Genomic DNA, 72,089 nt, shown 5'->3' on the forward strand with positions numbered 1-72,089 from the left:
TAAATAATGATAATGTATCAGAAAGAATATAAAACCTTTTTACTATTCAACATCCTATTACCAGCTATCACTACGACCGATACAATAGGATCTGTATTCCTAGTTGCCATTAAAACAATTTTGTCTGCTGTTCATATTGCCATTGCAATACAATGGATTTAACAAGGGTGTACAAAAGATTTTGGCCTGTGTTACCTTTTGCATTTGCAGTTCTGATAGCCAGTAATAGGCTGTGTATTTTCCTGATGGAAATTATCGTGCGACAGTTACTAAACTGTCGCCCGACAATGTTCGAATTGTTAATATGTTCGAAGATTTTAAAGTGGCATTGTTGACTTATTGTGGCATAACTTGAATGTAAATTAATGTTCCAAACAATGTGAATATGCGGATCCTCCGTCATAGATACGGACCATATACGTTTACTCACCAAGAATATACCAGACCTACCTGCTTTTTGTTTATTTGTTACTCGATTACTACCTCAATGACGTTAACCGATATCACAGTTTGTTCACAATTAGAAAAATAACATGATAAATCCATGACTTTATTAATTTCAACTACATTGTACACATTGACAGGCGATGATGAAATGAGCTGCAATGCAAACTCTAATGATAGTCTACTCTAAAAGTTTTATCGTAATACAAACACTCGTTTAAGACGAAGCATTGAGTTCAAGTTTGATTATAATCTATTCCTAGAGATAATGAGTTAAAGAAAAGAAAAAAACAAAGTTATGAAACCGACATCATACTTGAATTTGAAAATTTTCAATTATAAAAAGCTAAAATTAGTCTACGAAATCTAGACAAAGATGTTATAATAATCAGGTAAAACCAAGAGTTCTGTACTGAATTTTCATTTTGCTATCTGCCTCAGACTAGTCTGAATGTCATCAAAGACAAATTTTAACTGAAGCAATGCAGATTGATGGGGCTTTACAATTTTAAACATAAGTAAAACATATTTTTACCACAATCAAAATGATTCGATGGAAACGCTCAGAGCTTAAAATTGCTGAGCACCCTCAGATCTGTACTTTGTGTCTTATTTGTTGTTAGGGATGTAAATACCTTTTCACGTCCAGTCTGTGTGTTTGTTAAATGTTTTTCTGCATTGTAACGATCTGATGAGTCAACATTGTAACGATCTGATGAGTCAAGCCCTGATGAGTCAAGCCCTGATGAGTCAAGCCCTTTTCAACTGATTTTTATAGTTTGTTGTGCTGTATCACCACTGTCCAAGGTTAGGGGAGGGTTGAGCGCTCACAAATATGTTTAACCCCGCCACATTCTTTATTTGCCTGTCCCATGTCAGGAGTCTGTAGTCCAGTGGTTGTCGTTGGTTCATGTCTTTCGTAAATTGTTTTTTTTTTATAAATAAGACCGCTAGTTTTCTCGATTGAATTGTTTCATATTTTTCATGTCGGGGTCTTTCATTGCCGACTGTAAAGTACGGAATTTTCTCATTGTTGAAGGCCATATGGTAGCCTATAATTGCTTACATCCAATTCATTTGAACATTGGCGGATAGTTGTCTCATTGGCAATAATGCCACATCACCTTATTTTATATTATGTAATTTTCAATAAAATAGTTTTCTAGAAAAAAATATGGTTATACACATACATATCAGTTGTAACTAGACATTTTTTTATCTGGGTATATATCATTGATAAATTGCTTGACATGTTCATGGATATCATCTAATGAAAGCTCGTCTCATTGCACTATTTTTTTCTGCTAACAATGATAGATATGAGGCTTTCAAAATATTGCTGTCAAACCAGTGACAATAGGGTTTTGAATGCATTTCATGCAGTCTTTACCCTAAAAACTAAACTAGCCGACTATACGGTATGGGTTTTTCTCCTTGTTGAAGGCCATTTCATTTCATTTGAAGATGGGTGGATAGTTGTCTCATTGGCAATCATACATACCACATCATCGGCTTATTTTTATATAGACTTTACCAAACCGGATTAATCAAAGTGCTCCGAAACGATCTTTATCCTCCAATTTTCATGAACCTGTGCATTTCTTTAATATGACACCCATTTCCTATGTGTTAAACTAGTTTTATCTGGTTTTAGTGTATCGTCCGTTTTTGGTTTTATTTTGGATCACTTTAAAGGAGTTTAGTGCACATTTTTTTTTCATATCCTTTATCAGGGTGTACTATAATGTGAACAAATACAAAGCAGTAAGAAAAGAAGACAAAAAAGATAAAACGAGGAAATAAATCTGATGGTCGAATTAAGATCTTCTATAACAACAACTACACAGATAGTCCGAGGTTGCTCTGACATCCAACGGCTGTTTTGCCAGACAAGCTGGGGCCCTAGCTTGTCTGGCAAAACATCCGTTGGACCCACAGCCCTAGCTTGTCTGGCAAAACAGCCGTTGGACGTCGGAGCAACCTCGGACTACTACACAGACTGTCTGATAAACTCAAAATAGAAAAATATGGAGTAGGAGGGGAAAACTTCTCACAGTGCTAAGAATCAAGACTTCATAAAACTGAAAATGTTTTCAGTGACTTCTACATGGAGATTGGTTGTTATTTGGATACATCAAGTTAAGAATATTAACCACAAACGCAACAATAAATAGGTTGAGTAAATTCCTCAAAATGAACAAATCCGGATTAAGGCTCCGAATTGAACTGCAATTGGAAAAAAAAAGATGGTAGTGACAGTAATTTTCTTACAACAGGTCTTATGCAAACCTATCAAGCAATTGTTCATCATGCTGAAAGTGACATCAAATTTATAACAACTAGTTAGTGATAATAAAAATGCACATATATGTAAACCTGTGGCTAGCCTCCAAATTCAATGTTTCTAAAATATAAAGGAAATGAAATGAATGTCTTCAAGGCACATTGCATCTTTTTAACGAGTCAAAACATTGTGTTTCCATCACATATTTTTTACTTAGAATACAAAGTTAAAACACAATAGTTTCCTAACATACCTTTTATTTGATTTCACAGCAATAAATAGGCATGAATTATTTTATCGTCTACTGTGCTGTTATACAAAAACATTCTTACAAATGAGTAGATTTAAGTAGTTTATAAAACATTATTATTATTTTTTGTCTTTTCAATAAAACAAATAAAAAAGCTATAAAGTGGAAATGCGATATTGTTAGAAAAAAAAATTGACAATAAAATATGAAGAAGTGAAGCAAAAATTTATAATGTTTGCATTCAGTTTTATTCAGAATTTTTCTAGTTGGTTGGGTCATCAAGAATAGGAGCATTTGGAGAAAATTAAAGACAGCGAACAGTCACAGAACAAACTGATCTCATTACTCAATAATACATACTATGGATAGCAGGAATTACCAAAAATATTTGACAGTACATCAAACCATAACAAACAACCGATTGCACCAAACAGATTGATATAAAACAAAGACAAACAAATAGGAACAACAAATGTCACTGATAGCTTTATAGTTGGTATTTACTATTGGCACAACATATGTCACTGATAGCTTTATAGTTGGTATTCACTATTGGCACAACATATGTCACAGATAGCTTATAGTTGGTATTTACTATTGGCACAACATATGTCACAGATAGCTTTATAGTTGGAATTCACTGTTGGCACAACATATGTCACGGATAGCTTTATAGTTGGTATTCACTGTTGGCACAACATATGTCACAGATAGCTTTATAGTTGGTATTCACTGTTGGCACAACATATGTCAAAGATAGCTTTATAGTTGGTATTCACTGTTGGCACAACATATGTCACAGATAGCTTTATAGTTGGTATTCACTGTTGGCACAACATATGTTATGGATAGTTTTATAGTTAGTATTCACTATTGGCACAACATATGGAGGGATATGACCAGTTTTACGTACACCTAAACCTCCCCTTTGCCTATATCCAAGATCCCCTTTTCACTTTAAATACCAAAGAAATTACTGAGGGAGCTACAAAAATCAAAAGACACCTTCAGGTCGACAAAATTGCTGTAAACATGATATTAGCTACTATCAGAACATATACAGTAACATGTATAGCTTCTTTCAATGATAGAAAGAACTTAACTGTGCATTAAATAGCTAAAAAAGATGTGGGTAAACATCAATGTATGATACAGCAACCCAACAATATAATTTTACCAAAAATTCAAATGTAGAGGTCATCATATGGGATTGACAATTTTCATATAGCAAGGATTTCTGTATGTTTTAGCTATAGTGTAACAAGTAATGTTAATAACCAGACCACATCCATAAATACTGCATTGTAGACATTAACTGCAGAATAATCATCTCCTAAATTCTAAGATTTTTAAATATTTCTTAATTTTTTTGGCCAATTCAACATTACGTAACCATTACTAATTTTTATAAAAAAAAGAACAAACAAAAAACACCATCATTAAAAAGTTACTTATATGTATAACCATTAGTGGTTGAGTTAATCACAATGTCAAATTTGATACCATGCTGCTAGTTTAACAATTGAAATGATGAAAAAAGGTGACTATGCCTGATGACATCATACAGACAAGAAGGTTTTGCAAATCACAATATCTTCCTGAACATACATGAAATATTTGCCACTGAACCTTAGGCAGTATATTGACTTCTAGACGTCATTGTTGTGTTGTTGTGTTTCAATCTTTTTTAGATATACTCCACATTTGCATTTATTCATAACAAAACAGATTCTACAGCTGGGTCACATGAACAATATAAACTCTCTTTATTTTTTACAGTTGCCTATACATCACTTTCAACTTTTCATGCTTTGCATGGACAGAAGCCCATTTTTACAGGATTAGAACCAGTCTACAATTGGCAGAGGAAAACAATTTGTGTTAAAAGTGTGTAATAAACAGAATCAAATCAGTAATTGGCCAATACACTACTAAGTATTGAAAACATAAATATTGACTTGAACTGTAATTTTACTGTTCCATTAAATGATTTGTAAATACAAAATGACCAATAAATTCTAAATTTTTGGAGATATTTTTGTTATTGCTAAAACTGCAATAGGATATTATATATAATGCTAAAAATTAAAAAGCTAGCATAACAAACTTGAAAGCAGTATATGTATGCAGCATTTTCGGAAATTGCAATAATTAATCCCTATGTATTTTCCTATTATTAAACAATTGCAATAATAAATGAACCCAACAATATCTGGATTAACAGTAACTGGCTGTAGTGAACAAAAAGGAACACATTAATTTAAGATGTATCATTTAATTTATAAATAATTTTATATCATAATATCTCAACAAATAAAATCATTGCAGACAATCAAATTTCACAACTCGACACAATTAAGCAATCTGTCCATACTTCAGTTTCCATTCACACAGCCCACTGCACTCATAAACATCTCAAACCATCAAATATTCACACGAAAAAGGAAAATTACCAAGCTATCATTTGTATCCAACAACAAAATTTCACATTAAATAACATATTGATGACCATATCAGCTGATATTTAACAAGATATAAAGTCTGTTATGGCCAGTATCAAGTCTAATAATGACCGTATGAAATGAACACAAATATCAAATGGTCAGTGAGGAGTCAATTATACGGTCACTATAACAAATTCAATACCATAATGATTTGATCTAAGGAGGCGTAGTCAATAAAAATCTGAATATTCACACAATCTGTTTGACAGGCAATTTATTACTTCTTTAACTCTTTTTAATAGACTTTTGTACACCTCTTATAGTGAAAATATTTGTATGAAACAAACAAATTTATGCAAATTAATAATGCAAAGTTCCCCAACTACTATAAATATGCTTTGTATATGTATATTTTATCACAGAAAATATTGGGTACACAAAAAAAAAGGAAGATTTTTTTTATATAAAAATACTGCATGACAGTGGCTATGGGTTATCTCCACTTACATTGAGCTAAGATACTATCTTCTTTGATATTATTAACAATAATAAACATATATACCATTTTAAGTCACAATTCCTTTCTTTGTACTATTTAGAGATACTGTGAGTATTAATGGTCTATTTAAGTCAAGTGCTTTTTTTAAAATGTTACATAGGTTAATGCTACCTATCCAATAAATGTATCCCTTGAAGAATAATTTAAAGTTTTATAAATGAATTGGATCATATTAACATCATTTAGTTTAGTATTCTATATATATATATATATATAAATACTCTAAATCTGCTTCAAATTTTTCTCTCTTTGTCTATTGAGCTCTTAACTGTATGATGTATTTATTTTCCTTAACTAACCCAAAAAATAAACCAATAATTTATCAATGAAAAGAATTGGGCAACATACATTTTTTTGTAAAATAATTAAATATTAAATATCTACATCAGATATATATGACACCATTCCCTGTTCACACTATGACATTTCCATGTTAAATGAACTACAAAATCTGGGTTTAAACCCTAATTTGGCATATAGTTCAAACAAATAATATTTGTACTTCATCATCAACATGTGTACTAAGTTTAATGTTGATGTGACCACAACTTCATGGGTAACTACATTAAACCTTTAATGATCTAATACAATTGATTTACAGATGAACAGACAAATGGACTAATGGAAATATGGATGCACAGCCTAGAAAAACAGATTCCTCCTACCACTGTAGAAAAGACACAAAAAAAATCCCGGTGTATTTCAGTTTTTGTTATCCTCATTTGTGAGGTTTTTACCAATATATTTGACTATAAAACAGACCACATCAACAAACAACTTCTTCCAGAAAATGGATGTACAAACACAAAGACAAACAACAGCTGACAACACATGGTCCTGATAGCCTTACTTGGTCAGGTGCAAAATGTGGTTGATTAACCAGTTTTCTGTGTTGTTATTTTCTTTGTTTTTGTAGCTTTTTTTGTTTTCCTCAGAAGCAAATTGATGCAAGGGATTTTACAGCATTTAAAGCATATAAACACTGTAACAGACTTGTGAGAAAACAAATTTGGATATTTTGAGATTGTCAGCCTGGTCAACTAGAAAAGGGACTGAATATCTGGACGAAAAATCCAGAAAGTCTGTAGATATTATTAATTTAAACTCTATAGCAAGTACCAGTAATGGCAGCTTAAAATATACCAAATAACTCTTTTGTTTATCTCTGTCTTCTATTTTTATCAACTGGCCATGTACAACATAAATATAAGGACAAGATTGTCATCTGAAAGCCCAACATCAAAAGTTCACAAGCAAATAAGAAAGTTCTGCCAATGTACTACTTGAAATTACATAAAATTTAACAAATATAAGAGGGAATTAGAATGTCAATTCCCTGCCCTTCTAACCATAACATAAATGACTTCAATGGTCTACCACATTTAATAACAATGTTATATCTAATAACAAAGTTATATTTAATGACAATGTTATATCTAATAACAAAGTTATACTTAATGACAATGTTACTTTAAATAACAATGTGTTTAAAAATGTTACATCAAATAACAATGATTTTTAAAATGCTACATTAAATAACAATGTTGCTAAAAATGTTACATTAAATAACGATGTTGTTAAATTCTTGACATTAAATAAAATGCTAAATTAAATAACATTGTTATTATTATCAAGCCAAATTATGATCAAGTTAATTCAATGATGTTCATAACATTGGTATGGCTCTAAATCAAAATTTTCAGATATGGTTCCATTTCATGTCTTTCACAAAATGTCTGATTTTTGTAGTTGGCAGTCGGACAACTTCTAAGTTTATGAATAATGTATCAGGACTTGTTTATCAACCTGATGAATCCTGGGAGCCCATGGAAAAAACATTATCTAGTATATGTTGTTCAGCACTCCTTGGTAATGATATACCTGTACTGGAACTTGAACTGGTACTTAGATTTTCGTTACTACCATCAAATACTTCTGAAACAGAGACAATGATAAAATAAATGTAATTGATTTATTTGACTTTGTAGTCAAATACTACTATGGTCAAAACAGACTAAGATTTCTCACCCAAGTTAGCTTTGGTATACTGATAATCTCCTGGGTGAAACAGCAATTACAATTCCAGCATAATTTGACTATTGTTTTTTTTTTAATTCATTTGAAATTTGGAAGGGTGAGAAAAACTATCATCACAGACAACAGTGCAAACTGTCTAATATTATTAAAGAGACATGGGTCTGTTTGTAAAGATGGCTATGAATTTTTTAGCTCACAGTCGAAGATATTCAAGTATCTTCCAAGATGAACTGTTACCCTTTTACCGGTATAAGGTCTGTTACTTTGATTTTTGATTATTTCATCTTGTTTACATCCTTTCAATATTCATTCTATTTCCAATTTTAAACAAACTTTTTCATGCACTTTTAAAAATTTAATATTATTTTCAGTATAATATTTCCAAAGAAATGAGAAAACAGCATTAGTTTAAATTAAGTGTTTACCATATATGTTCAGACTACATATAATTCTCCTCCTGGAAGTTAACAATTTTAAAAGTACTTTGCCTAAATAAAGTGATGCTGTGAATTTATGATAACAAATAATAAGAAAACAGAATATTTTCAAGGAAATAAGTTTGTAACTAAAAGTTAATACCAAATTTAAACAATCTGAAACAAAGCATGAAGGCGTTATAACGCCTAAATAGAAATATTTTAAATCTCGAAATACACATTAATATTTTGAATTATACTAAAACTTTAACATAGTCACTGTAATTTTTGTATTACTTTTATAAATGAAATTCCAAGAAATTTTCTATGAGTTTAAAACAATTGACCGATTATGAAATTCCATACACGTGGATGTGCAACACAATCATGTCTAAATAGGTCCAATAAAGTTTTGTTGTGCTGGCCTTGAAACCAATTCGATTAGAATTTCATGCTTCCATTAAAATGAAATTTAAATCTAATTAAAAGTTATTACAAAAGCTGAAAATAAACTGCACTTTCCCTGCAGAGTCATATATGTAACCCTCAAAGCACTTTAAAAATCATTTATACATAAAATTGATCCAACCACCAAATTTTCCATTTTGTTGAACAAATTAGGATTGGTTTTAATTATGATTATGCATTCTTATGTGAAAACCACATTTTGACACCTGAAAATTAGACTGAAAGTATGACAAAATAATTTTAATTCATAAAACCAGTGACTTCTTTTGTTAAATGTGTTTACTCTGTCGGACCTACAGCTTGATCAAGTGTGAGAATCAGAGAATTAAACTTATTACACAAAAATTATGAATGAAAAATTTGAAATAATGGGTGTGATTTATTAGACTTTAAATCAAAATTTTAAACACTTGTCACCTACTTTTCATAATTCAAATAATTATGGGTATCAGTAATTTTAAAATTAAGTTAAAATTAACTCGACACGAGAGTTACCAAGTACGAAAGAGTCCATTTAATTCATAAATCAATCAAAAGATCTGCTATTTCCCTTATCTGAAATGTCATCTATGATTTCCGATAAGGTGCCAATATTCTGGCGAAAGTTGTTTTCATATTTATTTACAAAAAATCAATTTGAATGATTTCTAATAATCAACCCCAAAGGTCAAAGGTCATTGTTAGACTGGAATTAATAAATTTATAAATGCATATTTCATAACTGCAAATCATTCTAATTTGTATGTGGACAATGCAGCAATCATTTAACTGTAATGCTAAATTTATTAGATTTTTTTAAATTCCAAACATGGGATACCCACACAAAATAGCATTTATAGCAATAATAAAAAATATACTGACACTTGATTGGGGAAAATCCAAAAAGAAAAACCAATAATCAAACTGCAGCATTCTAAATTTAAACCAAATATTTATTTGATAAAATGTTTCACAGAATTTTAAGGAAAATGTTTAACAAAAATTCATATCTTTTTAACAGAATAAATTAGTTAAAAATTAAAGTTTAACAATACCAAGATACAATTTAATTTCTAATGTTATCTATATGTCAAATAAATTCAATGATAACTTGGAATAAAGGGAGATGTGGGGTACATCTCAGGACAGTGACCAAAGTCATGAAACCACTACATTTAGAACACATGTTTTTACAGAAATGCTAAATTTAAAGAAACTATTAATTGATTACTTAAAAAAGAAGCTATAAAGCTTAATAACTTTGTAGTATGAAGTACTCTTATTAAAAAATAAACACATCCATTATTTGTGTTAGGGTCTTTGAATCAAACACAGAAAAAACTGAGAAAAATAGCTTTTACACCCAAATTATTGCAAAAGTTAATCAACTTGCAAGTTTTGCAACAGGTCTGTTTAATTTGAATTTTACCTATCTATTTAAACAGCTGTAGGTATTTAAATCTATATTCTTCATATGGAAGAGCCTGCTTCAGTTGACCTTGACTTGAGTAGAGTTCCATCTGATCAATTTTGGTTTAAAAACATGTTTTCTTTTTGTTTAAAATGATTATGTTTATATCTCTAAATGAAATTTAAAAGAAAATTGACCACTTGGAAGAAAATTGACATTTTTATATATGATTGGTTGAATGTGAAATATTGTATGCTTTTAACTGTTCCTTTTGTTTGGTAGATAGATGTATGCCCAATGTGCCCAAATCTAACATCTGCCTCCCGAAATCTTGCATTGTATTGTATGGTTTTGGTTTCATGGAAATCTTATCCATATTTTATTTGGTTTTCTAATTTAAACCATAAACATCTAAAATAAGAACAAAGAAAATGACTACATTCCATGAAATTTCCATTTGAAAATATTACAAGAAATTTTTTTTGTAAAAACCAGATATAAAGATGTGAAATAAAGACGATGTTTTGTGGTATTTATTGGTACTTTTGCCCTCATATTTTCCTGACAAGAAAGAAGAACACCTGATCTTGATACTTACAATAACATCACATTTATATCCACATCAAAGATGTAATAACTCCCTTTAATCGACAGCCTTAAAATATTACATGTACAGTATGATTTTTTTTTTCAATAACCACCAACGTCATTAAATTCTAAATTATAATGATTGAAATCAACAAGATGGAATATCCCTTTCTGATGATACCGTATTAAACCCGTATTTATACTTCCCTTGTGCTCGCTACCTTAATAACCGTAGCATGCTAATGTAAGCCGATATATAAAGAATTACCGTTATAATAGTAATACCAATTTTAATTACTGGCGTTGATAATAAACTGCTGTTTCATTCTTCATTTTAAAGTCTTTTTGATGGCCTCCGGATAATGACTTTGTTATAAACGATATATTGTAGGTATAAGACCTCAGGGTGGCAATTCTCCACATAGTTATATCTCTTTTATTCCAACGGATCCGTTAATTCCTTACGTATTGTTACTTTGTAATCAGAGAAGTTCTGAATCGGGGTATTAAATTGTAATAGTTTGTTAACGAAATCTGTTATTCTACCATCCATAGTTGATTTAATAACTATCAAATCTTACCAATACACCTGGGCACATGGACTTTAATGGTTTTTAATTTTAACTAACTTTTTACCAGGATTATGACCGTAATGGAAATTCCCAATTAGTAATAATGTCATACATTACAAAAAACATCTAATAACTCACTCTTCATCATGTGGGTTTGTTAATGACCTAAGCTAAACTTTCCATTATCACAAAGATAGTATCAAAATCATCTTTTTGATGGGTTTTTTTATTCTTCTTTATCTAATTTTTTTTTAAAAGACGGTTTAAATTTAAAAAGTTACCCTTAATTTCATGTATAATACTTGTAGAATTTATGACTAAAAAATAGAACTTTAAGAAACAATAAATCCCTAGTGTTAAACTTACTCCAATGATTAATTCTTATTCTCTCATAAATATCATTAGTACAGAAAAATCAGGAATTCAAGTCTTCAATAAAATACTGAGTTTTGGTTGCTTTGAAATACAATGAAATGATAGAATTCTCAAAAAAGCTATACTTTTTCTGAAAATGCAGTGAAAATATCACATAAATGGGGTATGGTAAAATATTTGTTGATTTTGAAGTTAATCAAAACCTTAAAATTTAATATGTCCCCTTTGCAGACAACACACAACATTATGGAATTGTTTATAATCTATATAAAAATAAGGAGATGTGGTATGATTGTCAATGAGACAACTATCAACCAGATACCAAAGGAACGTTAGTATGTGACTGAAAAACACCAGTGACAACAGTTGTAGCTATATATATCCTGTCAATGCCACAGTACCACATATTATGACATAAATGTTTAAGAAGAAAATATGACAGGCAATACCAGTGGCCTTAATAGATAGATTCATTGACTGATTGTTGTTTAATGCCACTTTCAGCATTATTGGCTATATCCTAGTGGCAATTTTTTATTGGTGGAGAAAGCTGAAGTGCCGGAAAGAACCAAAACTTTAGGCAGGGAAACTGACAATCCTATTGAAAAAGGATTGGAGTTGAATGCACCTGCCACTTGCAGGGTTCTAACACACAACCTCATTGTTGGCAGGCTAGTGATACACAAGATAAACTTACACCACTTGGCCACCAAGGCCCACCTAAATAGATGTTTCAAGGATGACAAGTCAGTACTTGAGAATGAAACAACCTTTAAGGAAGATGAAGCATCCTTTATGCCTGTGTTTGTGACCAAAATAAGTCACAGAGATTTTCCTGATGTAAATGGATGGTCATTATCAAAGCAGAAATAGAATACAATGCATTCATAATTATTGATCCTGTCCTATTATGCATGAAATGTTTGCCACTGAACATTAAGCAAACAATAATCAATCAATCATTATCGTTTGTGAGTAACTTATCTTCATCAATTTTGTGGGTGTAGATGAACCACTAAGTGAAGTGTTCAACAAAATACAATTAACTTATTGGCTTGTATGAAGGATTTGTAAGAAATAAAGAACTCAAATATAGAAAAGGATAATTTTTTCTGAATTCACAAAAATTGGTCCTATGAAAAAATAATCTAGGCCAAAATAAAAATATTGTATGTTTGCCCAAATGCGACAGACCCAAAAAAAAACGCCGACTCAAATTCTTTTTTTGCCGTTTTTTTTAAGATTTTTTTTCGTGTCCGCTCCGTCATCGTATAAAACTTAATGTTCGTCATTCTTGCGTTTGAAAGTAACTGTGAATAAGATTAAAAGAAAGCGTGTAAGAGACGCAGTTAATCGATATTGGATGTTCTCGGTTTTTATCTTCTGATTTAATGAAAGTAAAGAAGTAAAACATGTGAAAATGGCAGACAGTTTTTTTACGCTGTCGTCATCTGTACTACTTAAAATAAACCAAAAAATAAAGCCTATTGTGTCTAATAGGCCTTATCGCTTTAACAATAAGAAAACCTGGAATGATGTTTTTGATGAGGTTGCCAATCCTGATGAGATGGACATGCGGAAAACCGATGAGGTCGTTGTTACTGTGTTTATATATGTTGTGTATAACATGTATAAGTCTACACATTATAAATAAAGTTCAGTTTATTGTTGAGTGATTTAATTCTATATAGTAGACTAATTTATAGAGGTCTTAAATTCATGGCTTTTGATTGTCTTTACAAAGGTTTGACGGAAAAAAAAGATATACTGTTTTAATATTTTCATGCAAATTCTGATAAAAAAAAAGAATTTGCCTACCTACCTACCCACAACCCAGTCATCATGGGTCGGATTTGGGCAAACTGAAATATTTTTAATTGTGGCCCTACAATGCAGATCAAAGTACCTGATTGCTGAAATTTATATCAACACAGATTGCAAAGGCCAAAATTAATTATCAAACATAAAAGAGAATAACTTTGCTATGTTCATTAAAATTTTTTTTCGTAATGTCAACAAAACATGTTAATAATATTTGTTGGTGATGGCAAGACATTAATTAGCATGTGAATATAACATTAAAAAGAGGATAGGATTGTGTTTATTGTTTTCCTTCGTTTCAAGCTATTTATTCAAGCAAATATTAAAAACACTCAAAAGCTGTTGAAAATGGCCTTATAAAATACTAAAGTGTGTTTTCTACAATTTTCAACTTAAAAAAATCTTCATAAATATCTGATATTTTTTTCCAAATTAAACAGTGTTTATTTATGAATTGGTGTTTGTGGAAGTCCTTTTGTATTCTCTTTTGAATACTTCACAAATTCTTCTGAAGTTCTCTCTGGGCATGATATAGCCAAGAGTGCTGAAAGTGGCCTTAAACATCAACAATCAATCAATCAATTCATTTAGGCATTGGTGTTGATTGCAGTTATTTGGTATTCTCTGTTGAATACTTCACAACTTTAGACTTATGGCAATTTAAAGCTTGTCAATTGTCTATAATTCAATGTATGTTGACCTCCAAATGTCTTATTTGGTTTTATTTTGTGTTTGGGTTGCTGTGCCATAAACAGTTTCCTCACAACTATAATTATGTAATCAGATTTATCATAAATTTTTTCAATTAGTTCTTCTCTTGAAATAAATAATGTAAGAGATACAAAACATGCCAGACCACAGTTATTTAACATCTAACTTTCATTCAAACCAAAAATATTTTCAACAAGACTCTCTCCAAAAGTGCAGAATATTTTAATTCAATCCTGTATAACTAAGATATGAATTTAATCCAAGTCTGTGTGTCACTATATATCGTAGCTATTGAAAATATGCAGCGGTAAATCACATACAAAGGGAGTTAAACCAAACGAAACTTTGGGCATATTTTTGTCATTGTGTTGTAATGAAATAATAACTACCGGGGTATACATGTATACAAGAGCTATTCTTTATTCTAGATTTTATACATTAAAGTTAAAGTTTCTAAGGATAATTTCAAAACCATAATAATATGTACTTCAGAAGTTCTGCTTTGTTTTTTTAGAAAGAGGTGTTTAAAATGGTCCTTCTGTTGTTAACTTTTTAAAATCAAAACACTTATATTGAATGAAAAGAATGTAGCTGCTGATGGAAACTATTGATATTTCTTAAATCAAATATAGTATGATAATTGAGGAGGTATTTGTCCTATTTTAGCAAATTCAAGTTAATGACAAAGTGTATATTATCACTTGTTTACAATAAAGAAAACAAGGAAATCCTTATATTTAATGGCAAAGTTATATCAATTGCTGATATGTCACTCATGATATCATATCTATCCTAAAAAAAAGCCAGCAGGGCATTTTTTTTAGAGCCAATACAGCTGAGTCTCAGAAACCTATAATGTATGATCCAAAATTTGAAATATTACATGATAATAAGCAGTATGGCTTTTGAAATTAATTAAGTACTAAAACAAGTTAAATAGGCATTCAATACTTTTACTTTTGAAATATAAGCAATCATTTTGATTGACAGACAATGAGTATGTGTCATTTCAAAGTGATGTTTTTTGTCCCAATACAAGGCAATATCCATTTCTGCAAGTGATCCCCCTTACATACTCCAATACTGTTATTAAAAGAATTGGATGCTTTTTTTGAGTAGTTTTATTGGGTAGCAACAGCAAAGAACTTTTACACACTAATAACACAACAAAAAGCAATGTATAATTGCCAAAACATTATTATTTAGGATTAAAACATTGGGAAAAAAGGAAAATCAATGTGTTTAGGGTTGTTAGCTATCATCCACAATTAACAAAAGAGAGTAGGTAATTCTTTGGTAAATAAAGTCCTGGGTGGTGAGGATCTTTAGGGTGAATATAGACTACTTTCGAATTTGTGCACTTTCCTGTAAATTTCTTACGTCACAATGCTTATGATATTAGGTCACAGTAAGAACCGATTGTTTGATGATGATGTTTAAGCCGGTTGACAAGAGTTGACCTCGGTCTAACCTGTGTAACTCATTCATACAAAAACAACTTGAGATTGGTATATAGATTGACTTGAACTCCTTACCATTCATCATACTAGATGGTCCAGATTCTTTAGCTGGAGATTCTAACATGGCCTCTGCTAGTGTTTCTCTGATTCTGTCCTCATCATCCTCACTACCTCGAGGTTTGGTTACTGTTGACTCAGCCCAACTACTGTACACATCACACAGATTAGGAGACTGGTCAAAACTTCCTAAAGGACAAAATGGAGTTTATTTTCAGAGAGCCTTGAAAGAAAATTTTCAGTTTTTCCAATACTGCTATTTTAATGTGATCAAAGAAAGACAACTCTGATTCAACATGGCATCACCATATGTCATCTACAGGTTACAATAGTGCAATTATTCGTAATGCATTTTCCATAGGGTACCAGTGGTGTTCCATATTTTTTTTCTCGAAGACTACACAAACTAGGAAAAAATGGGTAGCAGTTCCTGTTACTAGAAATGTCAGTGTTGCATAACAACCAAAAAAATATATATGGTCATGTGGCAAAAACTGACTTAAAATGCAGTTGAAAAACATCGTCTATTTTTTTCGCTTAATAAAATCAAAGAGCTGAAAGCTCTGAGGAAAAATGACGCCACTGTCTCTAATATTGTGATATTTTTTATGCAAGTCTTGATTTTCACATAACGTTATTAGTTTAACATTCCAACATGTCTCATAAGCATATAATTGATATTCGTATATGTGTGTGTTATGTGAAGATGACAACTGGCTGTTTTTTTAGTACAAATGTATAGGTCAAGACTACCTGAATGATCTACAGTATCCAATGACTACTGGCTGTTTTTTTCTATAAATAAATAGGTCAAGACTACCACAATGATCTACAATATCCAATGACTACTGGCTGTTCTTTTGTACTAATAAATAGGTCAAGACTATTTGAATGATCTACAATATCCAATGACTACTGGCTGTTCTTTTGTACATATAAATAAAGACTACCTGAATGATCTGAAGTATTCTAAGTAATGTGATTTTTGTCTTGCAATTACATTTTTCTAAATCAAGAATATAGACTACTAGTATCCTTTTCAAACCAAATGATTATGAAGAGCCTGTTGTTATCAAGCTCTTATACCCCACATACTCATTAAATAAGTTACTAGTGACCTAGTTATTTCTGTTACTTGAAGCAAATTATATTTCTGTAGATTTAGACAATAGTGTAATATTGTTTTACTAGTTTTATTTCACCTTGAAGATTAGACAAATAGGGATACTCCTTTGATTTTTTATTTCATGTCAGTCAGGTCGCTTTATATGAAACTTGAAACCACTTCTCTGCCATATTGTTATTTCATAACAACTCTGCCCTTGACCATGTTGACCCATGTAATTGATATTCATTCTTTAACCATATATCATAGTCAGTTAGTTTTTGATTTTGCACTCCCACACCACCTTTCAGGTCAAATGCCTGTCTCCATTTAAGTTAATGACATTGAACAATCATGGTATTAAACACAATTCCAATAGTGATAATGCTGTTCTAGTAGGTCACCATATATTCAACTCGGGTAGCATTCCAGTTATTGAAATTTGTGTCAGATTAGAACAATGATCTAGACCTTTAGGAATGGATCTTACAATTTAATATGGAGCCATAGTATGGGACCCCTACACGGTAACAAAAAAAAAACAAGCTTGAAAAGATACAACGTCAAGCGGCAAAATCTATCACCAGAAATTACAAGTCAAGAGAGGATGGACGGGATACGTCTCTAAAATGCTTGCCTAACTGGAACTACAACAAGATCTCCAGACAAGACGAACAAGGAGTTGAAGCCAGAAGTTAATATTTATGTAAAAAGTAGTTGAGGGGCTGATTCCCGCTATTGAACCATACTGTCATTCTATAATATTATTGCGTAAGTATTTCTGTATTGTCCTTGTTATTGGTCCATGTCTTGGTGTATTGGTCTGAGGCGAAGCCGAAGGCCAATACTGCTGGCCGAGGACCAACAATAAGGCCAATACAGAAATACATGTAATAGTATCTTTATTAATTAACTACAGTGTTACAATATTTTTTTTATTTCATTTCACAAGAGATAAACATTTTTACCTTGAAGTGGAACTATCCAAATCTCAGTTTCTTTTTATAAGATGCAATATCTAATGATTTGGTGCCGTTTCCATGCATCTTCAGCCTTTTCTCATCTGATGAATTTTTCTACCCTTTCCAGTCACTATAAAGTGTTACAACTTTAATTTAGACACAACACATAAATAGTAATTGGAAAGGTACTGCCATTGCATGTGTAATGCAAATATATTTAAAAAAAAAATAATGTAAGAGTTGAAATTGATACAACTATCCATAAGCCAATTGACCAAAGAACGAAGATTTGCGCAATTACAGAATGCATATGCCTGGTTCGGGTTTAAAAATAAAAGACCGTTTACAAAACACGAGAAGCGAAGGTGAACAGTAAAAATCGACATGATGAAATTATGAGGTCGTCAAGAAATGAACTTTGTGATAATTTACTCGTTCCCTAAACCTGAAATATTTCCATCGTCTACTTTCAAAATGCTTTTCAAATGAATGGGACCGTCTTTAACCTAAAATATATGCCATACTGAACGTTTCAGCTTGTTTATGGTGAGTAAATAAAAACTGCGTCGTACAAACAACTGTTTACTTTCAGTTTGAGTTTATCGTGACTTACGATCTAAAAACTAGAGACGTTCCGAAATCCTGTTTTGGCCGGATCAGAACTCGGCCAATACGGAAAAAAAATCTGTATTGGCCGAGTTGACATCTTATATTGCATATGCAGTTTTCATCATTTTAAGTACAATAACAGTGTAGTTAATTAATAATGATACAGTTACAGACTCTGCTGCTATAACTTTGTGAACAAAGATTCATACGCACCGCGTGGGTATAACCGTATTACTAATTTCCGATTATTAAAATCTTCGTAAATCTTGATAAAGACCAGTTTCTATCCAATGGATATCAAAATGATTTCGATTATTACTTTTTTAATGATTGTAAAGTTGAAATGGCATGAAAGGCTGACATTATTTAGGAGAACTATTTTGTCTAGCGATTGCTGATCATTGGAGGGTAAAAAGTCCAACACCATAACAAAACGGATCTATTTATCATGTATACATACCGATTGTTTACGATTGTAAGACATGTGCATAAAAGTGAAAGCTCGAATAAATATGAAAACTATAAAAACGGGATAGCTCCAAATACCATTTAATAACAAAAAACATATGGACAGGTCAAGATATCTTTTTGGTAAATAAAATAACGTATGTAAACTGGTTCCCGTCCGACTACAACACTTTAACAAAGACTTTGTTCGAGTGTAGCGTAATACAAGCAGATTCCAGTTAGTATGTAAAATAGTAAATATGAAACCGAGTGCGGTAGGCGGAGGCATAATCAACTTCCGTTAGTTCTGGTCAATGGTATCGGAAACATGCCGCTGATAGCGTCATTTTCCAAAAAGGCAGATTTTTAATGGCTCTGACATGCAGATATTGAAAATATTTTCTATACTTTGTAAAATGTGAATTTGATTTTCTGGATTTTTTAAACCTAATGACCACTTTCGAGTTTGTCCTTCACCAGAAAAAACTCTTCAATTATGCGCGTCTTTATGACGTCATTTACAAGATAGAGGGGATTGCCTGTATCCCTGCACTATTAACGTTCATCAAGCATCTTAGTGATCGTCAGTGTGCATGATAAACTAGAAATAATGTTTGTTCCGTATGTACTTAATCACTATTCCCTAATGACAGCAGTGCTGATTGTCAATTATGAGAATTCAATTTTCCGAATAATATGTGCAATATAGCATTAAAGTTTTCCAACCACTCGCTCAACATGGGAACGGAAGTGACGATGCCCCTAAACGCACGAATGATGTTCACTAAAACCAAAGTTTTTGACGGAAATGCATTGAACTCAAAAGTTGTCTATTAGATAAGCTTTCGATTAAAAGTAATTCCAATCCTGTATCATCGAATCAGAAGCTGTATAAGATTCTATTCTGAGTACCATCTTGGGGTAAAAAACTTGCTGGTAAAATGTAAACAAATAATTGCGTTCTTGTTACCTACAATGATGGAAGTGTTCCATATGAAAGGAATCTTAAAAATAGAAGAAGCAAATCAAGTATCTGTTTATCTTGTGTACTTGTTTAAGTTTTGAAGACATGAAATAAAATTTAAATCAATTAATACATTTTCAAGAGTTCCTTCTGATCACCATTTATGTTTCTAAGCTACAAGTTGCTGATTGTAGTACTGTGTATTAATCTTTTTTAATGATACTAATTTTTATGGATGGAGAAAAAATTGAGTCTCTTTTAATACTTGAATTTCTGTATAATAAATAAAATGCTCCGCTGGGTGCAGCTTGATACGACCACAGAGGTCAAACCCTGAACAGTTGGGGCAAGTATGGACACAACATTCAAGCTTGATACAGCACTGAATTTGGATTGTGATTAAATATTTGACACAGCATAGGTTTCTGACACAGAATGAATGTGGTCTAAGAACTTGAAAAATTTTAATTTACCTATTCAAACCATATCATTATTATTTGCTTTTATATATAAATCAGAAATAACCAATTTAAAATGGAAAATTTTAAAGAAAAAAAAAAGGAAAAAAAAGGAAAAAAAAATCCCTCCCCCAAATTTTTTGAACCCCCTTATGATTCATCATCCCAAAACTCAATCCCAGCCTACACTTTGTGGTATGGTACCTTGCAGTACAATTTCAGAGATCCATACACTTGAACACAAGTTATTGTCTGGAAACTAGAAAAATGCTTGTTTTTAGGCCCCTTTTTGGCCCAAAATTCCTAAACGTTTAGGGCAATTACCCCCAAACTCAAACCCAGTTTTCCCTTTGTGATATGGAACCTTGTAGTACAATTTCAGAAAGATCCATACACTTACACACAAGTTATTGTCATGAAACTAGAAAAATGCTAGTTTTTTTTTCCCTTTTTGGCCCCTAATTCTTAAAATTTTGAGGCAATTACCCCCAAAATCAATCCCAGCCTTCCCTTTGTGGTATGGTACCTTGCAGTACAATTTCAGAGAGATCCATACACTTGAACACAAGTTATTGTCTGGAAACTAGAAAAATGCTTATTTTTTGCCCCTTTTTGGCCCCTTATTCCTAAACGTTTTTGGCAATTACCCCCAAACTCAATTCCAGCTTTCCCTTTGTGATATGGAACCTTGTAGTACAATTTCATAAAGATCCATACACTTACACACAAGTTATTATCATGAAACTAGAAAAATGCTTGTTTTCTGCCTCTTTTTTGGCCCTAATTCCTAAAATTTTGAGGCAATTACCCCCAAAGGCAATTCCAGCTTCCCCTTTGTGATATGGAACCTTGTAGTACAATTTCATAAAGATCCATACACTTACACACAAGTTATTATCATGAAACTAGAAAAATGCTTGTTTTTTGCCCCTTGTGGTACAATGTCAGAGAGATCCATACACAAACACACAAGTTATGTCTGGAAGTTACAAAAATGCTTATTTTTGGCCCCTTTTTGGCCCCTAATTCCTTAACTGTTGGTACCATAACCCTCAAAATCAATCCCAAACTTCCTTTTGTGGTATTGAACCTTATGGTAAAATTTCATAGAGATCTATTCACTTTAACTAAAGTTAGAGTGCGAAAACCAATGTGTCTTCGGACGACGACGACGACGACGCCAACGTCATACCAATATACGACCTCAAAATTTTTTTGCGGTTGTATAAAAATTCTATAGAAAACTTATATAATCCCACACATGAATATTAGTCCATAGTATCTAATAATAAAAATGGCATTAAACAATCACATAAAAATGCTAAAAATTGGTAAAAATACTGACCTGCCTCTATCAACAAAGGGCTAATATGTTGTCCTCCTTTACTTGTAGGAGGTGTACTATCACTCCCTGATAGTCTTCTGTAGGCTGGTCTAGCATTAGGCATAGCCACTGGACTTGATCTAGCAGGCTGTATTCTGAAGGAAACCAAGCATATTGTACATGTATTAAATATTACTATCAAAATATTCAAGCTTAAAAAATAAAAGCTCATGAGATATTATCCTTAGTATCCTGGGGCCACAAAACTTGGCAACTTTTGGACAGGAACAGGAGGTGCCCCTACCCCCTACCCCTAAATCCTCCTCTGAATAGCTTGACAGCACTCCACGACTGTTTTTTTGGGCTTACTCACGATTGTGCATGTTATTTTCTGGCACAAAAGGATGAGTTAAATACAAAATAAAAGAACTTTTACTTAATGGGACATACTTTAAACTTTCTAGATTAACATCGTCACTGATGACATCCATGGCCTGCACATTGGTTTCAGGTGTCTGTGATAATAGGGCTGAGGACTGAGCTGACAGGACAGTGGTGTTCTGTACATTCTGGTAAGTCTTGAAGGAAAATTGTGGTCCCATCCAAAGTCTTCTATGCGGTCCAATGTGTGTTATAATCTCTACCTATAAATTAAAGTGTATACATAATTACAGAGGTGGACAAGAAAAAATAAATGAAAGTACAAAAATAATTACAGAGGTGGACAATAAAAACAAACAAGCTAGCTATCAACTCCAACTGTCAATTCCCATTATTAATTTTTAATTTATTATTGTTAATCTTCAACAACTGATGATAATGCCAGATAAATATATGTGGTGCCTGTACAAGTTGATAGAATAGTATGCAGCATGGAGTTCTGTGCAAGATCTTACAATAATTTTGACTTTGGAAGTGCATCACATATTCATGGTAAAAATGGGATTACAAAATTGATGGTTACAGAATGCTAATTAACATTGTATGTACATAAAACAGGCTTTTCCATAAGATTTTCATTAACAGGGAACACACTGTGTCCTTCCAAGGAGATGTTTCCCTTTGCAAAAATTTCAAGGATGAAATGGAATTAAACAGGTGTATAATGGGTTCAAATTTTACATTTTTCTAGTCGGGGCCGTTTATATCTGACTATACGACTATACGTTATGGGTTTTATCGTTGTAGAAGGACGTATGGTGACCTATAGTTGCTTACTTCCACTTCATTTGAAACTCTTGTGGATAGTTGTCTCACTGGCAATCATACCACATCTCTTTATATTTATATTGTGTTTCAAGGTTTGATTAGTTGAAATTGTTAAAAAAAAAAAAAACAAGAATGTGTCCATAGTACACGGATGCCCCACTCGCACTATCATTTTCTATGTTCAGTGGACCGTGAAATTGGGGTAAAAACTGTAATTTGGCATTAAAATCAGAAAGATCATATCATAGGGAACATGTGTACTAAGTTTCAAGTTGATTGGACTTCAACTTCATTAAAAACTACCTTGACCAAAAACTTTAACCTGAAGCAGGACATACAGACGGACGGACGAACGGACGCAGAGCCCGAAAAACATAAATGCCCCTAGGTGGGGCATAAAAAGAAGTGCAAAAAAGACCAGCTATTGAAGAGTTGTACACTCTGAATCTGAAATTTAAAGGTTTAATGTTTATTGGCATGCAGTGAATAGGAAACAAAATCTCATTATTAACCTGTGATAACCATTGGTCTTCTATATCCATGTCTTTAACACCATGATCTGATGAAAGACTTTCCTTCGAGTCATGTCTGGGTACAGCTGATATCTCATCTGTAAATATATCATACTTATCATGAATAAAAGAATATGTCCAGCTCAACATTGTCAAAAATATAGAACAGTAACTGTTGCAAACATATAAAACAGAGACTATCAGAAATCTGCATCAAAACCAAATTAAATATATTGTTGATTCATTTATTTTTTGTGGATTGAGTAAAAATTGTATTTTCATGGATCTATGATTTCATGGTTTTGCCAAAGTCTGCATTCAAGCCTAAAGAAAATTTGTACATCTTATTTTCAATTCGACGTTTACCTATACCCATGAAATCCACCAAATTGGTACTCCCGGCATGATAATCAATCCACAATATTACAAAACATGTTAAGATATCACTAAAGACAACTTTATGATGATGTTTGTGTTAAATAGACAGACATTGTGTCCTTGTAATTTGAAAAAAAGTTTTAAAATTAGGAATAACAGCATGATAAAACCAAAATATCCCTTCCCTGGTTTTCACTTGCTATTCTCTGTTTTTAAAAATATCCATGAACAATTTAAGTATTATCAAACCTCATTTATTTTGGAAATCTATGTTATACAATACAAAACAAAAAATAATTAATTCATATCATCAAAGTAAAGATCTAGCAAAACAATAACAATTCTACAAACTAATAGAATAGATAGTCATAAATAATACTTTTTTTATAGGATATATTTTATACAATGGAATGTCTCCCTAGCAGATATCGAAATGCAGTCTCCCAAATGGTAAATATAAATAAAAGCTGAATTAGAGAAAAGCAGTGGATTAGACCCAAGGCAACTCCCAATTGTTTTTAAATAGCAATTTTCTACAGCCATATACATAAGCATTCCACCAAAATGTGGATATACATGTAGCTACAAACAGTTGATGGCTGATATACTTAAATGAATAGAGTTATCTAGATATCAGATTACACATGTATTGAAATGAGGAAATTTAGGCCATAAAAACAAACTAGTTTAGATTCTCATTTATCATTTAAAAACATGAGAAGCACAGTAGGGCTTTATTATTTCATTTTAGTTTTGTATCTTCTGAAAAAATTTAGACTTGACAAAAAATAACTATTCATCGGCCTGCAATGTTCTTAACATATCCTTCATTTCTCCCCTTTATTAGTAAAGTGTGCCGAATATTCACACCTGAAAATATTAGAATGGTGAAAACAACAATTCTAGTGAAAAAATTCTGACACTCACAATGAAACCTTCTAGACCTTTTGACAGAACCTGTAAAATCTTGCAAGCCCAGTATCCAATGATACTTAGATATACTGGCCCCATAGACCAGTGATAATTTATCTATATAATTCAACAAAGAGGACCTGAAAAATTTTCAATGCTCCATTTTTGTCTAGATGTAAAATGGACTAATGTGACTAAGGGACCAGTTCATCGTATTTGTTTTTTTAAGTAACAAAGAAGTTGTTGAAAAATTAAGAAAAAAATATTGTGATCTATTGCCTAAACTTCAATTTACAACTGGTTAAGTATTTTTGAATATAAGGTACAAGATCAAAACATTCCCCTAAATTTGAACTCAAAATACTATAAATGATATAGAAGATAAAATACAGTCGATTGAGAATGTTTTCGGAAAGGGATGAAAATCTAAAAATTAATTTCTATGGCCTACAGTTTTTGCTATATTTGTAAAAGATTTCAGGTAGTGCATGCTGTGTGGAGATTGGTTTTGTATAGATTATAGTGCCAAGAATATCAAACCTGTTGTATCTGTAAAAATAATAAAAAATCAATCATTTAAAGAATTGATAATTAAGACAGTTAAAACATAAACCAAAAAAATGTGTAAATGTCAGATTATAATGGGGCCAAATCAAGGGTTAACAATAAAACCTGCAAATCAGGCTCAAAATAAATATGATAAATTGAAGTATCTCATTGAGAGAAACCAAACTTACTAAATCAAAAGTATTAGATTATGCTATATTAATTATTTCTAACAAGGGGCATTATTTATTAAAATAAGTAAAAACAACCAAATGAACTTAAGGAGTGCTTTTCTTTAAAAAAAAATTGTCTATTCAACTCATAATCAAGGACCATAACCCATAAAAATGTAAACTGAAATTCACCAGCAATAGCATTGTTATATTTCAAAATATTTTGTTGAGGTAATCTAAACTGAATTTCTAATATCCAAAATGTTGTATTAAATTTTTGAATGACTTAGCTATAACATAGAAAATTTATTTGTATACTGTAATTTGTAAAGTAGGAAATTTTTCGTGAATGTTTCAATTTGGCTAATTTGGCGATTAAGATAAAATCAAGATAAACTGTTAACACAAAGATATGTCTCGCCTTTTTGTACTTTTGATAATGCAAATGTTGAAATTAAAATAGCAATACTTTAACATGTAAGTTATGCAAATATTCAAAGTCAATGAACCATGACTGAAGGTACATGGCAAAACAATCTCCATGGAAATGAGATGTGCCAATGCTAATACAACTGCATACCAAATACCATAGACTTATCATAAGTCATTTCCTTTCAACAAACCTAAACACAAACATTGACTTGTAAACTATGTAAAAGTTTCAAAGTCAATGAACCATGATGAGGGGGTGGGGCTATATAATCTCCATGGAAACGAGACTTACAAATGCCAATAAATTTGCATACCAAATATCACTGACTTAACATTAGCGGTTCATCTTAAACTGATCTAATCACAAACTAATACATGTAAACTAAGTAAAAGTTTTAAAGTCAATAGACCATGACTGAGGGGGCGGGACCAAATATTCTCCATGGAAATGAGATGTGCTAATGCTTATACAATTGCGTACCAAATATCATTGACCAACCACTAGTGGTTCACCTTAAACTAGACCTAATCACAATCTAATACATTGTTGACGCCGCTGCCGCCGCCGCCTGAAACAGCATACCTACGTCTCGTTTTTTGACTCCGTCAAGGCGAGACAAAAAACTGCAATCGCATCTTAAAGGAAGATCAAATTCAGGGACAAGATAAATCCTGGAAATTATACCTCCCAAATAAGTTGCGCTCTTGAAATCATGAAATTAAAAGTCGCTGAAAAAAAATCAATTTGTTACTGAAAATAAATATACAACCAAATTCAACTGATAAATAACAAGGACTAAGGGACATGTTTACCAAGCATTATAGGATGTTAAACCTCTGTAATAAATACCCACCACATAATGCCGATGGTTGTTGAGTCAGAACAGCCTCACAAGACAGTATGAGTGGGTTATTGTTTGTAAGGGGGAGCTTTATATCATCTGATGTCTTTGATCTGAAAAGAAAACATAATCAGTCAATGTTTAAAATATGTAAATTGTGGTAGTCCACCTCTTATGAAGGTGATCTCAACAGAAACCCTTCAAATTATGTCAGAACAGTAATAACTTTGTCAATCTACCTCTCACAAGAGGTCACAATTCACCATTTATTTTTGTGTTGAAGGCTTATTCTCTTAGGCCAAATTGCTTCAAATGGTAAACATTTGTAAACATGTGCACTAATTTTCCAAAAAACAGATCATCCACCATAAAAAATTGAAAACACATTAACACCCTGCAAAAATGACATAAATAATGTATTCTGTTCATGCCAAATGCATGAAATTAAAGACTTAATATTCATATAATATACCTCTGTAAAGTCCACTGTGTATATCCTGTGACAACCAGCTCGAGAGGGCTATCTCCTGATACCTTGTCTAGTCCAACCTTAGCTCGGGGTTCCAGGATGTACTCTGACAACATACCAGTTTGACTCATCACAAAAAGAGAATCTACTACCCTTTTACCCTCTGTAAACAAAATATTTTTTACATTACAACAGCATTTAGATAAGAAAGATACATTTAAATATTCTTATGAAAAGTTCCAGAACAATGATTCAAGAAAAAAGCTTAACTAAATGATAGCTGCATTTATGGATGGCAAGGTAGTCTATATAATTTTTTAATGCGAATCTTTTAAAACCATGATAATATCCATCATAAATATTAAAGAACGTCATGAAAAAGTCATTCCAACTTTTGATTTTGAAGCTCACTTCAATCAAGAAATGATATTCAGGAGTGGAGACAAGCAGGCATTCATCATGAAGACTTTTACTTAGGGAAAGTTGACTGTTCATTCACCAATAACTCATATTTCTCCAATTCACTACCAAAAGCCTATTGTTGAAAACTTGATCCAAAGTGGTTAAATCATGCAGAATGCACTGCAATTATCAAATGAATGATTGATTAATTCAGAAATGATATTAAATAATGGCAACACTGGTGTTTTTGATGTTCTAGTTGGTTTAAACGCCATTTATAAGGACGTTGAGACTGTATAACAATATTTTTTTGGACAGAAATTAAATTTTAGAATTAGTCCATTGTTTTCGAACATTTGGACTTTGAACTAATAAGTTGGTAATCTACCTCTGTGTTCTACAGATACACTAGGATTCCCTCCAATCCACAGCCGTGGGGTAGAGAAACATGCATTCACCACAACAACATTATCTTTGCCACTAGGTGTGTGGGTTGGGCTTTGTGACTTCCCTCCTATACTGGTGGCCAGCATGAGTGGCTGTTTGATCTGTGACAAGGGATAAATCTGTGTGGCATGTGGGTATGGTGGCAGTCGTGGATTTTCGATGTTGTTATTAAGAGCATTCTGTCTTATCAGGCTTGGATAGTTGTCATAGTTTCCACCTGAAAATAAATGATGCCATACAAATTTAGCCCTAAAACATTTCATACCTTTGATTTGATTTTAATCCTTAATTTGTTGATATTGTTTATAAAATGTATTTCTCAGTCTACTGTGATTGTTTGCAGAAAAATCCTAAATAAGCATTTTGTCAAGATCACTATTAGTACATTCCTCACAGAAATGGTTTTCTTCTGCTTATCAATCTTTTACTTCAGTATAAGTTAAAAATATGAGACATAAAATCTGAAAAACTTTCGAGAAATTATTATGGCAATTATATGTTCCATTATTTTATAAATAGTCTTTTTATTTTCAGTAGTGATAAAACATTTTTATCCAGCATTGAAACAGTGTAACCTGTCTAGCCTGAACCTTAGAGACATTTTGTTAAGATTATGCCATGTACATGTTTTAGTTACTAAGGATTCGTGTATTTTTGTGGGGTACCAATTTTCGTGGATTGATTTTCTTGGATATTTGATTTTGTGGTTTTGCCAGTCTGCATACAAGCCTATAGAAAATGTGTATTGCGTTTAACACTTAAATTTTGAGATTCACCTTAACCTATGAAATTCACACAAAATGGTATTCCAAAAATCATACTGATTATCGCTATTTTACGAAATTTTTCCTTTGATCTTGTTGACTGATAATTTCCGTTCTCAGCGGAGTCGAGTGATATGAAAATTATCGCTAGAAACTAAGGGAACACGTGCCGTTGTCAAGGAAATTAACAACGCCTTCATAGGTAAAATAGCGATAAACAGATTATCATTGGTCATCTCAACTCGATTGCTTTTCTCGCTTTCGCCATACCGGCTCAAGCGAAAAAATCAATCTTGTTGAGATAACCAATGATAATCTATAAATCCTCAATATCTAAGAATCAATTGTATGTCCTGACACAAAAGTTCAACACAATCAGGTTTCACAGTTTCTCAGCACATATAAATATGAAATGATTGAATGTCTTTCAAGTATTTTTTTGTTATTTGCCTGATTTTATATTGAAAGGTGTAGTAACAATGCTAAAACCTTGTACCTGTTGTAGACCCTGGACTACCAGATAGAATTGGACTATCTCTTTCAGGCCTTGGATGGTCCATATCATCTATACCAGCACTCTTATGAAATCGACTGGCTCTGTTGACAACTCTAGCTTTACAGTGGGTTCTGACATTTATACTACCTATAATAAAAATTACTATCAAAAATATTTTTAAAACTAGAATGAGATGATTTCTTGGAGGATTTCATGACCAGTTTTTCTGTCAACAATCAAACTTTAAGATCAATAATGGAGATGAATCATATAATTTATAAAATCAAAACCAAGCAGGGACAATGAATATCAACATAACTATTTCAACCCTATGTTCCTTATTTTGAGATTATAGCAACTCAGGCTATCTATATTCCTATTTTGTTCTGTTTTGCTTCTCTGTATATGAGTTTTTCCATTTAGAACACCTGTGTTGTTGGGTCCAATATTTTTGGTAATTCCTGCCATTTTTATTATTATTTTGACTGAATTAAAGACCCAAGTCTTGTAAATCTTATAAAAATTATAATTGTCAACACTTTTCTACAACTTGTCTGCTGGTACTGAGGTTGTTTTTTTGTATCTAGAAAATTTACAACACAAGAATTTTGTTCTAGTTTAATATATTTTTTGGACAGAATTATAGCCCTTCCTTGTCTACCCCTATGTGAACCTTTTAAAATAAACAGACACCTAAACAAACCTCCATAAGGAGTTACTGGAAACACATGTGTTGTACCCCTATGCGTACTAACTGTTACTAATCTACTGTCTTGACTGAAGGCCATATCTATAACCTAAACTTACCACCATAAGGAGTAACAGGGAACACATGTGTTGTACCCCTATGCGTACTAACTGTTACTAATCTACTGTCTTGACTGAAGGCCATATCTATAACCTAAACTTACCACCATAAAGAGTAACAGGGAACACATGTGTTGTACCTCTATGTGTACTAACTGTTACCCATCTACTGTCTTGACTGAAGGCCATATCTATAACCTAAACTTACCACCATAAGGAGTAACAGGGAACACATGTGTTGTACCTCTATGTGTACTAACTGTTACCCATCTACTGTCTTGACTGAAGACCATATCTATAACCTAAACTTACCACCATAAGGAGTAACAGGGAACACATGTGTTGTACCTCTATGTGTACTAACTGTTACCCATCTACTGTCTTGACTGAAGGCCATATCTATAACCTAAACTTACCACCATAAGGAGTAACAGGGAACACATGTGTTGTACCTCTATGTGTACTAACTGTTACCCATCTACTGTCTTGACTGAAGGCCATATCTATAACCTAAACTTACCACCATAAGGAGTAACAGGGAACACATGTGTTGTACCTCTATGTGTACTAACTGTTACCCATCTACTGTCTTGACTGAAGACCATATCTATAACCTAAACTTACCACCATAAGGAGTAACAGGGAACACATGTGTTGTACCTCTATGTGTACTAACTGTTACCCATCTACTGTCTTGACTGAAGGCCATATCTATAACCTAAACTTACCACCATAAGGAGTGACAGGGAACACATGTGTTGTACCTCTATGTGTACTAACTATTACCCATCTACTGTTTTGACTGAAGACCATATCTATAACCTAAACTTACCACCATAAGGAGTAACAGGGAACACATGTGTTGTACCTCTATGTGTACTAACTGTTACCCATCTACTGTCTTGACTGAAGGCCATATCTATAACCTAAACTTACCACCATAAGGAGTAACAGGGAACACATGTGTTGTACCTCTATGTGTACTAACTGTTACCCATCTACTGTCTTGACTGAAGGCCATATCTATAACCTAAACTTACCACCATAAGGAGTAACAGGGAACACATGTGTTGTACCTCTATGTGTACTAACTGTTACCCATCTACTGTCTTGACTGAAGACCATATCTATAACCTAAACTTACCACCATAAGGAGTAACAGGGAACACATGTGTTGTACCTCTATGTGTACTAACTGTTACCCATCTACTGTCTTGACTGAAGGCCATATCTATAACCCAAACTTACCACCATAAGGAGTAACAGGGAACACATGTGTTGTACCTCTATGTGTACTAACTGTTACCCATCTACTGTCTTGACTGAAGACCATATCTATAACATAAACTTACCACCATAAGGAGTAACAGGGAACACATGTGTTGTACCCCTATGTGTACTAACTGTTACCCATCTACTGTCTTGACTGAAGACCATTTCTATAACCCAAACTTACCACCATAAGGAGTTACTGGAAACACATGTGTTGTACCTCTATGTGTACTAACTGTTACCCATCTACTGTCTTGACTGAAGGCCATATCTATAACCTAAACTTACCACCATAAGGAGTAACAGGGAACACATGTGTTGTACCTCTATGTGTACTAACTGTTACCCATCTACTGTCTTGACTGAAGGCCACATCTATAACCTAAACTTACCACCATAAGGAGTAACAGGGAACACATGTGTTGTACCTCTATGTGTACTAACTGTTACCCATCTACTGTCTTGACTGAAGACCATATCTATAACCTAAACTTACCACCATAAGGAGTAACAGGGAACACATGAGTTGTACCCCTATGCGTACTAACTGTTACCCATCTACTGTCTTGACTGAAGGCCATATCTATAACCTAAACTTACCACCATAAGGAGTGACAGGGAACACATGTGTTGTACCTCTATGTGTACTAACTGTTACCCATCTACTGTCTTGACTGAAGGCCATATCTATAACCTAAACTTACCACCATAAGGAGTGACAGGGAACACATGTGTTGTACCTCTATGTGTACTAACTGTTACCCATCTACTGTCTTGACTGAAGGCCATATCTATAACCTAAACTTACCACCATAAGGAGTGACAGGGAACACATGTGTTGTACCTCTATGTGTACTAACTGTTACTCATCTACTGTCTTGACTGAAGGCCATATCTATAACCTAAACTTACCACCATAAGGAGTAACAGGGAACACATGTGTTGTACCTCTATGTGTACTAACTGTTACCCATCTACTGTCTTGACTGAAGGCCATATCTATAACCTAAACTTACCACCATAAGGAGTAACAGGGAACACATGTGTTGTACCTCTATGTGTACTAACTGTTACCCATCTACTGTCTTGACTGAAGACCATATCTATAACCTAAACTTACCACCATAAGGAGTAACAGGGAACACATGTGTTGTACCTCTATGTGTACTAACTGTTACCCATCTACTGTCTTGACTGAAGGCCATATCTATAACCCAAACTTACCACCATAAGGAGTAACAGGGAACACATGTGTTGTACCTCTATGTGTACTAACTGTTACCCATCTACTGTCTTGACTGAAGACCATATCTATAACATAAACTTACCACCATAAGGAGTAACAGGGAACACATGTGTTGTACCCCTATGTGTACTAACTGTTACCCATCTACTGTCTTGACTGAAGACCATTTCTATAACCCAAACTTACCACCATAAGGAGTTACTGGAAACACATGTGTTGTACCTCTATGTGTACTAACTGTTACCCATCTACTGTCTTGACTGAAGGCCATATCTATAACCTAAACTTACCACCATAAGGAGTAACAGGGAACACATGTGTTGTACCTCTATGTGTACTAACTGTTACCCATCTACTGTCTTGACTGAAGGCCATATCTATAACCTAAACTTACCACCATAAGGAGTAACAGGGAACACATGTGTTGTACCTCTATGTGTACTAACTGTTACCCATCTACTGTCTTGACTGAAGACCATATCTATAACCTAAACTTACCACCATAAGGAGTAACAGGGAACACATGTGTTGTACCTCTATGTGTACTAACTGTTACCCATCTACTGTCTTGACTGAAGACCATATCTATAACCTAAACTTACCACCATAAGGAGTAACAGGGAACACATGTGTTGTACCTCTATGTGTACTAACTGTTACCCATCTACTGTCTTGACTGAAGGCCATATCTATAACCCAAACTTACCACCATAAGGAGTAACAGGGAACACATGTGTTGTACCTCTATGTGTACTAACTGTTACCCATCTACTGTCTTGACTGAAGACCATATCTATAACATAAACTTACCACCATAAGGAGTAACAGGGAACACATGTGTTGTACCCCTATGTGTACTAACTGTTACCCATCTACTGTCTTGACTGAAGACCATTTCTATAACCCAAACTTACCACCATAAGGAGTTACTGGAAACACATGTGTTGTACCTCTATGTGTACTAACTGTTACCCATCTACTGTCTTGACTGAAGGCCATATCTATAACCTAAACTTACCACCATAAGGAGTAACAGGGAACACATGTGTTGTACCTCTATGTGTACTAACTGTTACCCATCTACTGTCTTGACTGAAGGCCATATCTATAACCTAAACTTACCACCATAAGGAGTAACAGGGAACACATGTGTTGTACCTCTATGTGTACTAACTGTTACCCATCTACTGTCTTGACTGAAGACCATATCTATAACCTAAACTTACCACCATAAGGAGTAACAGGGAACACATGTGTTGCACCTCTATGTGTACTAACTGTTACCCATCTACTGTCTTGACTGAAGGCCATATCTATAATCCAAACTTACCACCATAAGGAGTAACAGGGAACACATGTGTTGTACCTCTATGTGTACTAACTGTTACCCAGCTACTGTCTTGACTGAAGGCCATATCTATAACCTAAACTTACCACCATAAGGAGTAACAGGGAACACATGTGTTGTACCTCTATGTGTACTAACTGTTACCCATCTACTGTCTTGACTGAAGGCCATATCTATGACCTAAACTTACCACCGTAAGGGTTTACTGGAAACACATGAGTTGTACCCCTATGCGTACTAACTGTTACCCATCTACTGTCTTGACTGAAGGCCATATCTATAACCTAAACTTACCACCGTAAGGGTTTACTGGAAACACATGAGTTGTACCCCTATGCGTACTAACTGTTACCCATCTACTGTCTTGACTGAAGGCCATATCTATAACCTAAACTTACCACCATAAGGAGTTACTGGAAACACATGTGTTGTACCTCTATGTGTACTAACTGTTACCCATCTACTGTCTTGACTGAAGGCCATATCTATGACCTAAACTTACCACCGTAAGGGTTTACTGGAAACACATGAGTTGTACCCCTATGCGTACTAACTGTTACCCATCTACTGTCTTGACTGAAGACCATATCTATAACCTAAACTTACCACCATAAGGAGTAACAGGGAACACATGAGTTGTACCCCTATGCGTACTAACTGTTACCCATCTACTGTCTTGACTGAAGGCCATATCTATAACCTAAACTTACCACCATAAGGAGTTACTGGAAACACATGTGTTGTACCTCTATGTGTACTAACTGTTACCCATCTACTGTCTTGACTGAAGGCCATATCTATGACCTAAACTTACCACCGTAAGGGTTTACTGGAAACACATGAGTTGTACCCCTATGCGTACTAACTGTTACCCATCTACTGTCTTGACTGAAGGCCATATCTATAACCTAAACTTACCACCGTAAGGGTTTACTGGAAACACATGAGTTGTACCCCTATGCGTACTAACTGTTACCCATCTACTGTCTTGACTGAAGGCCATATCTATAACCTAAACTTACCACCATAAGGAGTTACTGGAAACACATGTGTTGTACCTCTATGTGTACTAACTGTTACCCATCTACTGTCTTGACTGAAGGCCATATCTATGACCTAAACTTACCATCGTAAGGGTTTACTGGAAACACATGAGTTGTACCCCTATGCGTACTAACTGTTACCCATCTACTGTCTTGACTGAAGACCATATCTATAACCTAAACTTACCACCATAAGGAGTAACAGGGAACACATGAGTTGTACCCCTATGCGTACTAACTGTTACCCATCTACTGTCTTGACTGAAGGCCATATCTATGACCTAAACTTACCACCATAAGGAGTAACAGGGAACACATGAGTTGTACCTCTATGTGTACTAACTGTTACCCATCTACTGTCTTGACTGAAGGCCATATCTATAACCTAAAATTATACAAAGGATTTTGAAATGGCAAGTAAATAATTTTGTTTATATTATTTTGTGAAATAAATATTGTTTGTTATCAGTTGTTAGTTTTACATTCATAATTGTACAAATCACAATAGAGAATATCTTTTTCGTTGGCTACTTCATTTTGTTGTTGAGGGTATCCATGGCATATTGAAGATTACGCTCAAAATAAATGTTTCATTGCTCACTTCAAGTTCTGGTTTCTTGAATAAGTATGCTCAAGAATCAATATATATTTACATTCTGATGCATGAAACTTATAAAGGGGCATCAACAGAATAGCCAAAATTATATTTAGTCAACTTCAACTTACAAAATTTCTAAACAAAAATTTGCAATCACAAAGTATCATTTTAACCATGCTTGTAGTGAAACACTAACATACAATGTGGATGGTACTTTGAGGACTGTTATCCTATATCAGCTGTACTGACCCAGGGGTAGCAAGACAAATAAATGATACAAGTAACAGTAAATATTAGAGAATAAACTGAATGTATAACATGACAAATAACACAGTCTACCTTAATAAGCCCATGGATGCTGTTCTAAAATTTGTTATTGTAATATGAATTTTACTGTCAGATGTGAGTTGTAAATCTTGTTTTGGTCTTGTATTTGTATCCATCATGTTATCATTTATATCATGGATTCCTTAAGGGAACTACAATGTATATAATCTACAAAAATTTGTTAACAATGCTTCTATAAAGACCTATCTTCACCATCTATGTAATTATAAATATTTATTCTGCACCTTTAGGGACTTAATTTTATTAAATTAAAAAAAATATGTATGGATCTCATGTTTTTACATATTTAATCAACATATTGTTTCTAATCTGAACATTGATTTTACAAACTTCTCTCCGAAAATGGCTACCTCTCTAATTACAGTTGAAACAATCAAGAAAATTAAACATACTTAGTTCTTATTTAAGAAAATTAATAGAAAATAATTAGTTTTTATTTAAGATTACAAATAAACATACTTAGTTTTTATTTAAGAGAATGAATAGAAAATATAGAAGCATATCCTTACCCTTTAATGAACTGTAAATTCAGTAATTATTGTGCATTTATTGTTGTGATTTTTGATGGAACGACCACAAATTGATGCAAGATTAATTATTGCTATTTCAGAAAAATGTGCCTACAGATTTATGTATGGAATAACAGAATAGGAGTTCTTATTATTGCAAATCTCACCCAGTCGCATTATATGTATTCACTTTGATTTATGAATTTACAGTAACCATACCTTAGCTGTTGTATCCCCTCTATGTAATGTATATAGATGATGTACAGCTCCTAGTGAGGAGCTACATGGATGGGCCATGATTCTAAACACGTGAAAATTATGTCCTAATTTACAAGCAGTCAGTAATAATGTCCCAGCAGGGTCAAATAACATGTGAGATACAGGTTCATTAGCATGAGCGTGGAAATGTGCCACTAAACTGTCATCGTCAATGTCTTCAGATACACAATACTGTAAAATAAATTATGATATTGATGATAATATATATTGTAATGTAAATTCAGTACAGTATACGTTTCCTTTCAAATCTATTTTTTTATTTAACAGCTTCATTTGTGTTTATTATGTATATTTGCTACTCATTGTTTCCTCATGAAACTTTTTACCCTTTTACTTTAAAATATCATAAAATGATGTTCACTTACAGTGTTTCAGTTAACAGTTTTCAGTCAAAAATATCTTTGCAATTTGATTGATTAATTGATTGTTGCTTGCTTGCTTAATGTCAAGAGGCAGTTTGCAATTTGAAGGTAAAATCACAATATTTATGGTACTTTTCAAATACTGAATCTTGCTTTCAGGCAGTTATAAAAGTGCATGTATGGTGATAAAAATGCCAAATATTCTGATGCACCAATTGTTAACTAACACAATACTATCATAACTTACATGGTCCCCATGTATATTCTGTAGATCTACAATAGATATAATTCCTGGTCTGTTTCCATTATCTATCTGGTTAAGGTCAGCTTTCTTGGGTGGTGTAGAGGGCTTGCTGCCAGTCAAGTTACTAACCACAGCCTCACTAAACACAGATAACCCTTTAAATGCACCCTGTAATATAATCTCTATTTTAAATTTTTCATTTCTTTCATTTCATCAGTTTGTTGATTTTCAATAGATAAAAACATAACATAACAAATATTTCCTTGCACTGATGACTGTAGTAGCACGTGACTGTCCCCAAAGATGAAAAAGAAGTTCCTTTATGTTAGGTCCAAATAAAAGAAATATTCTGGAATATTATTTCCATTGGAAGAAATATTACAGTATTTGTTCCTGACGGAATAAAGGGTATAGAATATTAGTTCCATTGTCAGTGGCAGATCCAGGAAAAGGCGTAGAGCCCCAAAAATTAACTCACGGTTTATATTAATTTTTATCATAAAAACGTCCAAAATATTTTCCTCTTCCTTCACACTGCAGTATCTATTCCATTTTCATAAATTACGCTGCACCTTTCAAAAAATGCAAGATCTTTCACTGATTGTTTATATCAACCTTTCTAGAGGAACTTTTGTTAGAAGACACAAATATACATTGACATATGCTCCAAACCTACACAGACATTTGTCATTTGGTCTCTTGTGGAGAGTTGTTTCATTGGCAATCATACCACATCTTCTTATTTTTATATAAGATAACAAACCTTTGCTGCACTGATGACTGTAGCAGCATACGACTGTGCTCCATCCCCTGACATCCCTCCAAATGACTGATGTAATGGTACCAACTGTAATATATACAACAATAATGAATTATTCTTAACTATTTTAAAGGTCGATTAGCTCAGTATTGAATTTGTTGTTAAATAAAACTTGTTGACAGGAATAAGAGAATTCATGACTTGCAATTTACTGAATAAACAGTAATGTGATTTTTTGTTCTTTATATCAAATAAATTTTTCATTTGCAAATTTTATGTTTAAACAAGTTAAAAGCTGGCACTGCCTACAATCTGTAAGGAATCATGATTCTGATTTTTTGTTTTCTTGAGAGTGGTAGTATTTACTCAACAGCTGCAGCTACATTAGGTTGCTTCCAGTATTAAGTAACATATTTTGACCCTGTTATTCCAAATATGTGCTGTCTTTTCTTTCCTTGTTTAAGTTAGAGGTCTTCTTGTTGGTAGCTGGCCTGTGCATTTTTTTTTATTAGGCGTTTTACTTCTATGACATATGTTCTAGATAGGCAAAGGGGGGGACTTTGAACACATATAAAACTGGTTTAATCCCACCACTTTTTGTGCCTGTATCAAGTCAGGCTATCTGGACCATGATTTGTTTATTGCTTTTTTGTGTGAGTGCATCTATTTTATTTGTAGGAGTTGGGTGTTGGTAGTTGGCGTGGTCTGTTGTACTGTCATAATATTTTTGGTAATTTCTGTTATCCTTTTTATGTATTATTAATCAAGAAATTCATACCAAATTTAATCATGTGACTTGTACCAAGTCAACATATCCCTTGGGCGAATGAAAAATCTAGTGAGGACAAAACAGATTTATTTAGGGCTATTCCAGAAAAAAACTACATGGGGATTGGAAGGCACTTATTTTTGTGGCCATCACCCATACAATTGCATTTTACTTTGCATACATAACCACGCAATTTGAACTTCGTGCCCTGCCCCCTGCCCCCACTCATAAAAAAATAATTCAAGTGCCTTCCAACCCCCCATATATTTTTTTCTGCCCTTACTGCAAAATGAATGGAATATTTAGTTGAAGTTGTAATATGGAAATTTCCTCTAAATGACTTGAACCAAAGAAAAACGTATACAGGTCATGCTTTAAATTCTCTGTGATTTGCAAAACTGGGTCAGATGACTAGGGAAAATGTCAGAACTGTAAAACTATTACAATGTATTGACAATTGTGCATTTATACCAATAAAAATATCAAAGATTTCTAAAAAAAAATAGTACATGTGTTTGATGTTTGTCTTTTTGTTCTTTTCTTAATCATGAAATACCAGCTTATAAATTAAATAGAAATACACATCTCCAATCAAGAAAAACAATGTAAAAAAAAAAACCCAACATTTTCACAAATTTTTAATACTAATTACTTTTTTATCAGCATATGCCAGCCATCTACTACCAAGAGCAACTGGGTTTTCACTGGGGCCAGTACAAGGAAAACAGTCTGAAACAGAAGAAAAAATAAATATGAACCTGATTTACAATTTTATCAAAATCATATATGTCAAATTATAAGCTGTATTAAAGTCATATGATACTTTAAATTAAAAAAAAAGTTGAATGTGTTTTATATACTTGAATGGCTAAGTTTTACTTTATAACATGTGTAATGAACTTTCTTTTTAAAGAAAATCATTCATCTTATCAAAATCTTCAGAAATGAGCTGCTATTGAATTATTGTCTTCCCATACTCTACTTCGGCAATAGCTTTTCCGTATGCAGTGACCTTAACCACCAGACCTCTCAACAGAACTTCGGCAACCGCACTGTAGAAATGCGAGCGAAAAAAAACGTGATTTAAAGAATGTAAATAAACATGCTCTGGAAGGTAAATAGTGTTAATTGATTCTGAAAAGAACAATTTAATACTCTAAATCTTTAATTGTTATGACAAAGTTAAACTGACAAATAGAAACACATGGAGAATATATATATAAAAAAAAAACATCGCTATAGCATGTCTATCATCTCACTTATTTTTCATGTGCTTCACTGAATGAAATATTTTTGTGGAATATGTTATGGATTCGTAATGATTGTAAAAAATTGAGGATAGAGGACTTAGTTTAGTATATATATACATGCATAGGTTCAATAATTTCCATAACATTATCATTTCAAGAAACTCATTTCATATGACTTTAATAAATATTTATTCACAAATATACAATCAGTACTGTATTTTATTATGTGTGAGGCAAGACATATATACATGTATTACTTTTTATATGTTAACTTTAAAATTTGAAAAAGATAGAAACCAGGTCTGCATATAATGTATTGACATATTGCTGAAATGTTTCGAAATAACGTATTAAAGTAATGCTAAAAGAAATTCAATTAAAATTCATGCAAAATTAGTAACTGTGGATTCATTATTATTCGTGGGATATAGATTTTCGTGGGTTTCGAGGATGAAGGTGAACCATGAATTTAAAAGTTCAATGAAGTACATAATTTCAATAGGCTTGTATACAGACTTTGGCAAAACCATGAAATCAAATGTCCACGAAAATACAACTTTTCCTCAATCAATGAAAATTGGTACCCATGGAAATAAATGAATCTTAAGAAAAACACAAAAATTAATAACTTAACGTTCTACATACTTCTTTCTATTTGTTCATCACACAATGGAGACCACACTTTCAAATCAAAAACATGTCACGATGTAAAATAAAATTTTAAAATTGTAGGATAAAAATAATAATTAGTGCCTTAACATGTTAATTGAACCAAAACTACCTTAGGTAGACAGAGTAATCATTTATTTTCACAAGTTCAACTTTCATGGTTTAAATAAGTTGCTATTTCAAGGAATCTACATTTCATTATTTTTTTTATCTGGTTTCATATGAGCAACAAAAATAGTATTTTGTTTAATAAATAATACTGTAACCTACCACTACAATGAAATCTATTAAATTATTGGCCGGAAACAATTCATGTATCCCATTTCATTAATTTATTGTGTTAAACACAAGTAACAAAATCAATTTTGTTAAGACGATTAAAACAGATACCTGTTATCCAGAACTTCTGTTTTAAGGTAGCCGCATCAAATACACAAAGCTTCTCCTTGAAAACAACTACTATCACTCTGAAAAATATTATCAAATTGGATCAGCAATTTTGAAATACATTTTTATTTATTTTTCAACTGTCAGAGTATTGCTTTTGGCATGCTTTCACTTTTTTCTGAAATATAATTATATTTATACTGAATAACACAGAAACACAGCAAAATCTGATACAATTTCTTAATTAAAGTACACATTTTATACATGCTTGACTGGCAATGGTCATTTCGACTCAATATAAACATAAATAAACTGAGAAGCATATGAAGTTGTGTAATTGCAATTTTTTCCTAGGTCTGTTTGATTTCATGTCATAGATTTAAAAAATGTAAATCATGGTTTTACCTTGATATGAATAATTTCTTGTGGGCCAAATCAGTCAAAGAAATGTTGTTTTTTTTATGTTGGCTCCCTTGTTTCACTTTTCAATGTTGACATTCTATTCTTTTTAATTACTGAACACATTTAGGGCATGCATACCCCATTTTCAGCTGAAAGTCAAGTTAGGGTTACTTGAATAGGGATCAACTGAGGTTGAAAACATCGCAAATGTATTATTGACTTGCAAGTCAGTAATACATTTGCGATGTTTTTGATCTTAGACCAAATTGAACCAAACTGACGGCTTATAGCGAAATATTATTTCATAATTCCGCTTTTATAACTGTTTGAAACAAAAGAATTCATATTCAATTTTTTTGTCTAAATGGCAGCTAATTCACCTTTTTAAAAAAAATATATTTTTGTAAACTTGTGTTGTTGGTTTGCTCTCTCTTTCATGTCTTTTATTTGTATAGAATTTTAGTAGTAAGCAATATTCTTATCGTGTATTCATTTGGATCTTCAATATTTTTTACCATAAACCCATTAGAAAAAGTAAATATAAAAGATTTGTTAGATTTTTTCACAAACTTGCAAAATGAAAGCAATATTTACCCTTCAGTGCTCACAAGCACTTTGATTTATTGATAATAAACAAATTTAATAGTGATTTTTTTATTTAACCCACCTTTTATTGCACTCTATATTAATGACTGGATATGTTTTAAAACTGATGTTGTGAACTTCATCCCCGGTCTTCAGAGACACAAACTTCACTGAACAGTAAGGCTGACCAGCACTGAAATTAAATTAAACAATCAATACATGTAATATCATATTGTAATACTTTGTCCTACATCTGCTAATACATATCTATAAAACTACCCAGTAATCCTATGTCTGAGCCTAGAAAAAATAGGAGCAGATTAAAACACAAGCTGATACAGTGGTAATTTTTGTATGAAAATTGATGCTTGACTGTAATTTTAGGCACAGATATGAACTTTGAACTTACATTTATATTCCAGATAATTTTTCTGCAAAAATGGTTCATTCAAAGATCAACAATGTAATTAGGGCTCTATTCAAAATTCATTCGACAAACACAACACAGCAAAATAGGTACTGTTAATTTCAGAAATTATTGTGATATTTTTATTAATGAGAAAAATGCGACAATATCAGGTTCACAATAATAAAGACTTGCATTCATAATTTCAGGACTGATTTTTCTTTATAAATTTGTTGCAATCGCATTTATAAGATTTTGCATTTTAGCAAATGGTCAATGATTCGCAATAATATGTGCACACATTGATTTCGGAATTTACAGTACAACAATTGAAGTTTTTTTTAATGACGGAACGATCAGAATATTCAAGTTGAAGTTTTTTTTAAAGAAGTTACGATCAGAATTACTCATTTCACAATTTCTACCCGCAAAACCCTTTGTGATTTCTAATTAATCTTGTTTGATATCATAAAAGGACAGCATAAACACTACTAATATTGTTGGTAACTCGCATTAAGATGGCATGTGTGTGTGTTAAAGTTTTTGACAATTAATAATTATGGTACTAAACCTTGATGTATCACAGACAGCTACCAAGGGTCTTTTACTAGCAAATTTATCATTTTCACCATATGCTGAAAAGTAAAATACATCTTCTAAGATTCAGGAGAAAAATTTGACCCATTCTACTAAGCAATGATATAACTCATTAGAAGTAATAAACTTGTATGATAGCTTATACTTAGGAAAACAAAAATCTGGTTTCAATGCAAATTACTGTGGATTCATTATTGTTTGTTAATTATTGTCATTTTTGTGTCTTTTTTCTATATAGGAAAACAATAATGATAACCATTTTGAGCAGATTCAAAGGACTCAACCTATTAAATTATTTTTATATCTATTTTGAGACCATTGAAGATTCATAGCTGTCGAAGGTCAAAACTGAACTGGACCTGCATTGAATTCTTGGTAACTTAAAGGTTTAAATCAAAAGAAAACTCAAGTTATCATCCAGATACTGTTTGCTTCTTATGGATAGACAGACAAACCAGTAACTATATAGTCTCCCAAATTATTTCGTGGAATGTAAAAACTAGATTAATCCCACCAAATATGAACAGACACAGTATATCATATTTGTTTATTATTTTGTACATAAATCAAGCATTTAGTTTTCTCTTGGAATAGTTTTACATTTGTCATTTTCTAGGCTTTTTTATAGCTTGCTATGCAGTATCGGTCTTGTTCATTGTTGAAGGCCCTATGGTGACCTATTGTTGCTAACATCTACGTCATTTGGTCTCTGGTGGATAGTTGTCTCATTGGTGATCATACCACATCTCCTTATTTCTATACAGGTTCCTTAGTGTTTTCACTTGTCCCCTGTCTTACATGGAGTAAAGGTATGTAATACTGTTATCATTGGTCCCTTATTGTCCCATGATGAGATGTAGGCAACATTCTGAGCATTCTTACTGGTACCCTGTCTAACCAGGAGAAGATTAAGGTAACACTTAGTATTCTTACTGGTCCCCTATCTTACCTGGAGAAGGTGTAGGTAACACCCTGAGTAGCCTTACTGGTCCCTGTCTTACAGAATATACTTCTTGTGCTTCACCATTTGGCTAAAAGATAAAAATTAAATTTAAACATGAAAAGTATTTGATTGCATAAGGTAAAATTGTATACTACATGTACCTCTGTATATGAGATATTGTTTTGGTTTCTTCGTGTCATTGGGTTGCTGTCTCATCGACATCTACATCACATCTTATTCTATTCATATCAATCTAAGTACTTGCTCCTATTAAACAAATAAACTGACACAAAGATATGTCTCGCCTGTATGTAGTTATGATATAAATTTTTTTCGAGCTGATTTTCAGTATTTAGGGGACATTTTTCTTATAATTTATATCAAAACATGTCCACATGGTTAAGTAATTTAAAATTGTACATGTTTTTATTTCATTGCACCTGGAGGCCATTGATAGATTTGTGTTACATTGCCTTAATTCCTGTTCATATTCATTCCATGACATACAATGTGCCAATTTGTGTTTTCTTTACGTACATTTGTGCAGCTTTTAACCAGTAGAAAATATCACAACAAATGGAAGTTTTTAACGACCTTGACTGGATATACATCCCTCTCACGGTCGGCTCGGTGCCCGAAGGCGTTTGGTGAGCGTTTAAATAATTTTGTGCCATCAGTCTGAACAGATGGAGGACGCCATTTCGATAGGCCGCCATCTTGGTTTTGTGAGTTGTTTTGGTTTTTCTTTTGTTGACTATTTTGATGTTATGTCTTCACAACGGCTGTTTTCAGGGCCAGATTGGTCAGCTTGGCAGCCCGCTAACCTCGATGATGGAGTACTGGTAGATGAGTCTCGGACGTAGTATTAACGATGACAGGAAGCATTATCAGGACCAAAGTCGTGAGACAGTGAAATGGTGGTCCATCATCTAACACCTAGGATACAGCCCTCGGACGTCACTCGGCATACCACTCCCCCATCCATAATGGGTTTTGGAGTGTATGTTGACGAGGGAATTAGCCCTAAGCGGATTATAGCCTAACGTAGTCTGTACAGCGTTGGATTGGTTTCTGTCATCGAAAGTAGTAAGTCGTTGATCCATCTAACAATAAACCCTCATCGAAGATAGCGGGTAAAGGAGAGCTGACCCAGCACGTCCATTCAGTTGTAATGACTGAGACGTGACTGTAATGATGAGATGTGATGAATAGAACATATCAACAAATGGAAGTTTTTAACGACCTTGACTGGATATACATCCCTCGCACCGTCAGCTCGGTGCCCGAAGGCGTTTGGTGAGCGTCTAAATAATTTTGTGCCATCGGTCAGGAACAGGTGGAGGACGCCATTTTGGTAGGCCGCCATTTTGGTTTTGTGAGTTGTTTTGGTTTTTCTTTTGTTGACTATTTTGATGTTATGTCTTCACAACAGCTGCTTTCAGGGCCAGATTGGTCAGCTTGGCAGCCCACTAACCTCGATGATGGAGTACTGGTAGATGAGTCTCGGACGTAGTATTAACGATGACAGGAAGCATTATCAGGACCAAAGTCGTGAGACAGTGAAATGGTGGTCCATCATCTAACACCTAGGAAACAGCCCTCGGACGTCACTCGGCATACCACTCCCCCATCCATAATGGGTTTTGGAGTGTATGTTGACGCAGGAATTAGCCCTACGCGGATTATAGCCTAAAGTAGTCTGTACAGCGTTGGATTGATTTCTGTCATCGAAAGTAGTAAGGTCGTTGATCCATCTAACAGTAAACCCTCATCGAAGATAGCGGGTAAAAGAGAGCTGACCTAGCACGTCCGTTCAGTTGTAATGACTGAGACGTGACTGTGGATTGGTAATGATGTTGATGAAGAACAAATCATATGTTGATATTAGAATATAATAAAATAAAGTTAAACAATTAGTTGAACTTCTTGTCCAAGAAGAATTACGAATTTGCCGGTATTTCATTGCAATCACCTTATATCTAATAAGTCTGAAGGCTAAGGAATCCGGATGAAAACGGGTTATTTTCCGAATTCCCAGGTTATTTGGTCACCTGGCGGGTGTTCCAGGTGACCGCTCAGAATTGTGAAAATCTCGGGTCACACCCGCAGTTCCGGGTCAGTTGACAGGTATGTAAATTTTGATTATTTTCAAAGTCAATGAACCATGACTGAAGTATATTAAAGGGCTAAATAATTTCAATGGAAATTAGATATGACATTGCTAATACAACTGCATACTAATTATCATTTACTTTAATATCATAAGTGGTTCCCGATAAACTGACCAAATCACAAACCTTAACATGTAAAGTAAACTATATGAAATAAATGGGGAATATGTCCATGGGACATAGATGACGCCCCCGCTTGCATATAACTTTATAAAGGGATATAACTCCAGAACTGTATAAGTGACCCTACCCAAATTTGTACTTGATCTGAGTTTTGTGGTTATAAGCAGTGTGCATTAGTTTCATAACATTTGGTTGAGGCAAACTAAAGTTAAAGAACAGAAACAAATATTTCAGGAATTTTTCCATTGTAAAGGGGCAAAACTCTAGAACGGTAAAAGTGACGCCACCAAAATTCAAACTAGATCTGTGTTTTGTGGTAATAAGCATTGTGTATAAATTTCATAACATTTGGTTAAGGCAAACTAAAGTAAGAGAAAGGAAACAAAAATTCAGCAATTTTTCCATTTGTAAACGGGCATAACTCTAGAATGGTAAAAGTGACGCCACCATAATTGAAACTTGATCTGTGTTTTGTGGTAGTAAGCATTGTGTATAAGTTTCATAACATTTGGTTGAGGCAAACTAAAGTTAGAGAACAGAAACAAAAAATTCAGCAATTTTTCCATTTGTTAAGGGGCAGAACTCTAGAACGGTAAAAGTGACGCCACCAAAATTCAAACTTGACCTGTGTTTTGTGATAATAAGCATTGTGTATAAGTTTCAAAACATTTGGTTGAGGCAAACTAAAGTTAGAGAACGAAAACTTCAGCAATTTTTCCATTTGTCAAGGGACATAACTCTAGAACGGTAAAAGTGATGCCACCAAAATCAAAGTTGATCTGTGTTTTGTGGTAATATGCATTGTGTATAAGTTTCATAACATTTGGTTGAGGCAAACTAAAGTTAGAGAAGGGAAACCAATTTTGGGACGTACGTACGGACGTACGTACATACAGACAGACAAGGGTAAAACTTAATGCCCCCTCTGCTACGGCGGGGGCATAAAAATGTTTCTAAGTCAACAGACCATGACTGAGGGACAGAGCCAAATAGTCGCCATGGAAATGCCAATGCTTATACAACTAGATACCAAATATCCTTGATTTACCATTAGTGGTTCCCCTTGAACTGACCTAATCACAAACTTTAACAGATTGTTAACGCAGGAGTGAATGCTGATGCCACTGCCTGAAACATTACACCTAAGACAAGCTTTTTGACTAAGTCATGGCAAAACAAAAAGCTGATTATAAGAATCTTAGAATCAGTTATAATTAAGTAATAATTTTTCATGTCATGTTCTATGCTCATTTTAACATGTTATGGGGTTATATTGGTAAATATAATGCCTAAAAATATTCAAAAGGTATACATATAGTACTTTAAAAACAATTCTACTTAAATTCATGACAACAACTCTCGCATCAATACCATTTTGGTCTCCAGCAGTATTCAAAAGACAACTGACATTGCAAATTCAATTTAGAAATCAAGCATGTATCCCATGTTTTTTTTTGGAATTAGAACATGGTTTTGTTAAAAGCGGAAAAAGAGTGTCAAGTTAAAATACAAGACAGAAAAATCTAACATGTATAATAAATTGCTTCGCTAAGCGCAGCTGTATACGACCGCAGATGTCCAACCCTGAAAAGTTGGGCCAAAATGGACACAATATTCATGCTTGATACAGGTCTGAATTTGGATTGTAATTAAATTTTTGAGACATAATAGGTTTCTGACACAGAATAACTGTAGTCAAAGAACTTCAAATTGGTTATATGATTTGAATTTATATTCAATTTTTTGCGTTTGTGCAATACACTATGCTGTTGAATATTAACCCCCAAAAAAAATTATTTGAAGAAATTTTCTTTTAATTTCTGAAATCTGAAATGAGAAAGATTGTCCCCCTCCAATTTTTTTCACCTCCCCCTTTCCCTTATTCCAAAAAATAATTCTTTCCCTCAAGTTATGGTCAGTATCTTAGACAATCATAATTTCTTAATACATAATTTACAAGCAGTGTAAGGGAGGTAATCAAACATTGTTATTTAAATTGATTTTGATTTGGATTACCTCCCTTGCACTGCTTTTAAATTGTCTCAATTGTCCTTTAACCAGAAAACCCCTTGTTTTTCCCCTTTTTTTGCCCCTAATTCCTAAATGGTTTGAGCCATAACCCCCCAAAGTCAATCCTAACCATCCCTTTGTAGTATGGAAACTTGTAATATAATTTCAGAGAGATTCATACACTTTAACACAAGTTATTGTCTGGAAACTACAAAAATGCTTATTTGGGCCCCTTTTTTGGCCCCTAATTCCTAAACAGTTGGGACCATAACCCCCAAAATCAATCCCAACCTTTTTTTAGTGGTTATAAACCTTGTGTTAAAATTTTATGGATTTCAATTTACTTATACTAAAGTTATTAACCGGAAACCATCTGTCTTCGGACGACGCTGACGACGACAACGTGATACCAATATATGACCAAAAAATTTTTAATTTTTGCGGTCGTATAAAAATTACACTCAGTTACCTAATGTATGACTAATATCACTTGAAAAAGACCCTTTAAAGTCAAAAGAAAATCTAAACTTTACTACAGTGTATCAAAATCAAACACCTTTCACTCATTTTTCTTACCTTGTAAATTTTAAAATTCAAGAAAAATTTGTAATTACCAGTTCATAACTTCAGGGCATCAATAACATATTCTAACAATTATAATTTGTATCTTGGCAAGAATTGAACCTACCATTATATTCCAGATTTGAACTCCATTACTATACCCCAATATAAGCAGTAATGGAATGCCTTTGTTTTCTCCGACTGTAAAATCTGGATTCCTTGATATATCTGAAATACGAATTAAAATTCTTATAAAACAAATAAATATGTATGTTTGTCAATGAGACAAATGTCCACCGTAGTCCAACTGATATGGATTTTCACCTAGTCAATTCAAATATGTAATAAAAAATAGACCTTCATGTACTACTTTTAGAGATAAATGGTGTTTACGATTTAGATATTCACTGGAAATTTCGGTTTCTTAGACATTTCTATCCTTTAGAAAGACACACCTAACTTTTTGTTTAAAACGATAGATGCAAGCTGATTTTTGTAAAATCATTTGGAATATCTTCTCTACATAATTGTGCTTTGAATTTGTGTAACAATTCTTTGGAAATAATCGATTTTTATAAAAGTTTCATGACTTTAGTAAAAAAACAGATTTTTTTGCTGTATATTTATCTAATTTAAAAAAATTTCATCAGTGATTTGTTCATAGAAGTTGACACAAATAATCTTTATACATAATCAGGCCAAATGTCACTTTTAAAAAGTGGGGTCAATGTACTCATTTTCAAGATTAATCAGTCTGAAAGATAAAAATGAGCCAAAAAATACATCTTTTCCCGATATGTCACAGTTTGATGTTGCGAAAAATAACATTTCACGTTAGCGCCGTCATTACCTCCCCTGCAACTTAATCATATGCCCTTAAGCAACTATAGGTCACCAATCTAACTATACCACTTTCAACAATGAGCAAATCCCATATCTTGTATGTTTTTAAATAGTTGATACCTGAATAACTTTGAATGTATTGCATATGTATACATGTACAACATTTTTCAATTAAAAAATGTCACAAGTAAAAGGTTATTTGCCTTTTGCTGTTTTAAAATATGTCTCAATTGTCCAAAGGGTAAATGACCTGTTGTATCCTGCGCCTATCCAACATACCATTGTTTTCCTGTAACAGTCTAAATTTACAGCCCTTCATACATGTCATTCATCCTTGCAGAACCTTACTATCGCATTAATTGTTAATAATTACTCATCCTGAATATGCATGAAATACATGTAATAGCAAAAGGATATTGAGCAAGAAACAATCAATCAATAAATCAGAAGAGTAACTAATAAAATGCTCCGCAGGGGCGCAGCTTGATACGACCGCAGAGGTCGAACCCTGAACAGTTGGGGCAAGTATGGACACAACATTCAAGCTTGATACAGCACTGAATTTGGATTGTAATTAAATATTTGACACAGCATAGGTTTCTGACACAGAATGAATGTGGTCTAAGAACTTAAAATTTTTTAATTTACCTATTCAAACCATATCATTATTACAATGTATTTGCTTTTATATATAATTCAGAAATAACCAATTTAAAATGGAAAATTTTAAAGAAAAAAAACGAAAAAAAAATCCCCCCCCCAAAATTTGTTGAACCCCCTTATGATTCATCACCCCAAACTCAATCCCAGCCTTCCCTTTGTGGTATGGTACCTTGCAGTACAATTTCAGAGAGATCCATACACTTGAACACAAGTTATTGTCTGGAAACTAGAAAAATGCTTATTTTTGGCCCCTTTTTGGCCCCTTATTCCTAAATGTTTTGGGCATTTACCCCCAAACTCAATTCCAGCTTTCCCTTTGTGATATGGAACCTTGTAGTACAATTTCAAAAAGATCCATACACTTACACACAAGTTATTGTCATGAAACTAGAAAACTGCTTGATTTATGCCCCTTTTTGGCCCCTAATTCCTAAAATTTGGAGGCAATTACCCCCAAAATCAATCCCAGCATTTCCTTTGTGATATGGAACCTTGTGGTACAATGTCAGAGAGATCCATACACTTACACACAAGTTATTGTCATGAAACTAGAAAAATGCTTGTTTTTTGCCCCTTTTTGGCCCCTAATTCCTAAAATTTGGAGGCAATTACCCCCAAAATCAATCCCAGCATTCCCTTTGTGATATGGAACCTTGTGGTACAATGTCAGAGAGATCCATACACTAACACACAAGTTATGTTTGGAAGATACAAAAATGCTTATTTTTGGCCCCTTTTTGGCCCCTAATTCCTTAACAGTTGGTACCATAACCCCCAAAATCAATCCCCACTTTCCTTTTGTGGTATTGAACCTTATGGTTAAATTTCATAAAGATCCATTCACTTAAACTAAAGTTAGAGTGCGAAAACCAATGTGTCTTCGGACGAGGACGAGGACGCCAACGTCATACCAATATACGACCGCAATTTTTTTTTGCAGTCATATAAAAAGAGGAAGAAAATACCATGGCCTTGACAAAATAGGTGTTAGGTTTGTAAGACATGTATGCCTCACTTTAAAGGGAGTGTGTAAGTCACAATAGTCCCCACTCAGACCATCTACATTTTGTACATGCAAAACTTATCTTAAGGGCATACGATACAGTTACAGGGGAGATAATGTCATTGACGTTGCTAACGTAAAATGCTATTTTTCGACACATCAAACTGTGACATACCATACAGTATACAAAACATTTTGGCGGTTTTTATTTTGGCGGATATAGTTTGCAGTCAAACAGTTATAAAAATTGACCAGCAAGTGTCTATTATTATCATTAAATGATTGTTTTTACCTGCATGACGTCTTATTTATTGATTATATTTTGATATATTCAATCAATAGAATACCGGATTTCTGATATTTGTCACAGGTGTACAAACTTCTTGTAAATGTTAGGGTTGATTAGTTATGAAATTGACCGGACCTTTGATGTACTAATTAGATAATAAAATCATCAAGAGTGACTTGCAACTCTTATATAATTTGACGCTATTTCATTAGGGTAAAATACCTGACAGAGTACCTTACAATCTTGTATTATTTCACACCAATAAACTAATTAACACCTGACAGCCATTTTATAAAAGATATGTGAGTAATGCACTTTGGCATTTGTGTTGTTCAAATTAACATGAACCTGTTATTAACCAGTCGACCGGGAAAAAATAGATTGTTTAAAAAATGCATAAGCTATTAGAAAGTACCGAACGTATGCATAAATTTTCGCGGAATTTATTTTCGTGATTTTCCTTTACCCGCGAAAATAAGCGAAAAATAAACACCCTGTGAAAATAACCTGCTATACGGTATCATGAAAAGATGCATTTTTTGACTGATTTTAATCATTAGCTTGAAAACGAGTATATGGACCCCTCTTTTTTATATGACATTTGGCTTGATTACGTATGAAGATTATTTGTACCAATTTTTATGAACACAGATTTTTATTACTAAAGTTAGAGAATGGAAACCAATTTTGGGACGTACGGACAGACAAGGGTAACACTTAATGCTCCCTCCGATGACAGCAGGGGCATAAAAATTCATTTCTTTCTCATTACCATTGATATCACTCCTTTCAAATCTCATCCACAAAATTTTCTCTTTGTCATCAACTTTTTGGTTTCCACTATAGGCCTGAAATTAAAACAAAGTACTGAAACTACAATAGTACGTTCAGTAATTATACTAGATAAATTTAAAAAAAACATTGCACATTTACTAATGGTATTTTGCAATCTGATGTCAGGTACAAAAATGTATATATACAGAATATTTTTAAGAACTTATTTGCACAACTTATAATTTCATGACTGCAGCTGTTCTTACATCATAAAGTTTGCATGTTCTTTTTTTCTTCCTGTTTTAAAAAATATCCCTATGCATGTAACCAGACCTTTGAGGTACACATAGTAGACAATATTTCTAGATAAAATATCTTAATATTCTATTGTTAAGTTTTTAATCTATCAAACAAAATTGATTTTTACATGTATCATGTGTATAATTGATACAGAATCTTAAAATTTTGTACAACCTGAAGATTGAAAAAAAGATCTATGACCACAACGCTTTAAAATATTTTTGAAAAAAAAGCATGATATAAACTACATATTGGCAAATTATCAAAAAATGATATCAATTTTAATTTAGACTCCTGATCTACATTGTACCTCAAGTTTGCTGGATATACATGTATCAATTACATAAACCCTTCAGTTCTGCATATTTTATTTTCAAATAACCTAACACACTTAACATGCTTAGTAGAAACAGCATTCATTTTGTTAACAAATTAATATTTTGTCATGTAGATTTTGTAAATTCCTCTCATTTTATTGAAATATTATATTTCATACTTTTAATTTCAATTATGACTGAAATATTGCTCACCTGTGGTACAACATCTGATATAAAATCAACTACATTTTCCATAACTGTTTTGTCACTGAAAAATAAAGTTGTTAGTATGAATATACATTTACATGTATAACTCGATAAATGTAAACATAATTTCTGTGTCATTTGGTCTCTTGTAGAGAGTTGTCTCATTGGCAATCATACATCTTCTTATTTTTTATATATTAGCAGATATTTGTTAAACTGACGAAATTTCAAGAAGAACATGAAGAAGGATGGGATTGTGTCTCCAACTAATGGACCCTTGGTCATCAGTGACACAAATATTCTGAAAAGGTCCACCAAATTAGTTACTATGGCGTTTACAAAACCTTTGAAGAGACCTTAATTTCATCACTTACAACCATTGGTTCATTTGCTTTCCTGTAAATAGCAAACCTCTCTTAAAGAAACCCTGATCAGAAATATAAGCTCTGGCATATCATATCAACTGGGAGTAATATATGCAGGTGCTAAATTAATGTTGGTAAATAAAAGAAGAATGTGTCTGAGGACACAATGCCCCCGCTCAAGCTTGCTTATAAAACGTGAAAATACTTTTTGAGAGCATATGTCACTTCTAGTTTTTAAAGAGTTTTAGTGTTTAAGTGCATAGCATTGTTTATGAGTTTCATAAATTTTAGATGAGGCAAACTTAAGTTAGAGTGCAGAAACAAAATATTTTTTCAATTTTCCAAGTTATAATGGGGCATAACTCTAGAACGATATGTGACTCGCCGTCCAAATTTGAACTCTGTCTGCAAGTACTGGTTCTTGGCATTGTGTATGAGTTTCATAAAATTTGGATGGGGAAAACTTAAGTTAGAGTGCTGAAACTAAAATTGGACTGACAGAAGGCTAAGCCAGGGGCATAATAAATAAATGGAGAATATGTCCATGGGACACAGATGAAATGCCCCCGCTTGCAAATAACATTATAAAGGGACATAACTAGAGAACTGTAAAAGTGACACCACCCAAATTCGAACTTGATCTATGTTTCATGGTAATAAGCATTGTGTAAAGATTTTATTACAATTGGTTGAGACAAATGAAACTTAGAGAACGGAAATGAAAAATTCAGCAATTTTTCCATTTATAAAGGGGCATAACTCTAGAACGGTAAAAGTGAACTTTGATCTGTGTTTTGTGGTATTTAGCATTGTGTTAAGTTAGGGAATGGAAACTTATTTTGGGACATACGTACAGACAAGGGTAACACTTAATGCCCCCTCCGCCCCAGCGATTGCTGCTATCAGTGTAAAAGTGTAATGTTGGCTGCCAACAATTAAGTAATCTCTTTTGCTTTTAAGGTTAGTACTTAAAAGAAATCAATCCTCCTTGTTAATTTTCAATTGAAAGGCAATGTATGGTCGGAGCAGACTTTTACTGTATCTATGGTGTTTTTTTATGTTCACAAGACACTAGATTAGCCAAGTAAAATGTAGATGGGATGAGTCCAAAATCAATAACTTTTTTCACAAACAGTTGCACATTCATGCTGTTCACAGAAGCTGTCATGTTGTAAAGCATATGATTTCCTGCATATTTGTATACATCTTATCATCAAAAAGTATCATGAAAATAAAAAAGACTGTCTTCTTTAACAGGTAATATAAAAAAGAAGATGTGGTATGATTGCCAATGAGACAACTGTCCACAAGAGACCAAATGACACAGAAATTAACAACTATAGGTCATTGTTGTAACACAGGCCTCTAATTAAGTAAAACAAACAAGCGCTAATAACCTTCAAGTCTTGAGATCTCATCAGGTATGACAGGTCTGCCTCATACAATTAAAATTGCATAAAAGTTTGACTTACATCAGGAACATTCTGTATTTTTTTATCGGAAACTGCAAATTATTCATGACTTTTCATAACACCAAAGGGTATAATATTGCAGGGCCTGAATTAATCCAAATTATTATGGCGTCACAGCAAAAAATAAAAATAGTCTTTAAGACGTCTTAATCATTTGGACTAAGCGTGCATATTAATTTCTTCAAGTTTCAACCAAAAGACAATTCAATTAAATAAAAGGACATTACATCATGCATATTGTAAAAATAAGCAGATAAGGGGATGAAACTTGAGATTTTTTTCTTGTACATTTTTTTAATTGATATCCCATTTGGGATCTTTCTATGTAAGAAGTCGTTTGACTAATATCGTCGCACAGATTCATGTATCCAATTATGTATCTGTACTGTAGAGGTAAACTACAACATCCACGGCCATATCCTAGAAGAGGTTGACTGGGCGAAATATCTTGGCCTCTCCATACACAAAACATTGAGTTGGAACATTGACAACATCGCAAAGAAAGCTAACTCCACCCGAGCTTTTCTTCAAATAAACATAAAAAACTGTCCTAGTAAAACTAAAGCCTTATGTTATCAAATGCTTGTAAGACCACTCATGGAATACTCTAGCACCATCTGGGATCCAGCTCCTAAGGACAACACAGTGTTCTCCCCAGAAATTTTGGATAGCATCACATTTGGCTTAAAAAAATAAACTGTATTTTTTTCAATGTCATTTGACGCGTCGTGGCGATGCTCTTTTTCCTTTATGTTATATATGTTTATATTGTTCAATTCATAACTGAGAATACAATTAAACTTTAACCATGATAACAGTTGTTTCAGTTTATGTTTTCTATATTCATTTATAGTTACAGAATTATTTTTTCCTCTTGGGCCAAATAAAAATATATGTGTGGTTCCAGTTACCCTACCTAATCAACTAAATGAATGAATGAATGAGTGAACGAATGGTTTATTATAGTGCAACCTGTATATACAATACTAAATATCTAGCAAAAAAAAGAACTGTTTTTTATATAAAAAGGGAAGAGAAAGTATCATATAGCAATAAAATTTCAATTAAAAAACTTTTTTCTTTATCATGTCTATGAAATTCATTGTTTCATGGAGCTCAATGAATTAGTCCCAGTTGTTTCTTTATATCAAAATGATATATATTTTTAACAAAGTTAAGCTACTTTAGTCAGTATATTAAAACAATGCATTTTCAAAAAGAATACATTTAGCAAAGATATCTAATAAATAGTCTGTTAATGCGTTTGGAAAGCATAGTTTTCTCTTTTGTGATCATTTTTTCTGTCTACTGTGCCATGTGTGCATCTGTAGTTATTATCGTAAAAATACGGAATTTTGTCATATCTGGTCCGGTTTCGATTCGTAATTTACACAAATATTTCAATGGCGGCGGAAGAAAAATTTACGAAAATAAACAATGTTTGACAAGAGATTGGGAATGAGTATGACGCTTTTTATGCATTAAATGGATGAAACATTAACTAAAGCCAGTTATGATCTCTTTCTAAAGTAGTATCAAACTTATTTAACTCAAAATCAAAATGTTTAATATACGGCATGTACGCTCTCAATTAACTAGATACCGGAAATGAAAGAAAGTAATTTTTTAAAAGTTGTAAAAATGCACGACCTAATCTCTTTTCTACTTGTAATAGTTGTATCTTTGAATTTGGATTATGCAAACGTAGATTTCGAATTGTTTTTCAATTTTCTGATTAAATTTTCTCCATGTTGAAATTTGCGATTGGACCACGTGGTATTAGTCATGTCACAAGTGTCAGCTTGGTGTTTTCGTATCCATTCAGTTATCACCCAAAGGGCAATTAACACCTATTTAATCACTCTAAATTGCCTCTATTGTCGGACTTGAAGGGATTACAATTAAAGGTGATATAATTTTTATGATCACAAGCTGGTAATTAGATGAAAGTTCAAAATTTAGGACATGGTTTTGCGATATAGAGACAAGAAAAATAGCATCCTCAAAATAATAATAACGTCGCGGAAATAATTATAGCATCACGGGAAAAAAATATAGCGTCTCGGTGCCGCGACACTAAAACGGCCTGGGGAGAACACTGCAACATAAACAAATTAGAAGCTATACAACCCTGATAAACACAATGTGTACTAAATGATTATAGAAGAACTAGCAGTGTAACATCAATGCTACAAGCACTAAATTGGAAGACACTACAGAAAGGAGAGCTCAATGTAAAGTCATCATGTTTTATAGAGTAGTGCACAAACTGATTGCCATACCATCTACAAATTTACAGCCAGTAACATCAACAGTAAGAGGACACAAAGAACGATTTCTCATTCCTTTTGCCAGTACTCAAGTATATCTATAATCGTTTTTCCCAGACACCATCAGAATCTGGAATGGACTGCCTCTACAACTAGTAAGCTGCACAACCCCTGAATCATTTAAAAGGGGTGTGCAAGTGATAGATGTTCAACCTTGTTTTAACGTTATTTTAAAGAAGCACCGTTTCACTGTAGATAATTCGCACATACCCGCACATGTGTTGTTCTCACATCGAACATATACATAAAACAGTACGATAATACTCCCATGGGAGGCCTGTACATTAAAGAAAAAGAAGAAGAAGTATCCCAAACTGGCTATCATATTCATTTTTGGGTATTAAAGTGGTCCCAATCTGGTACATGTATCCCTTATGTTATCTTTCTATAAAAGGAATTTACCTAAAACCTTGTGGTCTAACAACATTATTTACAAATCTAATGTGCTTTCGGGGCGATTCTGCTGACATTCTTTCAAATTTTTACAAATGTAAACAAATGTACTAGTTGCAGAAATGACGTCAGCTTTGTTTTGACCTGTCCGCGAAGTGAAGTTTCACATTTCCGGTTCTTGGACGAATAATTCTTAAACAATTGACTGGTATGAACTTGAGAAAAATCCGGAAAAGAGAAAGTATTTGAATGGATAAAGTACACAGCAATGAATTAAAAACTTTATTAACACTAAAAACGAACAACTCACAATAAAACAATAACAAATTCAAACAAAATTACAAATATTACCTAAAAAATTATAATAGTCTCAGAAATTCTATACTGTATCTGGGACAATTATACCAGAGATATATTATACAAATCGTATTTATATGTCTCTGATTATGATAACAGATTTCTGAACAATTCAGTTCTTTGGACTGAAGTATCCTGTTGCAAGGCATCATTACCGGTCCCGTAGATCCGCTTTATCGGCAGAACCTACACAATTGAATAATTTATTTGTAATTGTCCACAATATGTTTTAAATATTATGTACTATATGGTAAAATAGTAAAATGTAGGAAAAAAGTCACAGGAAAAAAAAAGTCACAATAAAAAAAGTCACAGGAAAAAAGTCACAAATAAGAAGAAACATAATGAGTAAATTTGTTATATATATACTAAATTTTGAAACTGCATGTAGACAGAAACATATATATATATGTAGGACTCTGAACCGCGATGGTACTCCAAACCGCGATGGTCACGCTGAGGTGCGATGATTGGACGCTGAAGTGCGATGATTGGACGCTGAAGTGCGATAATTGGACGCTGAAGTGCGTTTTTCATCACGCGATGGTGGCATTGTGACGCTATTTTGTTGATAGCTTCGCTGAAGTGCGCTGGTGGTAACGTCGAAGTGTGATGGACTACATAAACTATATTTTCAATGCTTTTCGTGTTGATGAAGAAGGCAATTTGTATTTATAGAAGCAGTTTTTCGGGTTTTTAAGTTAACAAGGAGCTTATAAACTTTTATAATATGGGAAACGGGGAGTGATTGGTGGAAATGGGAAAGTTAATCTTCTGTACGGCGGATTTTTTTTTCGAAATCTACAAAAGGTTCTTTTTTATGTACGATGGAGCGTGGCATTCTCTTACTACATACGAGACCGCAGACATACTCTTGGTATTATAAAATTACGGTAAACTAAAAACTCATGAGAGGGACAAAGTAAAGATAAAATGTTAACGCAGCATAATGTCCCCATGCAGAAAAACAAAAAAGACCGATCACTCATTTAGTATGCAACTGTAACTAAGGACATTATATAGATTAGACCGTTGGTTTTTCTGTTTGAATTGTTTTACACTAGTCATTTTGGGGCCCTTTGTAGCTTGCTGTTCGGTGTGAGCCAAGGCTCCGTGTTGAAGGCCGTACTTTGACCTTTAATTTTTACTTTTTACACATTGTGACTTGGATGGAGAGTTGTCTCATTGGCACTCATACCACATATTCTTATTTCTACATAGAAATATATACAATAACGAATGCAAATATATCTACTAACTATTAAAAAAACTACTTCTCTCATAATAATTGCACATTTGCAGATTTTAACTTGCCATCACGCGTCATATAGACCATCGCACATCAGCGAACGGACCATCGCACTTTGGTGTCACTATCACACCTCCGAGTCCTACATATACCGGTATATTTTAGAGCCATATCCCCTCTGTTTTATTTCGATTAAGCTTTAGGCCTGAAAGTGCTCCGAAAATTTCGATAGTGACGTAGAAGGTCACCATACGGTCTTCAACAATGAGCAAAACCCATACCGCATAGCAAGCTTTAAAAGACTCCGAAATGACTATAAGTTTAGGTTAAAAAAGAAACGTAAAAGAAGGAATAGTTCATCATCTTTAGTTTAATTAGACCTTCTATGAAATAGGCAAAGGAGTTCATATTTCAATGTTAGTGCCTGTTTTTCTATAAAACACAACCAGACAAGCTCAATACATGTACTATTCTCAAGCTATAAAGAAAGTACACCCTTCCTTATGTTTTCCGTTTATTGAACATCAAACACTTTATTATAGATATTAACCATTTTAGTAAAACTCGGGCAATTGAAGGAAATTTATAATTATTTTTATTTTCAGAGCCATTTTCCTATTAAAAAAATTTCCCCGCTATCCCCTATTTTTCTTTTTATAATTTTATTACTAATAGTTTAAAAAGCCATATTTGAAAATCCTATAAAATCCTTGTTATTTTTTCATAATTTTTGAAAGAAAAAGGATGCCAATGTTAAATGTAAGAAAAGTCTAGAGAGAATTATTTCCCGCCAAAACTAGTTTCAATGGCTTATATCTCTAAAACAAGCACACGGACCCTACATTTTTTCTGCTTTTTCAGCTCCTTTATTTATATACCATCAATTTATAACAGTCTTTAAAAAAGCTTGTTATTTTGAAACAGAGTAGCGAACATCCTTAATAACTCGAAAACGAGTTCATGGACCCCTCTTTTTAAAAATGATATTTGGCTTGATTATGTGTGAAGATTATATATATTTGTGTCAATTTTTTTAAACATTTCACCGATGTAATTTTTTTTAAATTCGATAAATATACAGAAAGAAATGCCATTTTTTGACTAAGATCAGGAAAGTGTGATAAAAATGAATTATTTCCAAAGAATTGTTACACAAATTCAAAGCCATCTTATGTAGAGAAGATATTCGAAATGTGTTTGCAAAAATCCGCTTGCGTTTATCTTTTAAAACAAAAAAAATTGGTATGTCTTTCCAAAGGATAGAAATATCCGGGAAACCGAAAATTCCAGTAAATGTCAACAATTTCGACCCCATTTATCTCTAAAAGTAGCACATGAAGGTATATTTTTTTTATTGCATATTTGAATTTACTAGGTGAAAAATTATAGCTTGTCAAACTTTCGTCAAAAATTCACCGTTTGAATCAAAACTGTATCGCATGCCCTTAAAGATGTTGATATAACCAAACATTTTACATTTGTAAAGAAATATGTAATAATTTTTTACTTTTTGAAGACGTTTCAGATAATTATTGTCTATTCTGATACTGAATGCACAGTAACAGGATAGACACATTTGTATATTTATGAATGCTGTTGTGAAATTACTACTTCTTTCATGCAGTGATATTTTTTTTTTCTATGATTTTGGTTTCCAACACGTAATTGTACTTTTTACAAGTATAATATTGTTGTTATTAATAAATTTGTTGATAACAGCATAGACAGGATAAAAGGATTCGCACTTGTTTTCACTAAATGTCTTGAATTTTCTTAACTCTACACTGTTATATAAGAAAAGTGCCATGTCCAATTTTAAGGATGCTTTGTGCCTAAATATTTCCATGTTCATTGGGAGAAACAATTTAGCGATTGATCTAGTATCGGTAACAGGATAGACATGCATTTCATGTACGCTAATTGAATTTAGTTTGTAGAAAAAATGTTACATAGAATAATAAAAACAACTGTGATTTTTCGTTAGAGTTGTCATAATCATTCTAAAATAGTTAATTTTGCAGATTTCAAGGCAATAAAAAAACGGGAATAATAAAATCATTTGAAATTTGGTACCCTGACACTGAACGCATATGAATTATGCAAAAAATCATTTGAAATTTGGTACCCTGACACTGAATGCATATGAATTATGCAAAAATCTAACTTAAATATATTTGAATCGTAACATAATCTAACCAGTTTTTTTTATTGATGTTTAGACTCATAAATCATACAAACTTTCATTTAAAAAACACTTACAACTAAATTTTCCATTGTTTCCAAAAGTTAATCATAAGCGTACTGAAAATTTAACATTTTTTAAAATGACCCATATCTGTGCTGAATGAAAGTAAAGCACAAAAGTGATTTCCCAGTCAAAATTTTCATTGGTTTGGATTTACGCAAACATAGTTTATGGATCTTAATTTTGTGCATTATAATGTTTTTTCTTCAATGTGATTAAACATTCATTATCGTCATTAATACACGTGATATCTTTCTCGTTCTTTTATTTAATCCCACAATGTTTGTATTCTTGCTTGCTTCAGATAAAGAAAAAGGTAAGAAGATGAAGATTTATAACATCATTCAACATCTAGCTCTCCTTTCACGTCTTTTTCGAATTTCTTGCTATTGTGGTATATAAATTCCATTTAATAAATACACAAAAAACATGTTTAACACCCTTAATGTAGGAACGAATTCTTTTTGTAAATGAGATTCAAAATTGCATATAAATTTGGATAAAAATATTATTTTCTTTTGACTACATTTACTATTAATAAAAAAAATACAGACGTGCCAGAATTAAGCAAGCTAACATTATAGTCAATGACTATTTGTGTAGTGTACATGCATGATCTGCATTTTAGTTAAGCAACATTATTATTCATCTCATTTTTTACTCAATCTGTTTCTAAGGCTGAAGGTAAATTGCCAACAAATATTTTAATTCACTTCTCGAGCATGGTGATATTTTCAACCATATTTCTAGTGCTGTGTTTGAAAGTTAGTCTTTGTATGAAGCCAGTCTTCAAGATGATAAGGGTCGAATTTTCAGATTAACATTATTTGATTGATTGATTGATTAATTCATTGGTTTTTAACGCCACTATGAGCACTTTGTGCTATTTCGTGGCGCTCACTGTTTGTTGGCGGATGAAACCGGAGTGCCCGCAGAGAACCAAATTAGATTGGAGTCGAGCGCAACTCCCACGTGCGGGATAAAATCTAACAATCCCAGTGAATGACATATTTTAGGATTATAAATTTCTATTATGGTCGTTACAAAAATGGCATTAACGTAAAAGTTATATTCATATATAGTCATTATATTAAATATATAATCACACATATTCGAAACCATGGCACTTTTCATTCGCCTTTAACTAGTAAAATGCAAAATTGCTGTTTCAGAATCTATAGGTTTATGGGTAATTTCATTGTGCGTATCAGTGTATATAATTTATCAAAATATTATTTGAAATTACATTCAGAACTCATGCAGGACGTGTCTACGTGAACTTTGACATTGTTCATCTATCGTAACAAACTGTTTAAAATGTGTCATTTCTTTAGATTGTAAAGTTGGTAAGTACCATTTGTAATAACACTTATTTCAATTTCTGTTCTCTAATTTTTAAAAAGGTAGTCTCTGAATTTATTTTACAAATGATGGTTGTGACAAACACATTAAATCTACATAAATTCACAGCATCTCAGCTTCTTGCATGTAGTTTGAGATTCATACAGCATAATGGTGTCTTTTTGAGAACCAGACTGCAATTTTGATACATTGGTTGCAGTGTCTAAGTTCTTTTGAAAAGTGACAGGGTCATCTTTTTTCATATTAAAACAATGAAAAGATGACTTATCATACAAAAACGTATACAAAAACGTATATTCTTTCGAGTTAAAGTCGTTTCGGATACAAACCAATTCGTTTAGGGTCCGGTTGATGTAACATTTTTCTAAAATATCTAACATTTGCAGTAATGTATGAACAACGGTCTTTTGATTTTTAACACATGCAAAAGTATTGAATTTTTAAGTGCATCATTCAGACGCTTTAATATTCAAATTCTAATAGGATTTGATAGATTCCGGTATTTGATACTATATAACATGATTTTTGTAGTCAGTGAAACAAGTTGAGAAATTGACCAAACCTCCATAAATTTTCAAAACTATATAGAGATGTGTAATTCAGCTTTGACAGTTGTAATGCATTTGATATCTAGAATGATTCATCAGATAATTGTTTATATAAAAATAAGAAGATGTGATATGACTGTCAATGAGACAACGCTCCACAAGAGACCAAATGTTACAGACATTAACAACTATAGGTCACCGTACGGCCTTCAACAATTAGCAAAGTCCATACCGCATAGTCAGTTATAAAAGGCCCCGAAATGACAAATGTAAATCAATTCAAACGCGAAAACTAACGGCCTAATTTATGTACAAAATAATGAACGAAAAACAAAAATGTTACACAGCAACAAACGACAACCACTGAATTACAGGCTCCTGACTATATATATATATATAAACAAGTCTAAATTGAAAACAACGTTCAAACCTATGATTGCGTTGGATAAAAACCGCAATTTTTATACGTGTGCATACAAAACAAATTTCTTGTTAGAGGGGTCTAAATACAGCACAAACAACATTTTCCAAAAGACCAAAAAAGTGAAAAAGTATATTTTAACAAAACGCATTTGACTAACAGGTCGAACAACAAATGTTCTTAAACCCTGCTGACTGCCATTGGCGATTGCCAAATAAACGGATCACCGATGTAATAAATGGATCTTAATTTTAAATTTAATACTAAACATAAAACAATAAACTTGCGGAAAAGATGATATACCGCAAACAAAAGGGGCAAAGGTTTTTGTACACCATATCCGGATTTCGACAAATAATGTCTCTTCAGTGATTTTAGGAATCGAAACGGTAATTGGAAAGCCCAACAATTTACCTCAATTTAGGATAGACTCTTGAATTTTGAGGAGTCAAAATAGGATGAACGGATCGTATAAACCCTAAGGCAAATATAATACAAGCCCAAACGAAAAAATATAAACAAGTCTAAATTGAAAACAACGTTCAAACCTATGATTGCGTTGGATAAAAACCGCAATTTTTATACGTGTGCATGCAAAACAAATTTCTTGTTAGAGGGGTCTAAATACAACACAAACAACATTTTCCAAAAGACCAAAAAAAGTGAAAAAGTATATTTTAACAAAACGCATTTGACTAACAGGTCGAACAACAAATGTTCTTAAACCCTGCTGACATATATATATATATATATATATATATGTGTGTATGTGTTTATTTATAACAACTCGTTCGTTATGCCCGTGTCTATTGTGACGTTTTGGATAATAATGAACGTAATCTATGTATTACTGGTATATTATTAAGTCAGGGATTTCGTTACCACAAATTACTTAAAACCTTTACTAAATTCTTCCATAGATATAAAGATTTGGTTTTGAAGTTTGGCTGTACCTATAGAAAACTTATTTCAAACGGGATAGCACATCCTCATTTTAACGGAAATGTTGTTTTCCGAGCCCGGAAATTTAGAAACGATCCCGGTAAACTTATCGATCCTTTAAATAAACTTATTCGAAAATGTTACCAATTCAAAACTGTAATTAGATCTTTGAATATTGTTTTTATTGGTATTAATATTGATTTTGTTATCATCAAATCAAAATTAAACTAAATATTATTGTTATATACATATGCACATTCATGGCTCTACAATATGTCGATACCTGTATCTTGGCATTGCACAAGGTCATGTTTTTCTCTGACTGTTTATGATGTCTTTACGCTAAATCCATTGGATGTTGTATGTGTACTGACTGATAATTTAGTCTTAGATGCATGAATTTTTTATTAGTTGTTATTGGCTTTGAACAAGCTGTCAGAAACTGCGAGTACTCTCAGATCTGTGTTAAGTGTCTTTTTGTTGTTGGGATGTGCAAGTACCCGTCCACTTCCATTTTGTGTTTTTGTTAGATGTATTTCTATTTGTAGCCATCTGATGGGTTAAGTCTTTTTCAACTGATTTGTATGGTTTGTTCTCATGTTGTACTGTTACACCACAGTCCCAGGTTAGGGGAGGGTTGGCGCCTTCAAACTAGATTAAACCCGCAACATTCTGTATGTGCCTGTCCCAAATCAGGAACCTGTAATTCAGTGGTTGTCGTGTGTTGCTGTGTTACATATTTGTTTTTCGTTCATTATTTTGTACATAAATTAGGCCGTTAGTTTTCTCGTTTGAATTGTTTACATTTGTCATTTTGGGGCCTTTTATAGCTGACTATGCGGTATGGGCTTTGCTCATTGCTGAAGGCCGTACGGTGACCTATAGTTTTTAATTTCTGTGTCATTTGGTCTCTTGTGGAAAGTTGTCTCATTGGCAATCATACCACATCTTCTTTTTTTATACACACTTACCCTCATGTGATTGTAATATTATATTAGATGTTAATAACTCTGTATCTACTCGTTAAAACAAATAATGATTTTAAACAATAAGAAAAAGACAATGACATTACCTTTTTTAATTTAGTTCATTTATGATTAGATCAGCACACTTATCTTTAATTTATTAAACCAAACATGATTTTTGAAGTCTAGTCCAATACATTGTTGAACAGTATCATTAGTGGCGCAGGAATTGCTGAACCTTCCAAAGCATAAGTTCACCGTCGATTTGTTTGGTTTGGTTCGTGTTGCTCAATCTTTAATTTTCTATTAAATATTTTGAGGATTGTTGTTGTCTTTCCGTCATTTATTTTTTGCAATTGTTTTGTCTGTTTTTATTGGTCTTTGATTTTTTTGATTGCCCCTTGGTATCTTCTCCCTGTTTTCTCTGTTGTACGATACTTTACATTACGAGTGGTTGTATTGTTGTCACGGAAACGTGTGAATTCCTGTGTCCAAAATGCTCCAACTATTTTATAGTTATATTAAAATCAACTTCAGGCTAAAGTAACAATGAATGTAAAATATTCTTAGTTGCTGGTGGGATCCTTACCAGCCCAATGACTGTTACTGTACGAATTACTGCAAAATTTGATGCAAGATAAGAGGGTCTTCATATATGTATTGTTTTTTTTTCACCAATTATTCCATATTCTCTATTATTTCCCCCTATTCTCTCTTTTGTAAACCATACCTAAACCCTCCTATAATATTAAAACGGTATGACATGATAGATGATAGATTTTACTATCTGAACACAAATCATTTAAAACTTTAACTTTTTTCTAAATGTTGAACCATCTGACATTGATGATTACGTTACTAGGTGATCTAACAGCAATTTTAACACATTTTCAATCTGCTAAAGCATAAAATCTGATAAAAAATGGTATAGAAAAGCATCAACTATTTCAAAATAGAAGAGTGAGTTAGTTGAAATTTGACGTCAGAAGCACATTTTATCAAATCAATGCAAGGAATATTCATTTGTATGAGAAAATGATTTTATTAACATCTTTTCAGTTATAATTCTAGGCAAGTACGTTTTTGAATAAAATGTTTCAAACCATCTTAAAGAATACTTTTTCTTATGTATGTTTATCTAATTTCAACTGATCTTGAAATGATAATGAAATATATTTCCGCATATGCCTCGCTAAAATTTAAGCTTAACACAATATACCCCTAATAATAGACTTAGGGATGTATAGGAGTAAGACAGCAACCCAACCCTACAATAAGTCAAAACAAATTTCTTTTTGTTACCAGTAATTGACACGGATTTCAATTGATTGATTTGACTCTTCTTAGCTTTCCATGGGATAAAACATTAAAAAGTTACCAGATAAAAGTGTCAAGAGCATATCTGTTAGATTTATACATTTTTTAAATACTAATTTTCAGTTTAAGATAATTTGAATGAATTCCGTGAATATACATTGCATGGTTGTTGAATAAACTGTTGCATATATGAAGTCAAGCAAATAATTTCTCTTATTTAATTATTTTCAGCTGAGTTAGAATTTTATGAACTGTGAATTAAGATTGATTCTTTTCTGAATTATATCTTTGTTTATTATAAGAGTTGGAGTGCAACATTCCAGCGATATGTCCCATTACACAGCCAGGACAGATTCAGTGCACAGGTTGTACTTACGATGGCGATGGTCTGTGTTGTTGAATAAATAAACTCTTTACATTATGTTGTTTCATATTTATTTATTTTAAGGGATACATGAAGGTTTCTTAAACACTCAATAGCAATAAGTAGACTGGTTCATTCAACCTATGCCAACATTTTGACGTTTAGGTATAAAATTGTATGAAAAAATGTTGGCATAGGTTGAATAATTTGTAGCAGATTACGTGTTATAAAAACATAAATTGATTAGGGGCTAATCAGTTTACAATGAGTTTAAACTTAGCGTGAGTGTGTACTTAATACCTTTTTTACATTTACTAATGAAAATGTAGGTAATTGAATGTGGATCTCAATTTCAAACAGGAATTAATAAACAATTAATTAAATAAAACAATGGAAAATAAAAATTTCTATAATTTTTTATTTAAGGAAAAATCATCTATTCATATTAAATATATACCAGTGTCATTCACGTGAATAATATAAAAATATATGATCAAAATATTTAATTATATTTCAAAAGGTTCCTTCAAATACATTGATCATGAGATACTGACTATCATGACTATTGCAATATTGAAACACATATTTCATAAGTACTGACTCATGTAAAATATCTATTTTTAATGTTCACTATCAAATCTTACAATATTGACACATACAGAGAATAAGATAAAGTTCACTAATATGATTGTCTCATAAATTCATACACTAATTAATATGTAGAAGATATGATGCTGCATCTGCACACTCAACTGGTGTCATGTTGTCATCCTTGGGTCTCTGGTTTAGGTCAGCTAGCCTATTGTCTTTTTCAATGTACTTTCTTTGAAGACGCGTTTACAACCTGTTGAGTACTGGATTATACTAAACTCAATAGCTGCTTGCTGTTTCCTCAATGTTTACCATGTTGATGGCTCCGTCGACAACAGCATAGAAGGTATAGAGTCCCACAACCTCAGTGTTAACAGGCTAGTGATACAGTAGTTCGATTAGAACCACTCGGCCACCGGGGTCATTTTGGTATCCATTGTGGATTAAACTCTTATCTATTGGTGACAAATTCAATATCTAACCGTGCATTTGTCATACTGACTTGCTAATGATGGATTTCCAATTTACAAATTAGCGACACAAAATGTAATATATCATAAACTCACAACTAATTTTAATAAATGAAAACAAAAACTTTTTTTCAAAATTAAAACAGAGATATATAACTGTATTATATGTCTCTGGTCAAACTAAGTAAATACAGGGTGCACTTTCCCACTGGAAAGCCGCTGTCTAATAAATGAAAAAAAATTAATTATTTTAAATTTCATATTGCAAAATTTATTTGATTTTAAACTAGTTTTAAGTACGGTATTTTTGTATATATTGTATTGCTTATTTGTAGTATGTTTCATATTTAATATAACAAAATTTATTCTTTATTTTGTAAATGTAAAATGTTTGAAGTTCCTACTATTCATTGTCAATGAAAACAATGTAACATGTTGTATAAACAACAAGCCAAACCATAGAATAGTAGGAACTTCAAACATTTTACATTTACAAAATAAAGAATAAATTAAATAACAGTTTACTATTGGTCGGAAGCGATTTTCTGGATTGACCTTCATCAGAAACGACCAAAGCATAATATTTGATAGTTAATGATGTATAAGTACCAGAACTCTTTGATGAGCTGTATGACCAAAATGGACCTTAAAATAATAGCAAAATCCATATTAGTTCAACTTTGCCTTCGAGACTTGGAACCTTTGTTTCTCAATATTTTCGAATTTATAAACGAATAATTTAAGAAAGGTATGTTACAAATTCTTCTTTGTAAAAAATCACTCTGATTCAAACAAAAAATTCTCTGAAACTGACATTATCAAGATGCCTGTATTCTTGATTGACAACATATTTGTTACGTTTGGAGGACGCGTTTTTCAACAAACTATCGGCATTCCCATGGGAACCAACTGTGCCCCTCTTCTTGCCGACATTTTTCTTTATTCTTATGAGGCTGACTTCACATAGGAACTTCTTAGGAAGAAAGAAAAGAAGTTAGCAGTATCCTTTAACTTTACTTTCCTATATAGATGATGTTCTCTCACTAAATAATTCAAAATTTGGTGACTATGTTGAACGCATCTATCCCATCGAACTAGAGATAAAGGATACTGTAACAACAGATACAGTTAAGTCTGCCTCATATCTTGACTTACATCTAGAAATTGACAATGAGGGTCGGTTGAAAACAAAACTTGACGACATAAGAGATGAGTTCAGCTTCCCAATTGTGAACTTTCCATTTCTGTGTAGCAACATTCCAGCAGCGCCTGCATACGGAGTATATATCTCCCAATTGATACTATATTTTTGGGGCTTGTATTTCCTATCATGATTTTTTTGATAGAGGGTTGCTGCTCACAAGGAAGCTATTAAACCAAGAGTTCCAAATGATGAAGTTGAAATCATCCCTTTGTAAATTTTACGGACGCCATCACGAGTTGGTTGACCGTTATGGAATATCCGTTTCACAGATGGTAGCGGATATGTTCCTAATGTCGTAACTACAATCCCGTTCCCTTTTCACGAATGTGACCTTCTGAATTAGACTATTTACCGGATTTGTACTAACATGAGCAACACGACGGGTGTCACATGTGGAGCAGGATCTGCTCACCCTTCCGGAGCACATGAGATCACCCCCAGTTTTTGGTGGGGTTCATGTTGCTTAGTCTTTAGTTTTCTATGTTGTGTTTTGTGTACTATTGTTTGGTTTTTTCTTTTTTAGCCATGGCGTTGTCAGTTTATTTACGATTTATGAGTTTGATATCCCTCTGGGATCTTTCGCCCCTCTTTTACAAACCGATTAATGTTTTATGTTTTCAGGAAACTTTGTAAGTTGTTTATAAGTAAATAAGTAATTTGTATTCAATAGGGATTCAAACGATCTTAGTGTCTGAAGCTTGAGGTTGGGTCCGAACACGCACTGCTTTGTATATGGTATCGCTAAATACAGACAAAGTTATGTATTAAAGGTCTGGTAAGCAATAAAAAAAAATGTGACGAAATGAAGTGTTTTATAAAGTAAACGAATTTTTCAATCTCAAATGACTTGTGGGTTTACCAGCTAGAACCTATTATAAATCCATACATTAAAATACTTTCCGTTACTTATTGTATCTCAATCTTTTAAGAAATAAATAAAGGTCATACGTCAACAAGCTGTGTGGTCCGAGTTGTATTTGAAATCCAATGTGTTGTCCGAGTTGTACTTGAAATCTAATGTATGGGTTTATAACCATGCTCGCAGCGTAAAGTATGTAATTTTATTATACTTCATGTCAAAATGCCAGATTTTGATTGCTTAATACGAGGGAGACAATTTACTCTATCCCATGGCAAATACTCTATTACCCTTCATGGAGAGACGCTTGCTCAAGTGTGCGCTTTAATAAATACGGAAGATTATTATGTACAAGACGACATAGTTTATTACTTTGAATTTGAAATTTAATAGACAGTAATAACAGAACATTCAGTATAATAAATTAAATAACACATATCTGAGAGGGTGATAGAGCAGATTGTTACCCTTGAAAAGACATTGTCAACCTTGGCTTCGCCTCAGTTGACAATGTATTCTCGGGGTAACAATCTGCTCTATCACCCTCTCAGCTATGTGTTATTTATATAATGTTGAAAGATGTTTTTGTTCCTACATCCAACAACGGTTGCAACATGCATTTGATTTGAACTGAAGACGTTCATTGAAATTTTCTGTTGATATTTTGGTAAGCTATCTGAGCTTCTGTAGGTTATAATTAACCTTAGAATCTATGTTTTACTATAAGTGAAACTCCTTACAAGGTGTGATTTCCAAGTGGTTAAGATTGAACCCTGCTCGCAGCGTTAATCTTAAAAATAACGTCGCAGCAGAAAATGATCCATTATTTTCAAGATCAGGTTTTTATTTTTTTATCTGGAATATTCTTCTATTGATAGAAGCACATGGATTATGAATAACAGGGGATGTTGGGTAAACGTCAATGAGACTTCAACCTAACAACATAAGTAAGTAAATAAATCCTAGATGGCAACATAAGTCATCAACGATAAAAATGTGTCCATTCAATGTATTAAGCTTTAAATCGTTCTGAGTCTATAAAAGTTGTGACAAAAGTTGGTAGAAACAACCAAAGATTTAACACCCAGTTCTAAAAGTATTGAAAAACATTAGAATATGACAATGACAACCTCTGACGAAGATCCTGACTTTGCACAGGCATATGTAAATGTCATGGGGTCAAACTAGTTGTTTGAGATCGCGACTCTCCCCTTTTTAGTCTC

The 72,089-nt window shown here is 32.8% G+C and overlaps 1 protein-coding gene across 21 annotated transcripts; it reads right to left on the minus strand.

Annotated features, from left to right (window-relative positions):
• Positions 1-5,237: 5,237 nt before the first annotated feature.
• Positions 5,238-58,133, minus strand: LOC127712043 (BCAS3 microtubule associated cell migration factor-like). Of its 21 annotated transcripts, XR_007986927.1 has the most exons (23): positions 57,982-58,133; positions 53,419-53,473; positions 52,587-52,662; positions 49,144-49,244; positions 44,158-44,239; positions 43,183-43,246; positions 42,288-42,398; positions 41,222-41,298; positions 39,565-39,641; positions 38,147-38,230; positions 37,387-37,551; positions 36,718-36,948; positions 32,319-32,412; positions 29,328-29,474; positions 28,009-28,284; positions 27,222-27,381; positions 26,762-26,862; positions 23,467-23,564; positions 22,196-22,389; positions 21,767-21,900; positions 15,895-16,065; positions 7,436-7,916; positions 5,238-7,381 (listed from the first exon to the last, which is right to left on the minus strand). XR_007986927.1 is itself a non-coding variant. In XM_052218229.1 (22 exons), the coding sequence occupies exons 1-22, from the start codon at positions 58,047-58,049 to the stop codon at positions 7,783-7,785; spliced, it is 2,700 nt and encodes an 899-aa protein (XP_052074189.1). In that variant the 5' UTR covers positions 58,050-58,133; the 3' UTR covers positions 5,238-7,782. The 21 variants fall into 21 exon arrangements, 20 of the variants coding, with proteins under 20 accessions (XP_052074189.1, XP_052074175.1, XP_052074178.1 ...); XM_052218229.1 differs by lacking the exon at positions 32,319-32,412 and adding an exon at positions 30,031-30,124 and having other exon boundaries at positions 5,238-7,916; XM_052218215.1 differs by lacking the exon at positions 32,319-32,412 and adding an exon at positions 30,447-30,540 and having other exon boundaries at positions 5,238-7,916.
• Positions 58,134-72,089: the final 13,956 nt, after the last annotated feature.

Source organism: Mytilus californianus, unplaced genomic scaffold, assembly GCF_021869535.1.
Source record: "Mytilus californianus isolate M0D057914Y unplaced genomic scaffold, xbMytCali1.0.p SCAF_8, whole genome shotgun sequence".
Classification (NCBI taxonomy): domain Eukaryota; kingdom Metazoa; phylum Mollusca; class Bivalvia; order Mytilida; family Mytilidae; genus Mytilus; species Mytilus californianus.

Excerpts from the sequence above, each read along its gene's own strand:
- LOC127712043 (XM_052218229.1), bottom strand. The coding sequence starts at position 58,049 with ATGTCAGCAGAATCGCCCCGAAAGCACATTAGATTTGTAAATAATGTT. Across the intron at positions 44,240-49,143 it reads TTCAAATCTGGAATATAATG|CCAAATGGTGAAGCACAAGA; the intron begins GTAGGTTCAATT and ends TTTATCTTTTAG. Across the intron at positions 38,231-39,564 it reads TGGCATATGCTGATAAAAAA|TTGGTACCATTACATCAGTC; the intron begins GTAATTAGTATT and ends TATATATTACAG.